The sequence below is a fragment of the Botryllus schlosseri genome, chromosome 1 (genome assembly GCF_051294905.1).
Source record: "Botryllus schlosseri isolate E-star chromosome 1, Bs_hap1, whole genome shotgun sequence".
Classification (NCBI taxonomy): Eukaryota; Metazoa; Chordata; class Ascidiacea; order Stolidobranchia; family Styelidae; genus Botryllus; species Botryllus schlosseri.
In genome coordinates, this window is record NC_137236.1 from 29881105 (window position 1) to 29942052 (window position 60948).

The 60948-nt window shown below is 41.7% G+C and overlaps 4 protein-coding genes, 1 long non-coding RNA gene and 1 other non-coding gene across 8 annotated transcripts; 4 read left to right on the top strand and 2 right to left on the bottom strand.

Annotated features, from left to right (window-relative positions):
• Positions 1–10642: 10642 nt before the first annotated feature.
• On the bottom strand, positions 10643–11995 carry LOC145447011 (uncharacterized). Of its 2 annotated transcripts, XR_013917416.1 has the most exons (3): positions 11872–11995; positions 11356–11486; positions 10643–10848 (listed from the first exon to the last, which is right to left on the bottom strand). It is a non-coding gene; the product is annotated as an uncharacterized LOC145447011 (long non-coding RNA). The 2 variants fall into 2 exon arrangements; XR_013917415.1 differs by lacking the exon at positions 11872–11995 and having other exon boundaries at positions 11356–11729.
• An 18246-nt stretch (positions 11996–30241) lies between these two features.
• LOC145447028 (uncharacterized) lies at positions 30242–33967 on the top strand. Its single transcript, XM_080325465.1, has 3 exons — positions 30242–32380; positions 33380–33565; positions 33635–33967. The coding sequence occupies exons 1-3, from the start codon at positions 32370–32372 to the stop codon at positions 33813–33815; spliced, it is 378 nt and encodes a 125-aa protein (XP_080181591.1). The 5' UTR covers positions 30242–32369; the 3' UTR covers positions 33816–33967.
• Positions 33968–36116: 2149 nt separating this feature from the next.
• LOC145447036 (migration and invasion enhancer 1-like) lies at positions 36117–37176 on the top strand (the record flags this gene model as incomplete). Its single annotated transcript, XM_080325474.1, has 1 exon — positions 36117–37176. A coding segment is annotated over one exon (249 nt), but the record flags the coding sequence as incomplete, so codon positions are not given.
• A 5-nt stretch (positions 37177–37181) lies between these two features.
• Positions 37182–38582, top strand: LOC145447020 (large ribosomal subunit protein mL37-like). The gene has a single exon (XM_080325454.1). It carries the CDS (start codon positions 37182–37184, stop codon positions 38541–38543), a length of 1362 nt encoding a protein of 453 aa, XP_080181580.1. The 3' UTR covers positions 38544–38582.
• A 2669-nt stretch (positions 38583–41251) lies between these two features.
• Positions 41252–50816, bottom strand: LOC145435183 (NTF2-related export protein 2-like). Of its 2 annotated transcripts, none has more exons than XM_080312513.1 (5): positions 50694–50816; positions 46145–46246; positions 45810–45890; positions 45650–45739; positions 41252–42130 (listed from the first exon to the last, which is right to left on the bottom strand). In XM_080312513.1, the coding sequence occupies exons 2-5, from the start codon at positions 46163–46165 to the stop codon at positions 41915–41917; spliced, it is 408 nt and encodes a 135-aa protein (XP_080168639.1). In that variant the 5' UTR covers positions 46166–46246; positions 50694–50816; the 3' UTR covers positions 41252–41914. The 2 variants fall into 2 exon arrangements, with proteins under 2 accessions (XP_080168639.1, XP_080168631.1); XM_080312505.1 differs by having other exon boundaries at positions 46145–46247; positions 50689–50797.
• A 134-nt stretch (positions 50817–50950) lies between these two features.
• Positions 50951–51023, top strand: Trnar-ucu (transfer RNA arginine (anticodon UCU)). The gene has a single exon. It is a non-coding gene; the product is annotated as a tRNA-Arg (tRNA).
• Positions 51024–60948: the final 9925 nt, after the last annotated feature.

Sequence of the window (60948 nt, forward strand, 5' to 3'; positions counted from 1 at the left end):
CGCGATACCAGTGTGCATCGGGTCTAACGCTGCTTTAAGAGCAAAGTAATATATATTATGCAACTTCAGCCTGTGGTAGATGCTTTGTCGGAATCCGAGAACTTTGATTGGATTAATCCCGGGATCGAGATCACACAATATAGCTTAAAATCCCGGGGTTTCGTGACTGGGATTACCCGGGGTCTCAACGCTATTTCATTGTCATTTGGGGATAATTTGTATGGGTTGTCTAGTCGCGCGGAGGGCGATCTTGCCTTTTTTCGTACTAATAGCTAACCTGTACGTCTTTATCGCAGTCAAAATGGAAATTACGGTGATGCGTTGATGAAATGTGCCGGGGCTGTAAAGATTGGCAAAGTGATTCTATCAAACACCCACCTTGGCCTACGAAAGATAATGATGAAAGATGAAGCAAATAAGAAGATCGTACATAAGTTTACACCGAGTTAAAAGTAACAGAAGATAAGATAAAAAGGCTAAGCATTGGAAATGAAGTGGCATGAGTGCGTGCAGGGCGATTTCACCCTCAATTTTTTTCTAAGATTCAAATACACTGCAGCCATGTGGCTTCATATAGAGCGGCAATAGGGTATCTGAGATCGTTGGCCCCATTTGGCCCGACAGTTATAATCGGGGCTGCATTTATAACAAAAATCAATTTAAAAACATAACATGTTTAAAACATGCCCTTTGTTTGAAACACGTATTGCTGTGTTTTGTGCCATGACGTCCCTAATATTCAATTGTGACGTCACATAAGATTTCCATTGACGATCGAAAATATATGGTAAATATGACTTCTTTGACGGACAAGATTTTCGAACCCCGTCGAGCTGATGAACCCGATGATCGACATTGCTCGGTTGGAGAGTGAGTTAACTTATTTAAATTTCAGTACATCTTTTTCGGAAGTTGAAACCACAAAAACTTTCAACATTTCTGGTTGCAAATTCGCTTTTTATTAACTGTACAGCAGTAACTAGCTTTTTGAATATCATTTTGACCACCCCGATTTATTCCGCGGAATCAGAGCATGGCTTCGGCGCAATAAAAGGCACCATGACTTTTCTTAGGAACTGGGTATGCAAAGATTAGGGTTACCATGCGTCGTCATTTAGGATGATTTGATCCCATTTTCAGATTTTCTTAAATGTCCTGCAAGGACGCCTAAATGTCCTGCTTTCTGGCAATTCGTCCTCCTTTACAGTTTTCACAGCTAAGATATTGGACAGGTTGGGATGAAAATTGGCATAAATCACGCTAAATAGTAAAGACGGACGTTCGAGCGGGAAATTCGTGGTTCGATCGAAAGTGACGACTTTAATTTTAGTCAGCACCACTAAATTTAAGTAAAAAGTATGTAAATCGGGAATCGAACGAAAGGAATGACCTTTTTTTAGTCAACTCGCCAAATTTTACAGCAAAATAGCGAAATCGGCTGTTTTCGTTCTCGATCAACTAACTTTTCGCATTTGGTCAAAGTGTCGTCCTTGACCAATTCCAAAATATGGTAACCCTAACAAATATAGGCTCAATGCATTGGCTGTGCTCTTGATTCACAACGACGTCAACCTGTATATTCCAGATTTCAATTACCTTCTTATTGAATATTTTGCAACTATTAAATCACGACAAACGCCAAAATATTCGTGTGGACTTATTGGACTACTGTATTTTATGATTTGTCTTCAGAATAATTTCAACAATGTGGGCACTAGGCATGTCTAATGCCTATACTCGATACACTCCACCCCTGTTGAAAAGCACTGAGAAAAATCCCACATAATCTGACATTTCTACTCACGCCTGACCTTTATATTATTGTCCGACAAGAGATAGGTTTTTAAAAATATTTTATGTTATTCGACCTGACACCGCCATCCTATCGTTTTAACTAATGAGATGCGAAGTTGGCTGCGTTTCCAGATAAACGCGTCAGGTCAACAGTCATTTCTACTACCGCTTTCTTATGGGAAGGAATCACCCGCGTTGATGCTGTCGTTTAAATTTAACCTATCGCGCTATATCCTATAACAGTATACACAGTTTACAATCCCTTCAACCTATCGCTGTGGCTCTTTTACAGTCGAGGCCTACATTCCGTTATGAGAGGATGCCGTGACTATGTTCTCAAAGTTGAATTTTGTTTTCATTCTGTTTAAACTACATTGTTCATCTTACACCAGACGGATATACTTTCCTACGTTTCCTTATCTGCCGACATATAGCACCGTTTTATTTTATTCTAGGCCAATGTTCTTAACCAGCGTTCCGTGAAACATTGTGGGTTTCCTGAGCCACTGTCAGGGGTTCCGTGGAGGTCATGAGTCATGACACACACTCACGCCGTTCTTGGCCATCATTGGTTGGTTGCAGGTAATTAGGCTCTATCAGTCGTCGAATTGTGGCTAATGTGGCGGTATACGCTGGCAGTATATTGTTGAATTTATACTGCGCTTTCTACTGAAAAGCGAAAAAGCGAGTGCAGACGAAAGCAGATTATTTTAAATAAAATCGGGGTGCAGTTTGGTTTCGAGTGTATTGACCACGCCCATTGTCTCATCTGCTTTGGAAATATTGCTTTCAGAAAGAAATACCGTATTAGTCAGCAGCAAGCAGAGATTATAGATAGCCTACTCGGAAACAAAACCTGAACAGACCATTTCTATACGAAGCATCTGATTAGTCAACGCTACTTTTTGCCGAATCTCAGCGAAGTCACAAAACGAATGTTGTACTTGAACGTGGCTTACGCTCGCCAGAGGCAGACGAACATTGACAATAGATCTCAGAATACCTATTACAAGTGGCATATTTCACCCAATATGAATTCCTTGATCGCTGCTGAGCATTGGCGAATAACAAGTGTGCGTGGATAACTACAAGACGAATATCGAGCGGCCATTATAATATATCAGATTTGATATTTTTAATCACGATTATTCAATTTACTTGAAGTATGTATCTCTCTCGCCCGAATTACAGAGCAAAAATGCTCGTTGAGAGACGCGCATAGCTTACCTATGTTTTGCAGTTGTAATATTACAGCCCGAGGCACCAATCACGTAGGCTAGGCAAATTGACATTTTGCTAATTTCGAGTTGGTAAACCATAGTCAAATTGCTAAAGTATCTGATTGCAGTGTTACTCAGGAACTCTCGATCATTATAACGCGAGTTGTGTTTGGTTGTTGCGTGGCGATCAAGTATCATTTCCTCTATAGTTCCCCTGCCTAAGGCGTTATGTGATCCTATGCGACGTAGGCTACGACCGGATAAAATGAAACGAGACATAAATCGATTCCAGGGAATTTTCCGTAGATGTTTGCCAGTTCTTGTTAGATGATAACAATGGGTGTTTACAGTGAGCCCAGGCGATACATTAGCTCTGCCTTTATATCTTGGCCGACATCTGTCTCGCGTAGCATAGAGTTACCATACATCCTATTTTAAGAGGATCTGGCCTATTTTTTGAGATTTTGTCCTCTTTTTAGATAATTTTGGTCAAATTCGCGGCCAAATTCGACTGAAATACAGTAAATCAGCACCGAAGTACGCTCCGGCGGGTATTTTGGGAGCTGAGCCGGTAAGTTGACCTTTATTTAGTCAACCACCCGATAAAGTTAAAGGCAAACTGTATTTTGGGCACTGAGCGAGAAAGGTTAACCTTTTTCTTAGTCAACCCCCATGCAACGTGAAGGAAAAAACAGTATTTCGGGCGCTGGGCGAGAAAGTTGACCTTTTTTTTAGCCAACCGACCACGATACCATATTTTCCTCCGGTTTTGAAATTTTGAACACGTGTCATTTTTTCAGATTTCCAAAATATGGAAACCATAGCTTAGCAATATCGCGGTATCGACACCTATCCGACTGTGCCCTGAAATCATTACTCCGGCTTTTTTTTTACGAATGAAAGAGTCCTCGGCATTGTTGAATTGATTTATGAGAACAATATCGTAGTTCACTTCTAGGTGACGATGCTGTAAAGTTGTGTTTCCTGGAAAGTAAGACTGTTGGACTGGGAGTGGTGCAGTGCTGGTCCAGTTTTTACGGATGGTGAATATATTATTTTAGCATTTCTTTAATACCTATACAGCCCTGTCCTGTCCACGCAATACACCGATTCCTAATTTGAGTAAGGATAAGCAAGGCCACAAGGTATTGGAGATGAATAGACTCTAAATATACATGTACGTCATTTAATGACGAGAGCGTTGCAGTTGACTTTCGTCAGTAAATTATGCGAAGCTTACATTGTTTCGAGTGCTCCTCGTATAAGCGTATCAATATCTTTGATAGAATTTCCGTTTGTCGTGTGCGAGTTAACAAGGGTGGATGTAGCCGCAACAATGGCAACATGCAGATCGCGTCACAGGGGGATTTTAAAGTACTTGGCTGGGTATTCCGTTTTTGACACAAGTATCAGTATCAGCTTATTAATATTTTCCTCAATACAAAACACCACAAACTGCGACACAATGAGAAGATCGAAAGGTGTCGAAACGACTTGGAGTGGTCTTTGGGATCAGACACCCACCTTGGCCTAGGCGAAGTAGAGAAGAGGCATGTACATTGCACAGTAGTAGTATATATGATCGGTCTGGGTGTGCCTGGGGCTCTTATGGGCGGGGTGGTGATGTGCCTGAAAACCCGGGGTGGTGATGGTACCCTTTTAGACCCCCTTGTGGTGGTGATGTGCCATGTGTTCTTATGGGTGCGGTGATGATGGTACCCATTCAGGTATAGGCTGCGGCGATGATGTGCCGTGAAAACTCGTGGCGGTGAGTCGTACTTTCAGGTATAGGCTGCGGTGATGATGTGCCTATGCGGTGATGATGGTACCCTTTCAGATATATGCTGTGGCGATGATGTGCCCACGGATTCTTGTGTCGTAGTGAACTAATGTTGTTGGTATAGGCTGCGGTCATGAGGTGATGTTGATTACGAAGTATATTGATCACGTGATTGATCCTTAGTTATTGTGTGTACCCCAAATTCTTATATATGACCGATTCGAGGTAATCCTAACGTTTACGGTGAGTGCGACTTCAAGATATCGTTATTCTTATGGCCGCGGCGGTGATTCGTACTTTCGGGTATAGGCCGCGGGCGGCATGTCGTACTTCCAACAGAAAGGGTGTGAAATAGTTTGCTAAATATAGGAATCACTTGCAAGGTAATATTTCGGTAATTAGTTTACCACAGAGCCGGCGGTAGACGGCGATTCGAATACCAACAATATCCGCGTTCACATACTAACACTTCAAAAAGGTGTGAAATATTTGTAAAATCCTACGAGCGCTCACAAGATAACACATCAGACATAGCCATCTCTCGCGGTTTGGTGTTACAGAGGTAGGAATCACGCACAAGTAATATTTTGGTAATTAGTTTGTCACAGAACCGGCGTAGACGGTGATTCCAATACCAGCAATAGCCGCGTTCACAAACTAACACTTTAAAAAGGCGTGAAATAGGTTGCAAATCCCGCGATCGCTGACAAGATAACACCTCACACATAGCGATCACTTGTGACTTGCTGTTACATACATTCCAATCGCCACAATGTAATATTTTGATAATCAGTATGTCACAGAACTGGATTTCACTGGTAAAATTTAATAACTAACGAATAACAGAACCGTCGCAGACGGTGATTCGAATACCGACAAATTCTCACTTATTTCTGATCCAACCCTAATCCTTTGCGAAGTTGACGCTTATTCAAAAAGGTGTGAAACAATTGTAAAACCCCACGTCGCTGACAGGATAACGCATCAGACATAGCGATCTAGTTATAGCACGTTGTCGGAATCCATTCGCGTTCTATAGGTAAACTGAGGTAATCCGAAACGAAATATTTTGACTTGGCGTAGTGTGAATTGAAATAGGATTGACAAACTTGACTACCATCTTTCCAAGTGCCATTTCGATATTATACGCACATTGATGTGAAACAACTAATGAAACATTACAACTCTATTCACGATCCGGCTTTCCGTTTGTCAAAGAGATATTTTAACATCTTACCATACTCAAAAGAATTATTCACAACATTAACCGGTGTTGAAAATATAGTTTTCACTTACTTGATTTTATCACTACAACTCGCAAACTTGAATTAATTCATCCTGGTTGTATTCATATGACCGATAATTTTTATTCAACTGTAAAAGTCGTTACTATTCTGTAAGATAGAGGAATTACTACGCGGTATATTCTGCAAGACAAAGTAATTATTACTCGATATGTTTTGTAAGACAAAAGTAATTACTCTTCGGTACAGGCGACTTGAGATTAACATAATATGTTTGAGTATACGAGATTTGAAAGTCTGACCAACGTAGTTGAGAATTCATATCTTACAATCGAAAGCTGGTGTTATATCGAAAGTTATCATTCTGTAATTTATCATTGACCGTACAGAGTTGCTGACATTCCAATGTCTTTTACGCTGTAATAAACGGATTCATTTGTGATAATTTAATTCTCGGTTATTGTTCAGACATTCAAATCTCGTATACTCAAAATGTAATTGGTTTATGTCAAGACGTATATGCAGCGATTAGTAAATACTTTGTCTTACAGAATAGTAACGACCTTTACAGTTGAATAAAAATTATCGGTCATATGAATACAACCAGGATGAATTAATTCAAGTTTGCGAGTTGTAGTGATAAAATCAAGTAAGTGAAAACTATATTTTTAACACCGGTTAATGTTGTGAATAATTCTTTTGAGTATGGTAAGATGTTAAAATGTCTCTTTGATAAACGGAAAGCCGGATCGTGAATAGAGTTGTAATGTTTCATTAGTTGTTTCACATCAATGTGCGTATAATATCGAAATGGCACTTGGAAAGATGGTAGTCAAGTTTGTCAATCCTATTTCAATTCACACTACGCCAAGTCAAAATATTTCGTTTCGGATTACCTCAATTTACCTATAGAACGCGAATGGATTCCGACACCGTGCTAGAACTAGATCGCTATGTCTCATGCGTTATCCTGTCAGCGACGTAGGGTTTTACAATTATTTCACACCTTTTTGAATAAGCGTCAACTTCGCAAAGGATTAGGGTTGGATCAGAAATAAGTGAGAATTTGTCGGTATTCGAATCACCGTCTGCGACGGTTCTGTTATTCGTCAGTTATTAAATTTTACCAGTGAAATCCAGTTCTGTGACATACTGATTATCAAAATATTACATTGTGGCGATTGGAATGTATGTAACAGCAAGTCACAAGTGATCGCTATGTCTGAGGTGTTATCTTGTCAGCGATCGCGGGATTTGCAACCTATTTCACGCCTTTTTAAAGTGTTAGTTTGTGAACGCGGCTATTGCTGGTATTGGAATCACCGTCTACGCCGGTTCTGTGACAAACTAATTACCAAAATATTACTTGTGCGTGATTCCTACCTCTGTAACACCAAACCGCGAGAGATGGCTATGTCTGATGTGTTATCTTGTGAGCGCTCGTAGGATTTTACAAATATTTCACACCTTTTTGAAGTGTTATTATGTGAACGCGGATATTGTTGGTATTCGAATCGCCGTCTACCGCCGGCTCTGTGGTAAACTAATTACCGAAATATTACCTTGCAAGTGATTCCTATATTTAGAAAACTATTTCACACCCTTTTTGCTGGAAGTACGACATGCCGCCCGCGGCCTATACCCGAAAGTACGAATCTCCGCCGCGGCCATAAGAATAACGATGTCTTGAAGTCGCACTCACCGTAAACGTTAGGATTACCTCGAATCGGTCATATATAAGAATTTGGGGTACACACAATAACTAATTATCAATCACGTGATCAATATACTTCGTAATCAACATCACCTCATGACCGCAGCCTATACCAACAACATTAGTTCACTACGACACAAGAATCCGTGGGCACATCATCGCCACCGCATATATATGAAAGGGTACCATCATCACCGCATAGGCACATCATCACCGCAGCCTATACCTGAAAGTACGACTCACCGCCACGAGTTTTCACGGCACATCATCGCCGCAGCCTATACCTGAAAGGGTACCATCATCACCGCACCCATAAGAACACATGGCACATCACCACCACAAGGGGGGTCTAAAAGGGTACCATCACCACCCCGGGTTTTTAGGCACATCACCACCCCGCCCATAAGAGCCCCAGGCACACCCAGACCGATCATGTATACTACTCACAGTTGCACACTGAATGGAAATTAAAGCAGATAATACAAAAGGCAAGCGAAAAAATGGGGTGGCATGTGGCGGAAGGCCAGATCGATAAGTTAGGTCGTGGTCCGGTAATCCTGTACTCTGACTAGTATTCATTGTCGAGAAATTGCTTGTATTTCGACTTGAATGCGGACATGCTCGACGACTGTCGGATAGCCGGCGAGATGCTGTTCCACGTACAAAGAGACACGCTTTGTTAGTGCGTGTTTCCTATTAAGAAATACGTTGCTGTGCCGATCGCAGACGCTATCAATGTCTTACTATTAAGAAATGAAATACAATAAACATTGGCACATACGTAACCTACATCCTGAACCAGAGGTGTCAAACTCAAATTACGTCGCGGGCCGGATTCAAACCTTCAAATGGCTCGCGGGCTGCACCAGTCAACTGATTCCAAAATGTTACCTCATGCCTTTGCTTTTCACATTAATACTTTATAATCAAGCACGCATCGATAATTTCAATTATGAACGGCAATGATAATTATGAACCGTGGTACAATGTAATATGCTATTGTAATAGTATACATTGCATCACGGCTCACAGGGGTTTTAATCTATAGCAAGTAGCAAAACATTTATTCGCAATCAATGGAGGCACCCGAAAAGTCTTCGAGCTCAAAAAATATTCTATTACAATGGATGTTGCATTGAAAGCTATATTCATGTTCTGCACCACGAACCAGCTGTTTAACAATGGATTTGATGAAAATACGATGATTGGCCGGTTGAATACAGTTATGACACGCCAAAACATTGGGTTAACGACGATATAAGTCGGCATTTCTATGCTCCTTTAGAATAAGTCGTAATCTGACGTTAGCCCTTTATATACGTTACGAGGAATGCAAGAGATTAAACTGTAAACGCGGACGTTGCAATTTGGTTCATTAATTCAATCACGATTCGTGTGTATCTGGATTCCGGGGACCTTTTTAGCCGGAAGCGACACAGCAGTGCTACCATAGATACTTTAATTATAGATTTCTGTTTAACTAATATATTCTTCATGTAAACTGCACATAAAAGAGTCCCACTTTGGCGTTTTTACTTCTGTGAATAACTTTACTTCTTGGTCCATTTTTTCATAAAACTGTGAACTCCAGGTGCACTTTTTTGCCTTCTCGAAATTGGGTGTCAAAGTCAATGTCTCCGACTTGCTCGTAGTGGTTACTAGAGTGAAACCACAACACCGTAGTCGGGTGACTTTATGTTGTGGTCTACGAACATACTCGACATTTGCTGTCCTGAGGGAATATTTCATGGAAGTATTTCCTTCAAGACATCTCTACATTTGTTACAAATGTGCTGGATTACATAAGCTTTTTCTACTCAAAATTGCTTCGCGGGCCGGATGTTTGACACCCCTTTCCTAAACTATAATCAAATACAATCTTAAACTTGTCAATGTGTCTTCCCGGTTTTTATATATATTATATTTATAGATTTACTTTAACACTAACAAGATATCAAAACAGTGATTCAAGGAAAACAGTAAGGCAATGATTGAAATAACCTAACTGCAATGTACTAACCTAACAGTTTATTCAAGCGAACAAAATAGAAGGTCCCGACGCACAGGGCAACAGAATACGGATGACTATCGTCGTTTACTCGACGCGTAGTATAACACAATTAGGTAATTGTAATCAAGTAATGATAATGTCCAATCCCGATACATATCATCTCCCCCCTTTCATTCGAAGCGCAAGCACCCTTCGCTCATTCCGGGATAACACGTGAAGGACATTGTCGATTGCGCGAACTTCGACGTGGTAGATTGTGGTTAACATCCATCACTCACTTCTCTCCCTCTCATTCTGTGGTTGACGAAACGTGATCCTTTCTCAGAAATCGTCGATTTCGCCACCATATCCGGCCGTATACTCAGTTTAACCGAATCTTACCAATGGTACTGATGCCTAGATGATGCACACGTTTAGTGATCGGGTTTTGAATTCGAACGAAAGCTCCTATTTTGAATGGCGACAGCGGATGTGCATCTCTTTTATAATGACTTGTCCCATTTGCAGACGCTCGGCCAACAGGAGTAGCCTACACACAAAAAAAAATTACCTCGATTTACCGCGAAATGTCTGGAAGCAGGGTGGCCAGCCAATTGGCAGTAATATAACATTACCGTCACTCAATGTAAATTCAACTTACACCCGTCCGGTAATCTAGCTTTACACGCCAGACTGTAATGTTACAGTCACCTCTGGTATATTCAATCTACATTCTCTCCTGTACATTTACGAGGAGACTGTCATTTTACCTCCTACCTATAACCCTACATGCTGTCCTTTGTAAATCAGATTACATGTCAGCTTCTAAATTCACGTACATCCATACCTATCCCAAAGCAACGCGATGCCAAAATACAGCAAGTTTCTTCACGCTCTAAAAACGACATTGGGACAACTGTATATTCATTCATGATTGACGATGAAAAAGTATTGCTGCTGGAGGTCTAATTCTTCTGTAGGAGGAATGCAAATATAGCACAAGTGGTCCCAAGAAAAGGTGAATTAATTCCACCGCCGGATAAACTTCCAATTGTTTCTTTTTCTCGTCTTCATTCCTTCTGTGTGACTAGTATCTTGCAGTTCCACTAAAAAGAACTTATGCGTAAGTCGCTATATTAAGCAAAGTTCCTAATCTAGACATGACATTACAATAACTACTAAGACAAATAGGCTAACAAAAATATAACAATTTTTGAAGTACCGGTACTGGTACATTTTGTGACGACGGCTCCGCCTTTTACATGATATAGCAGAGATTCATGACTTACTTCATCTAATGCAGCGGTTCTCAACCTTTTTTGACATGCGCCACCCTCGGCGATGGCCAAAAAGTTTACGCCCCCTGCACTTATCGTCACGTCAAAAAGAGCACATCATCTAATACAGAGATAGGCAACCTTTTTGCTAATCACGGTCACATTTCAATTACTTAGGTAGCCTAAGGCCGCATTCCAGGGAATAGCCGCCGCAGAGCAACCTATATTGCATCCAAGTCTGCCTTAAGTAGTGCAGTTCGCCAGCTATTACCAACAGCTACCCAGCGCACCGAGCTTTAGGCTACTGCCAAATCTATGAAGTAATGAATGACTTACACGTGGGAATTGCTCTAAATCTTCAAAGAATATCAAAAATCTGCTCAAATGAAGTTGAATGCGACTGCTGGAGTTTGAATTTGGCGAGCTTTCTTGAATACGAATTAAGTTTGTTCTTCAACAATCGTCTTCTGAAAATGGTTGTGAAACACATGTTTAGTCAGAATTCAGACAGACTTAGTCAATTTCTCGCGCCCCGCAGGTTGAGAACCACTGATCTAATGTATTGAAGCAAAAGGTTCCTCATTTGAGGTGGCATGTGTGCCAAACAAATCCAGCAGTGGATGGAAACATCTCTATGCTATGGCCCGAAAATTACATGAACAAACCAACAGTTTCAACTCCTCTGTGGCGGAGTATGTGGTGTCACAGGTCACTATTATGTAAGTCGACTAATATCCAAAAATAGAACAGAGAATGCGGCGAATGAAATATTTCAATAATGAAATCAAAGTCATCCCGATGGTGTGCACAGTCGTAGATATTCACGGTAACAAATACTATGTAGTACTGTACCTTTTACGATGCGTATCCCATTCAGCATTCCTAGGAATCTTCAAGGATCCACTTTCTTCAAGCACAACAAGCTTCGCTCCACCCGGGTTGGAATCCCGGTACGTTTAGCGAGACACCGATGACCAGGCCTGTTTATTTTTGGATTTCTCCAAAAATAACAAAAATAGCTTATTTTTGGATGTTTTCAAATTTTATTTTTGGAGGATCTCCAAAAATAAGAATTGAAGGTGTTTTGAGCCCGATTACTACTGAAAAAATCCACCAAAAGTATGTTATTATCATGTATTTAGGTCCTCCAACACATAGATATCATCAGTGATCTTGATCTAACTTTCCAATACATTCTTCACAAATTTAGTCTTTGGCCTGGAGGATGCCTTCTAGAGAATATTAATCACTGCGAGACGCCCCCCCCCCCCCCCCCTTGATTTTCGAGATATCGGCCCCGAACGTCGCAATTGTGGGAAACATCGAGGTTAGGGGTCCAAAAATCGAGGAATGTCTAACTCTTCAAACTTTCCAATCTTCCAAGCCTTTGCTCCTGAAAAGCGCTCGTCAGTAATGCGCTTGAAACCTCTGATCCTCCACGAAGTTGCGTGCCTCATTGAACTTGACATCCCAACACCCTCTGACCAGAAAACCTTCTTTGTGGCGGTCCTCGTCCCAGTCCTCACCTGGACACAGGCGTTCGACCAGGCGCATGACCTCCTGCTGCTCCATGATCAGAACATCAAGACCATGAAGCTTCGTGACGGTGGTGCTCAGCTGTGTGCGAGCGTGACCATGCGATCGAGAACGATCAGATGGATCCACCACAGCAGCGAAGTTGCACACGTCGGACTGTTTTCGTCCATAACATCAAGGAGTTTGGTACGGTTTTCAGTCAACCAAGAGACCACCCTCTTCATTGACAATAAACGAGCGTCAACAAACTTGGGTCACACGCTTTCCATCTACTCTGGATCAAGTTGTGTTGCCGTCTGAAGCATCAGCAGATGAGTCCCGTCATCGTGTGGACGAAGTGATTGCGACAGAGGTGGCTGTATATGATTTCGCCGTTCCCTTTGCCTCACTCAAGCTGCCTTCCCGTCTTCTCTACGTGTCGCACTGTGAAACTTATAGCAGTACAAAGGCGGAGGGGCGGGCAGGCAGGCAGGCAAGGTCAGCAGAAACGTGAAGTGGATTGAGTGGAAGTAGTTTTAGCGTTTCGGTGACCCCTTCCCTCACATAGGTGCTGTTTTGTGTGTTTTATGAGTTTTCTGATCGTTTACATCGCTCTGACTTGTATATTTCACTGAAAAACATCATCCAAAAAAATCTTATTTTTGGATGTTTTCAAATCTTATTTTTGGAGAATCTCCAAAAATAAAACCCAACATCCAAAAATAAACAGGCCTGCCGATGACCGATTCCATATTGGCGCTCCACCCTTTGCTCAAATCTCAATAATGGCCAGACGACGATACGACACTCGAACGATTTCAAATCGAGTGGTATTCATCCGCTGACATGCCACCAATAATATTTACCGGCCACGTTATAATGTTTGATTTAGGTCGTATTTTTTCATACAGAAACAATTATCATTACATATAGTCCCTTTCTTTTCCATCTAATCTCGTATAAATTGATATATATTCCACGTGATGTTCACTACTTACTATGCATATACTTACCCAGACGCTGCTTGTGATGTCACAGTTGTGCGTTGGTTGTTTACTACGAAACTCAGAAAAAGCGGTAACTCGTAACCCTAACCTACTGTAACCTATGACAGATCGCCATGTCCGCCATTAACAAATGGTCAACTTAGCATGCGGTGCTGATATTTCCAGTTTCCCGAACAATATTATACATCCTAAACTGATATTTTAACTTATCAGTCCTATCCCTGGTAACCAACGAAACCGGCCGTATAGCCATAGCCTTATAATATAATATAGTGGCTATGGTGTACCACATTAGCTACGATTGTCAGTTGTTTCTTTTACCCCAGTATGTACTTTACTGAAATTGGTACTAGGGTCAACAATTTCCGTATGATAGACCCCAGTCTCGCGAACGTGGTTGAATCAGGTCAAATCACCACAAAAAATGATATCAGTAACATTCAGTTCCACGTATAACATTGGCCGCAGCGATTTTCAAGCTAATCAATTTTGCCAATAGCCTGATATACTGCAGGAACGATTAACTGCCAGTAATTTTGCGAATAAATTCTGGTAACTTGACTTTACACCTAAAATAGGGTAATATTACACATCAAAATGTAAAATTACAAGCTACTCACAGCTATTGGCTGCGACTAGTAATCCGTTGCAAAATTTACAGAGATTTCCCAGTAAATCTACCAGATTTTTTTTGTGTGTATCTATCAGTGTACTACACGAGGTATTTGTCCCGCAATATGAAAACAGGTCGGTTGAGACATCCTCGAATACTCTGCTAGGATATGGTTCAATTTCCATTAATTCTTTCGGTAAACTTTGCAAATGTTCCTGGCATCTCCCGCATGTCTGTCCCACATTCTCTGTGTCCGTGCTCACTGCTCATACCGGCCCAGTACAAAGTTCGACTCGCCCGCATTTTCGTTCTGACTATGCCTTGATGAGCATCATACAATCATGCAAGTGCTTCTCCTTTAAATCCCTGCGGGACTACAATTCGTGCATTGTGTAGAACCAAACCAGGGATATCTTGAAACTCTAGATATCCCTGAACCAAACCATCGTCTATATACTGAGATCATTCCAAATCTTCCAGTATAGCTGCAAGGCAATCGGTGCTTTTTAGCGGTTAGCAGGGAATCCATTTCGTATATTCTCGAGCAGAGGTGGCCAATCTTTTGACTTTTCACGGCCACATATTGATTAATCATGTAGCCTACGGCCGCGTTCCAGGGCATAGTGGTAAGGAATTAGCTGACCGTCAAATACCCATGTTAAACTGTCCGTGTCCATGTCTATTTACGGTGAACCCCGGATTAATCTATTTATTCGTATCGGCTTAGGCTACTATACGTACCGAAATCGCGAGTGGTCACTGGTCATGTCATTTGAATGGTCAGATTCACGAATGAATTTCGTCATCGATATTTGTAGTTTCTCATATTACTTTCAAACATTTATCCTTTCTCAGCCCATGTGATCAGATTCACCGGTAGAGCTGATGGAGGGGTATCCTCGAAAAATTAGGGCAAGTTATAAATGATGATGCATCATAGGGTGGACCAATTGGTATTAGTCCGTTTGTTGCATGCTGTTATTACTTGACCTCCCATCAGGATTGTAGGCATTGGGGAAATATATTGGAATCGCCCAAACGTACCAGAAACGAATTTATTTCGTGAGGAGCGCACGATTCCGAATTGGTACATCCATATGGGGCGCATCATTTTCCTGTCGTTTAGGATCTGTACTGTGGGGCTCCGATTGCAACGGGCGCTATTATATTAAATTCGAAAAATGAAGATGCATTGAATCACGCATGACACGAGAAAAATTTCAAGTTTTATTAGAATCTCAATTCGCAAATTCAATTTGCATGTCGACGGCCGCCAACAGCACATGCTAATTGAATTACGTGTCGACGGCCGTACCAATTTCCTTCTATGGTCGCAGGTTGGACATCCCAGCCCCTGGTCTCGAGTACTGACTGATAATTACTGTCGGTGAGTGCAACTTGTCACATGCGCAACAAGACCGGCTCTTCCAGTGCGTTGAACGATCCACCGGCGCGGCGTTTCTGGCGCGATATGTTCACTGTCGCACTTACTCGACGCGATCGCCCTCCATATTATAGCTTCATTTCTTTATGCAGTACGTGGAAACAGGACCGAAACAGCACTTCGTAAGCCCCCCTCCCCCAACGTTGGTCTTGGGCCCCCATAGGATGATAAACCAGACTTCTGGCTACGCCCCCCTGACTTCTCTTCAACCTTTACGTCTTACCGGTACTTAGCGACAAGATTTGTTCTACTGTTTGGAGCGACAGCTTATAACGCTTAATCGCGCGAAAATTTTATATCGTACAGGATTGAAGCGGTCAATATGATCGGGAATTGGATATATATCGCCTCACTACCATAAGCACCGAATTTTGCAAGTTCACAAACTGTATCGCTTCGAAGTATCAAAAGTCATTCACAAATATTTTTCCAATAGTTTGCCTCCTGTGTTTGATGACTTTTTCATGCCTGCTAAAAATGTCCACTCCCACTACACGAGATCCTCGTCTATATAGGAAATATCTATCTAGGAAATATTACAGGAATTCTAGTACAAATTCTAGAATCAGAAGTTTTCTAATTCGATTATCTGACTTTTATGATTAATAAAAAGTGCACTTCTTTACGGATTTCAAAATATGGTAACCCTAGGCCAGGGGTTTTCAACCGGTGGCCCGTGACGTCTTTCATTATTAACGCAATTACTACTGGCTACATTAATATTGTTACATATTTATTGTATTTGTAATTGTAATTGACTACTCATTCTTTGTTATGTTCTAGATTCTTGATATATGCTCGAGTTGATTATGTTTTATATATGTTTTGAATCGGTATTCGGCTGGAGTCTTGTTCTAGAGAATCCTGCTGTATTGTAGTAGGTACACATTTAAAGAGTGTTTTATAAATCACTGCGAATGGTTTGAACAGAATCAAGAACAAGGGACGGGAAATCAAACGGCGAAAACTGGGTTTGTAGTTCTGCGTGGAAAATGAATTGGCTTTCTCAGATATAAATGGCAAACCGATGTGTCATATTTGTCGAAGAACGGTTGTCGTAACGAAGTGTAGAAGCTTAAAATGATACCGAGACAGTTTCTTCTGTATAGCGGTTTTTAGTTATAAATATATCGCCTGATCTTAGAAAACGTTACCAGCTAGGTGTCAAGCTGGAAGTCCATATTCAGGGGAGTTGTTAAAATTGCCAACTACGGTACAAACGCATCGTTCAAAATTGCTTGGTATATCGCTAACCCCAGGAAATATGCTAGAGCAGTGCTCTTCAACCGGGGTTTTCGTACACCCTAGGGTGTACCAAAATTTTAAAAGGGTGTACCACTCACATGGGGTGTACAGGGGTGTACCAGATCCGAATTAAAATGGACCGATGACTATATAGCTATCACAATAAACAGGAAATTGTATGATTAAGAACATCTATGTTGACCGGACGTGCATTATCGTAAAATATGTTCATATCAGCTGTACGAGCATGTAAGCTATATATATTCCTTTTGATGTATCATAAGCATGTGTTTGTGCACATCACTTGAATGTTGGTATGGACTTTTGGATTCCTTTTGGAGTAGAAAAGGATGGAGATGACATGTGTTCCGCTTGCAATATCCGTCTATAACAGGGGTGGGCAAACCACGGCCCGCGAGAGTCACACCGTTCTGTGCGGCCCGCGAGAGTCCAAAGAAAATTATTAAAAATACTGATAAAATACGTACTAAAAATCGAATTAATGCTGGGACTTGATAAAAATTTTCTTAGTATATTTCGCTATGATATTTCTAAGACAGTGGTTCTCAAACTGACCCCCCCCCCCCCCCCCCTTGAGGGGTGAAAGCATCTGAAGATGGAGGCGAAGCTGAGTTCAACTGAAATTTTTTTTCGCGCTTCGCGCAATCTATATTCCGTTCATGCTTGTTACTCTGTATTTTTTTTGTCTGAATTTCATATTTCAAAATCTCTCATCTACAGTCGTAACCTTCCATGCCATATAACTATCCGTTAGGTTTGCTAGCATCGGTTGCGTTTTGAGATATGACGATAAGGGGGGTGCGAACTCTTTTACCATCATAAGGGGGTGGGGTGACGTGTCTTAAAAAGTTTGAGAACCACTGTACTAAGGTGAATACTTCCTCTATCATTTTTATGTTTAATTTCTGGCGCGACATCCCGATCTCAAGGCCCCACGCAGGTTGAAAGGTTTCAACTGCTAAACATCAAATAAATCCTACACGAGATTGACATGATTCGGATCACGAGTGTGATTTCAGATTGACCACTCCAATTTAAATATTCCAGTCATGTGCGTATAAAAAACGATTCGCGCGTGTCTTAGGTAGATTCGTTCTCTGCATGTATAGAATTAGGCTATTTAAATTTTATCTACACATAGTAAAGCGTGTTTGAAGCTAACATGGTTATGGTGCTGTCAGCATTGTGTGTCCTGGAACTGAACCAGAAGTGGAATTAGTAAATCTATGAACAGATCGCTGCTCACAGATTTAAATTTCAATTCTGTTCTAAGAACCGGGACAACCGACTTCCATCTCTATGGTTTTGACAAATTGGTTATTGAGGTCTCACCACTGTTTCTGACGCGTGTACGGTATCATCAAAGCAATGTTTGGAATGTTTTAAAAAAGGATATATATCATCTCCATGTCCTTACTATATAATCAAATACCAATATTGCGTTTGGTTTATAATCCCAATTCTATGTAGTATAGTGCGGCCCGCGAATGGATTCAGATGTTGAATGCGGCCCGCCATGCAGCTCAAAAGTTTGCCCACCCCTGGTCTATAATGATGCTTGAGGAAACCACTACGACGGTTCAGAAATATTGAATTTGTACTAAGCTCCTTATAAATAGCGCGGTGTACATCATTACAGGGGCGTAGCCAGGGTGTCTCGAGGGGATCTAGTTTGAGAACCACTGTGATAGCTGGTGGTCTGGATCCTCGAGCCCAGATTAGTATTTAGCATTTCAAATACGTTGCAGCATTGTTCATCCTTATTTCAACAGGCCAGCACCTGCAGACATATGGTCGCATGCAGCCGTTAAACAATGTTTATGCAAAACATATTAATTAAATTAGAGCGTGTTTTAGCGTCCGTTAATATGAAATTTGAATTAACGACTAGGTTCTCAAATCTTTGAGAGATTTTAAACTTGAAAATTTTATTCACGCTTGCGCGATTCAGGGGACCAGGACTTTTCGCATTTCATATATAGTGTAATCTGAGTCCCACCGAACAAATGCAAACCGTAAAGGAAAATGATGAATCCCATGAAGTAATACCAAGACGAATTCGTATGCGTGTATGCCTACACCCCCTCCATCAGCTCCATCGCTTAATCATTCACGTTTGCCAAGAATGGATAAATAGTTGACAGTAATATATGAAACTACTCATATTATAGACGAAATAAATTTTCCACGTGTAAAAGTTTTTAGCGCCCGCGCGACTACTGTTACAATTAAAAACTTCTATACGCAAGGTATACCTCAAGAAATCAGTGATGGCGCAGATCACCACAAGCGCTCTCCGCGGTGTGACGTTGCCAGTATCCAATTCGTCAGCCCCCCCTAAAATAACGTTGGTCTTGGGCCCCCATAGCGTCATAAACCAAACAGTAGACCCCTCATCACGGTCTACGTTTGAACCGCTACTTTGTCTGCGAAATTTGTTATACACGCTAGTGGGCTAGTTTATAGCGTAAGATCGCTCGATAATTTATGTTTATTCAAGAAATAATTTCGGGACCCCTTCGAGTTAGAGTCCCGATTATATGACGTCCAGATGGGCCATTACGACTCTACGCCGGAATGCGGTAGTATGCTATGTAAGGAATCGAAGCACGGCCGTGAATAACAAGGAGGTTGAACACCCCTGGTCTAGGCTTACTATACGGAATCAATGAGTTATCCGGTCAGGGGTGTACCAGCTTCAAGAAAACCTTAAAAGGGTGTACCACGACGAAAAAGGTTGAAGAGCACTGTGCTAGAGAAGGTGTTATTTCAATAAGACGTCGGCATACTGTGCGAATACCCGCTGTTTACGAGTCTTAGCAGCAAGGACAACATCACCTGATAAATTTCGAAGCTACAGTTATCTGATGCAACCGTGACCAGAAGAGTAACAGCAATGTCAGTCGATCTTTTATCGCATGTTCTGAAACACGTTGCCGCGCAGTGGCGGCTCGTGACAATATCGGGTGGTGGGGCAAGGGCTGCAAGCGACTTTTTATCAACATGACGTCACAATGGCGTTTTCCAACGTAAACAAGTGACTTGGTGGTACGGTAACACGAACTTCCCGACAACAGTGATTTTAACGTATGTGCCGCGAGAGGTCTGCCGGTGAGCTGTGACCAGAAGTGTGGTAACTGCGTAAACGGCGTACGGAACAAAGATTCGACACGGTTCATGTTCGCACTATACCTGACTAATTATCTGCAGAAATGGAAATGACTAACTCGAGAGATTGCGTAAGGTCATCGAGTTCGAACACATACGCAATTGTTATCTCCTAGATTGGACAATGGACATGTCATATTGAATCCAAAACATCATTCTGAAGAACTACGGATAGCAGCCTCGGAAATTCGGTCCCGGTACAGCTTGGGAGATTTTGGCCTTGAGGCTGGAGACTGTCACACGACACATACGGCTTACGGTCTATAGTGTCTATATGTCTGCTGCAAAATCGCCTTCGGAAAATATATTACCGAATAAATACGTGGATGAAAGCCGAAAACTAGGTACACTGTTACATGAAATCATCGAGAAGCAGCCTCATCATGACCGTTTTCGGTATGGCACACTGTCAAAATTAATACGAACAGACCAACACCGAATTTTGCCTAAAATTTACTGAGGAATAGGCTGATCAAGCGATCAGCTGCTGTTAGCCGCCATCGAAAACGAAACAGCTATCGCGCTTGACAGGGGTTGTAATTGTGAGCAAATGGCCTGAAGGCCACAATTTCACGGTGAAATTGACATTAGAGAATATAAAATAAAACTAAATATTTGAATGCAAACCGAGGATGTTAGTAAACTGTTTCATGATATCATCTCATCACCTATCTCAGTATGGAACACAGCGTTAACACAGATACACCGGCTTTTGCGTGAAATCCGCAATGCGTTAGGTAGGCTAAGTGTCAGATCAGCGCAAATCTCTACCATACTCGACCTTGATAACGAAATTGCTGCCCTAATCATTGAGTGACAACCTTGAGACTTGGCACAGCGTTCGATACTAAAATCAAGACATACCATGTAAAAGCTTATGACGGATCTAGCTTAGGAGCATCGTTAAAATCAATAGAGACCAATACCGGCTTTGCGTAAAATAAGTTTGCGATAAATGACGAGTCAGCTCTCACTCGACTTAGGAAACGAAATTACCACTAACACAGTTCAGTGTCAAACTTGAAACTTGGTACAGCGTTAGATACTAACATTAAGACTTACCGTACCAAATGTCATGACCGATCTCGGTATGGTACATCGTCAAAATCAATGGATACCAATAACGGCTTTTGAGTAAAATCTGTTTGCGATACATGACGGATCCGCACACACTCAACTTTGGAAACGGAATTACTACCCTAAACTTTGAGTAGAAACCCTGAAACTTGGGACAGTGTTAAATACCACCATCACGACATGACATACCAAGTTTCAAGAATTATCATGGTGTGAAACACCATCAAAATCGACCTATACCAGCAAAGGTCGACCAAACGCATACGACGGTAACCGAGTTCAGATATAGATACGATTGTTACATCACACCTTAGGGGTAACCATGCTATGTTGCCCTACCTGCTCGGTAATTTTATGAATAGGAGAGAGTAAATCACTGTTTCTTTATTGTGCGCGGCTTTGAGAGAATAGGAAGTGAAAGCTTGTTACGAGCGCTACCGGGGCATGCCCCGGCTAGGCATTCGCAAAGCGAAAAAACGGAAGAGAATTCGATTTTCGCAGAGACTTCGCTATACATGGGCATTTACAAGCGAAAGGACAAGAAGTATACGATTTTTGCTGGGATTTCGGTACATATAGATTGTTGTGCGTCTATAAATGGTAAAGAATTGTTATTGAACAGAATTTTAGGTGGGGCAATGCCCCAGTTGCCCTATAGGACGAGCCGCAACTGTTGCCGCGTATAGACTCACTTTAGCCACCTAGCATTGGACGAATCCTCCGACTTCACAGAAATTGCATAGCTAATTATCCAGCTGCATTTTATCAGAGTGGACATATTCGCAGAGGAAATGTTGGCAGGGCAAACGTGGGGATGGGACCAGCCCCAGGTAGCACGCCTACTTGGGTACCACAAGGTATCAAGGTGAGATGAATTGTGGTAACCAGCTGGGGAAACCAAGCGGGAACCGTACATTTTTGGCCCCATATTACAGAGGTATTTTCTGGGGGACCATGTGGGTAACCCACTTAGCTGGCAGCGAAGACAATATTACGACCCCGGTCCTTGTAGCAGTGTAAGTGGGCCGAGAAGTCGACGTAGAGATGTGCTAGGCGATGTTAGATAAACCCTACAAGTTAGTTAACTTAACATTGTATAATGTACAGTACATACCTGGAACCTGCTACCTCCAATCACGCAAACCAATATATACGGTAATCTGAGTATATAATAACCTTTACGGTGGGTGAGTGAGGCCGTCATCACTGTTTAAGTGTAATCGTTGAGTTATATTTTCAACTGAACAAGACACACACAATGTACAATACGATAAGATAGAAAGCGATGTAATGAACGGATAGGAGGATGCCGACCGACGCGCAGTTGCCGTCTTTTAGACTGACATCTACCTCGGCTTAGCGAGTGCCCGCCGTCACAGTTACTCTCGATGTTGATCATTTTCGAGGCCAGGGCCCTTGCTAGCGATTTCCATAACTTGTGTGTGAGTGAATTCTTTCGTCGAGTCATTCTCGGGTCTCATGTCGCAAGAAGAGGAGCCCGGACAAACCTCCGACGGGAGTCGAACCGAGGCCGCCCGATTCTTAGGCGCTTATCGTCACCAGTACCCGAATTCAATTCATATGGAGGTGGAATTCAATTTGGAAATGTCCCAGCGACCAGCATCGCAAATGAATAAATCGGAAACCGATTATTATATGACTTTACTATATAGATGAACAAACCTTGCTGAAGGAAAATATAAAAGAAGCATCTATTTCGGAAAACTACTCGGTCACATGTGGGAGCCGTATGAAAAGTCGACCATTCTTCATTGACGAAAATAACAAGTTCCAATTATTTGATCACAGAAATTTTACGAGTAAAATTAATCTTGAGTTAAAAATAATAGATACAGATAAGGGATAAAGGTAATGGGATCTACGCAAGAAAATTATAACGCACGCTGTGAGGAATTGAGTACTCTAGCAACGGAAATTTAAGTTCACTTCAGTGTGACAAACGGTCAATTTTAAATAGTTCAAATCACATTGACGAGGTAAAGCATGGTAGGGGTTTTAATGTTCGAGGTTCGAGCAACCAACAGGGATAGCATAATAGCTAGAAAACTTTACTACATACGGAACCACCTTTATTATTCGATGAAATAAACCAAATAACATTGATGGAAAATAAGGTTGGTTCCTGTGTGGGTGATATATGGGAAATCTGAGCTCCTCTATAAGTGGGTTTCTCATGTTTCAAGATGATTTGATATCAAAAACTCAACAAGTAAACCTTCCCCGATTTCAAATTGATAGGTACAATTAGAAGAGACTTATTGCAATCTACCTGGGATTGGTATGGTATAACCACGCATCTTTATGGATGGAAATCCCGCTTGGTTTCGATGTGGGTTACATGTTACTAACCCATTCCGATCATCCATCCCACCTAACCACTTAAATTCCACCTGGATACCAAGTGGGCGTGCTAGCTGGGGCGTAAATCATCAACTTGACCAAGATTACTTCTGTAAATATGGTGCAGGTCTCCAGGCATGGAAGGAAAGGAGAAGGGTTGATTGGTTTGCTCGGAAATGACCACGAACGCCGGACTTCTTCACATATCACTGAGAGCTCAAAGTGGCCGCTCACGAAAAAGTTACCGTAATTAAACCTTCTCGCTCACGCATTCAAACACGCAGTTCGGTTATATAGTGGAAGCATAGTGTCCTATATGGTGTCGACACAAGCAAATCGCACGGTTCAATGAAATTGTATCACGTCACAGTTCCCATTTGGCTACAGGCAATTTGACGGTGATTTTTGACCGACTTGCCGAGCATCAAATTTGATAAAACGGGTATCAATCGAAAGCTGCCGCCGTACTGATTACGAAAATATAAATTTTATTCCGCTCGCGGCCCTGGAACCCCCACAATCAGCCTCTAATTTTTCATTGTTATGGAGATTGGCATTGGGACGCAACAATGCTGTCTGGCGAAACGACAGACGCAACAATACTGTCTGGCTCCCTTTTTCTCGAGCACCTGTCTCGTTTCGCTAGACAGCATTGTTGCGTCCCAATGCCAATCTCCATAACAATGAAAAATTCGAGGCTGATTGTGGGGATTCCAGGGCCGCGAGCGGAATAAAATTTATATTTTCGTAATCAGTACGGCGGCAGCTTTCGATTGATACCCGTTTTATCAAATTTGATGCTCGGCAAGTCGGTCAAAAATCACCGTCAAATTGCCTGTAGCCAAATGGAAACTGTGACGTGATACAATTTCATTGAACCGTGCGATTTGCTTGTGTCGACACCATATAGGACACTATGGTGGAAGGGTTGGTTGGCGCATATACCGAATTGGCAACGAGTGTATTGCACGCTTCATTACTAGCGCCGCTGGAAGAGACATATTCTAACAACAAACAGCAACCGCAAATTTACGAACGCTGTCCATTAATGCCTTAGACTACATATAAATATACTAAATGCCCGCATACGACTGGTAAATAGGCTGCATTAGCCTAAATTTGTTAGTAGCCTATAAATATATGACAATAATGTTCTGCGGCCCGCCGCGAATATTGCTGTTGAAATGCGTACCGTGATACAAGGGAAGTTGAGAACCCCTGCCCTAGGCAATGACATATATCATTGCCATAGGTCACAAAACTGTGCACTGCAATGTGAAGGGTTCCCTACTATTACCGAGAATGCTATTACCGAGATGGACATTACCGAGAATGCTATTACCGAGAATGGACATTACCGAGAACGGACAATACCGAGAATGGACATTACCGAGAACGGACAATACCGAGAATGGACATTACCGAGAACGGACAATACCGAGAATTGACATTACCGAGAATGGACAATACCGAGAATGGACATTACCGAGAATGGAGAATACCGAGAATGGACATTACCGAGAATGACATTACCGAGAATGCTATTACCGAGAATAGGTATTACCGAGAATGGCTATTACCGAGATTACTATTACCGAGAATGTCTATTACCGAGAATACTATCACCGAGAATGACCATTACCGAGAATGGACATTAGCGAGAATGCTATTACCGAGAATGCTATTACCGAGAATGACCATTACCGAGAATGGACATTAGCGAGAATGCTATTACCGAGAATGGACATTACCGAGAATGCCATTACCGAGAACGGACATTACCGAGAATGGACAATACCGAAAATGGACATTACCGAGAACGGACTTTGCCGAGAATGTATATTACCACATCATCGTAACATATTTGATGGGACTGACACTGTATGACTATGGTACCGAACAGTCAGTCAGGTTTATTAATATTTTCATCGTTTTTATTATTATGTTCTTGGGATTGCTGTATGATACATGGTGGATCCGACCCATTAATGACTTTCAAGGAACACCGACATCTAGTTTTGTCGTAATGAGTGCAAATCCAGTACGAGATGCCCTTTGACAATTTCGTTTTCCGAAATATGAATTCACCGACGGCAATTAAAACATATTTCCTCGTGGGGAAAGAATATATTTTCCCAATATATTAGGACCTGATTGCTCCGCCATTTAGCCACTCACGTCTCTTAGCTGACCAACACTAGGGTTAGCAAATTCTGAAGACAGGAAGTTGACCCATTCAATAAGATAGATATAATTTCTACAACTGAATTGATACAGCAGCGTTGAAGCCGAAAATCGTTAAAAGGCATCTAGCGAATTGGATAAGCAATTTGGATCTGACTTCCCTCTGATATTTGCATCTGAAGGTTGGTGGTAATTCTTCGACCCATCCTGCTGCCAATTGTCAGCTATTGTGAGCGCTCGCTTCGCGTCGGAATTGGCCGGCATTTTAGCTCAATGTTGCGTGAATCGGAAAGTATAACACAAGTACATAATTAGCTGATAAATCGCGCACATGCTTTTCTGGGTCAACTCGGAATAACAAACAACAATGGCTTATTCCCGCTTATTAAAAGGTGTAATATTCAATCTCTACCAAAGAAGCTTCTCCATCTCCGAAAGACAACCAAATTTTGTCTGCCCCATAGAAATGTACCAGTTCCACTGCGGTCATTGCCTCGAATATTTCAATGACTTCTTTATCTCGGAAGAGAAAGCGCACAAGTACGACAAACGTGCGTCCACCTCTTCCAATTACTCTGGTCAACAAAATAAAAAATCTTTTTATAGGCAGAACATCTGAGAGCCGCTTTTGGGGTTTTCTGGGTTGCTGATTACGAATATCACATTCATTTTGTCAGATTGGCTCTTTTTCAGATGATATTTATACCCCTGAAAAAGCCCAAAATTACTGTAGTCACCCACAAATATTTCACTTGCTAGGAAGAAAATCGTAATTTTTTCTAATTTTATACTGCGCATAAATGACTATGATGAAACCTCATGTCGTTCTCAGTCATTCTATCAATATTAACATGACATGATGCGAAATATGTATTTGTCAAAAAAGCAGTTTGTGAAGCCTAAAAATTGTACTTTTGCACAACGGAAATACATATTCCTCTGTATCAATTGGTCATTCTACCAAGATTAAAGAGGAGTATAAAACTATAAAATTTGTCCTTGAAAAGCTTAACTGTAATATTAAAGTGCGTCTCATTTCTCTTGACTGGTAAATGGATAATTTTTCCGCTGAGTCAACAAAGTGGGTAGTAACCCTAGTAACCCTAACAAACGACAAGCTTAAATATGGTATCTGGTATATTCGAATTGGAAAGAAAGATTGCAATTTCACATTTGGAAGGAGTTTACTACATGTAATTTCTCTTAAGATGTAGTAAATAAAACCTTTTAGATGATCACAAAGCACCCAACTGCAAACAGTTGGTCCGAAAATTCGTAGCTGCATTTCAAAATCTTGAGCACAAACATGAGCCAAGAAACACCCCCTGGCTACGCGCCTGTCGCCACCCCATGCAAAAATAAAAGTCGGCACCTATATGCCTGATCTGACGTGTGGAACAGTACCCCACCGGATATCCGACAGTCGTCGACCATGTCTGCATTCAAGTCGAAATACTAGCAATTTCTACTAAATGAATACTATAGTCTGCCCTCAACATTACCGGGGGACCACGACCTGACCTATCGATCACGCCTGCCGTGAATCTAGACCTGTGGTTCTCAACCGAGGTTCCGCGAAGCATTTTCAGGGGGTACGCGAAACCTCTAAATTTGCAAAATGATTTATAACCTAATATCAGGCAAATTGTGAGGCAGTTTCGCTTCATAAGTGCAAAAGCTTCAGTACTCACATCAACAGAACGGGGTTTGATATGAAATATACCGTAGCCTACTGTGCAAACTCCTTTTAATTTCCAATAGCTCACTGATACTAACATTTTGCTGCTGAGAGATGTTATGTTGGGGTTTGTGCGAAGAAAAGTTAGAGTACTAAAAGATCAGTCAGGGTGACTTTGAAATGTTGGGATTTGAAGTTCTTTGTACCCGCAAAATTGTAGACAATAGTTTGGGATAGAAATTACAGACTATAAATCCCTAATCCGTCCCAGCAAAGTTATTGAAACCTCGCCACGAAGTATATTTTCCTCTGTGATACACAATATACATAACCCTCTAGATTTTCGAAAATCACTTCCTCAATATTGGGGCCATATGTTGCGAATATATCCAAAGATATCGTCGGAAGCTTTTACGCGTTAATAGTATATTCGCGACCACCTATCTTTGAGGAAACATATTTTAGGCAGTCGTTCAGATCAAATCACAGGCGCGGATTTTCAAGCCACGGCCACGTATTTCAAAAAATGCAGCTACAGAATTCGTTTTGAAATATTAAAAGTCTACCGAATTATGACATATATCATCAGGACCGTAACTGCCGCACCCCAAACCCCCCAATTGGGGGGGGCCGAGCTCGAAGGGGGCCCAAAATTATTTCGTAAATTAGCATAAATTATAGAGTATTTTTTTTGAAAATTTATGCAACTGCGCGCGATAAATGTCTTGACTTTTGGGTACTCTTCCCCCAGAAAAAATACGCAAGATTTATAGAAATGGGCATGTCGGCATTGGCCCTTACCGCGCCACGATTTAGCAAGAAATATAAAGTTTTAGGCCTTGTGACATGCGACTCCAAGAAGTGTGCCATGCAGAACGATCGGCAGCGAGAAAACCTTGGCCGAAAAGGACCGCCCTTATGCTGACCGAAAACTTCGTTATATATACAAAATACATATGGGTTTAATTGTCCATAGGTGCCTAAATGACTGGCGCCGAATGTTCCTGACTTGGCAATCTGAACCTCACAAGACAAATACCATCCCGCAGGGAAAAATTATATGCCAGTGAAGAAATACCAATTTGAAATCATGTGCGTCTTTTAGTTTAGTAGCCTACGTTTGGGCGATTCTATATATTTTGATATAGCAGACAGGAGGTCACTAAATAACATCATGTTACGGAGTTATACCAAAGGGCCCGACAGTTTCCAAGACACCTCACTCAACTCTACCGGTAAATCTGATTACGTGAGCAGAGAGGAGAAGAGATTGATAGGAATAAATATGCAATTCCCTATTTTATTGACCGACTTTATCATGAATTATCGGAAGTTTTCGCGCTTCGCGCTGGCTCACTGAACAGTGCGACTAATTTGGTGGCAAAAGCGAACAATGTGATTGGGGGTAGGTTTATCACCCTACGGTAGCCCAAGAAGCAAATTTTTTTTGGGGGGGCTGACGAAGTGCTGTTTCGTTCCTGCCAACGGGTATACGCCCGAAGGTGTTTAATTATTATTGAAGGGTCTTACCTTTTCAAACACTCCTCACCTGTAAATCTGATTACGTGAGCAGTGAGAGGATAAAAATTGATAGCAACAATATGTGCAATTCCCGATCGTATTGACCGATTCAATCATGAAGTATCGAAAATTTTCGCGCTTCGCGCTGGCTCACTCAACACTACGGCTAATTTGGTGGCAAAAGCGAACAACGTGATTGGGGTAGGTTTATCACCCTATGCTAGCCCAAGACTCAAGTTTTTTGGGGGGGCCTGACGAAGTGCTGTTTCGTTCCTGCCAACGGGTATACGCCCGAAGGTGTTTAATTATTATTGAGGGGTCCTACCTTTTCAAACACACCTCACCTGTAAATCTGATTACGTGAGCAGTGAGAGGATAAAAATTGATAGCAATACATATGCAATTTCCGATCATATTGACCGATTCAATCATGAATTATAGAAATTTTTCACGGCTTGCGCGTCTAGGCGGGAAAGGCTGCCTCAGTTAAAGGCCCCAGTCTAGACGACAAGTATAGCGGGAAACAGCGGAAAGCGTGATGGGGGTCTGGGGGGCTTAAGTTAGTTTTATCATCATGTGGGGAACCCAAGACCAACGTTTTGGGGGGGGGCTGACGAAGTGCTGTTACGGCCCTGTATATCATGGTGATATTTCAGGAAAATACAGTTTTTCCGGTTTAGCACTCTACAGTTAATGTGTGCACAAGACTGATGACGGTTGCATGATAATTGAGCTAAATTTGACTTTACCTTGAGTCCATAAGCGCGAAGTTACAGCGTTATGCTGGTGCCCGACGTTCATCTTGATCTCCCCACGTCATACCATAAACACTCCTTGTAAGTGCACTTGGTGACATTTCACATCGCTTCATTTTCAACGGGTTCTCGTAACACGTGTAGCAAAACAAATCTAGGTCATTGCGACACTGTCTGTCTAGCTACATCACTCATTTTTTAACATACGTAAATCAATGATGGAAAAAAATTCTCGGTAATAGCATTCTCGGTAATGTCCATTCTCGGTAATGGTCATTCTCGGTAATAGTATTCTCGGTAATAGACATTCTCGGTATTAGTAATCTCGGTAATAGCCATTCTCGGTATTAGTATTCTCGGTAATAGACATTCTCGGTATTAGTAATCTCGGTAATAGCCATTCTCGGTAATAGCCATTCTCGGTAATAGTATTCTCGGTATTGTCCATTCTCGGTGATGTCCATTCTCGGTATTGTCCATTCTCGGTAATGTCCATTCTCGGTATTGTCCATTCTCGGTAATGTCCATTCTCGGTATTGTCCATTCTCGGTAATGTCCATTCTCGGTATTGTCCTTCTCGGTAATAGCATTCTCGGTAATGGCATTCTCGGTATTGTCCGGATACGAATGTGAAGCACGGTGTCCGGACAATACCGAGAAAACCATTACCGAGAATGCCATTACCGAGAATTGACACCACCGAGAACGGACATTACCGAGAATGGACACCACAGAGAATGGACGCTACCGAGAATGGACACCACAGAGAATGACCATTACCGAGAATTGACACCACCGAGAATGGACATTACCGAGAATTGACACCACCGAGAATGGACATTACCGAGAATTGACACCACAGAGAATGGACATTACCGAGAATTGACACCACAGAGAATGGACATTACCGAGAATTGACACCACAGAGAATGGACATTACCGAGAATTGACACCACAGAGAATGAACATTACCGAGAATTGACACCACCGAGAATGGACATTACCGAGAATTGACACCACAGAGAATGGACATTACCGAGAATTGACACAACAGAGAATGGACATTACCGAGAATTGACACAACGGAGAATGGACATTACCGAGAATTGACACAACAGAGAATGGACATTACCGAGAATGGACACTACCGGGAATGAACATTACCGAGAATTGACACCGCCGAGAATGGTCATTACCGAGAATTGACACCACAGAGAATGGACATTACCGAGAATATTGACAATACCGGGAATGGACATTACCGAGAATGGACATTACCGAGAATGGGCGTTACCGAGGATGAACGCCACCGAGAATGGACACTACAGAGAATGGACATTACCGAGAATATTGACACCACAGAGAATGGACATTACCGAGAATGGACACCACCGAGAATGGTCATTACCGAGAATATGGACAATAGCGAGAATGGACATTACAGAGAATGGACACCACCGAGAATGGCCATTACCGAGAATGTATATTTCCGAATATGAAGAATGTCGTGAAATCTAAACCAGAAAATACCTAATATCAGGACGTTGGGATCAATGTTATTTATAGTTGTTACGCGCTGTTGTCCAAGGGACCGCGCAGTGAGTTGGGGAGTGCGCGCAGCCTCGTGAAAAATTAGAGAGTGATGCACATACGATTTGTGTTTGTTCAATGTGCAATGTGCATAACATGCGTGCATTATAGGCATTGTGCACATGAGACAGGACAGAAATGTGGTAATCTAACCCGTTTACTGTAAAATGTCTCGTACTACTTTCTGCCACCGATAAAGTGATAAGCGTCGCATTGTTTCCTTCTCAACAATTAACAATTAATAATAACAATGTGTTGCTGGAAGGGGAAGGTGCAGAATAGCCTTATAAGGCTTTCTAAGTCGGGCAAAGTAAACATTATTGAGAGGACATTACTAGTAGCCTAAAGCAAACCGTTTACTGAAAATGACTAAGCTGCATCAACCGAAAATGTAGGCCATGATCCGCCTAGATACTTGTTTATCCCCTTTTCGAGATTTGAAAGAATTGATGCCTTCTTGCTTCATACCAATCACAGCAGCTCGATGAGTTCCGCTAGTATTACAGATATCCGTTCCTTTGAAGAAAACTATTATGTCATAGTTTGCCTTTTCGCTTTCAAGCAGATAAAACGAATTGAGATAGGCCTACGAATCACAGCAGGTTGATGGGTTATTAGAGGTATCCATGCCAGAGAAGCGACGGAATTCCTTATCGAACCATAGTTTCTTTAGTGGCTCCTAATCATATTATGCTCTTTTAAGATTAGAATCACAGCAGGTTGTTACAGATTTGTGCGCCAGTGAAGCGAAATTATTCAATGTTATGCCGTAGTTGGAATCATCACCACACCAACGTGGAGTGTTCGAGACAATCAGCTGATTTAAAACCAACCGTATCGGTAAATCACATGCTTTACGACTAAAAGTCATGACAGGTGTTGGTCAGCTAAGAGAGGTGGACGACGAAATGGCAGAACAATCAGGACCTAATGTATTAGCAAAATACATTACTTCGACTTGAGGAAATAAGTTAATCGCTGTTGGCGAGTTCGTATTTAGGAGAATGAAAGTTTCGAATGGTACTTCGCGTACTGGATATGCACGCATTATGACAGAAAAAAATGTCGGTGTTCATTGAAAGTCCTTGAAGGATCATAGCCACCAATCGTTCTGAAGCAATCTCAAGAACACAATCACTGTGCTACGTTTGGCCTAGTAGAGGCAAAAGAAATGGTTCAAAGGTATGATGTTATTTAATTATCGTTTTATGGGAAATGTATTCACGTCTAGCCAGACCAGTGGTTCTCAAACTGCGGTCCGCGAGACAATTTTTCGAGACCGCGAAACACGTTCCAACAAATTCACTAATAATTTTGAGTTTCCTGTTTGGTATTCGGCTCGTTCGTGAATCGCGCAATACCGTTTGTGAACCGAATGCATAAAGAGTAGTGATCAACCGTTTTCGGGGGTTTGGCTAATTATTTCAGGGATACATATATAGGTAGGCTATATTAACAGATGCAATCTTTTTTACTGTTGCGGATTGGATTGGCCACATTGAAATTCTTGCTGATCTGGAATATTTTGTATTGCATCATCAGGTTTGAATCAGTGTAAGATAGTATAGCATTTTTGGTGTGTTGAGATGTCTAAAACTATGGGGTAGAATCGAAGACTACTCTAACGATGTTCATATTGTTATTATTGTATCTTCACGACCTTGTTGTTCTATCTTAACCACCTAAATCTTTATAATTACCACCCGTCAGACTAGATTATGTCTGCGATGCGTTTATATACCAACAAGACTAATCGATTCGCACAAGTCATCAATAGCGGCGCCGAAATTTGTTTGCGATTCGCTTTTGCCGCTTTGTGACCAAGTCATTATTCACATATCAGCCTACTGAATTGAATAAAATAATCCATCTAACTCTATATTTTAATATATAACTTAACTGGCATATGTTTATGCGTGTAGAGACGTAAACGCGAACTGGCATTTGTACGTACTAACGTACATAGATTTAACCCGATTAATCTACTACAATTTAAAACATTGCCTGATTGCAAAAAAGCACACCTCTCCCCCTTTTGATTCACCCCTGAAGATTGATGACACTTTTGCGAATTGTCCATGAATAACGTCTTTTCATTACCACATTATATCAAACATTGATAGTACGGATCTGCTTCGCGAATATATGAAGTATTTAACTCATTATTGTTTCTGCCTTAAGTATCACGAATGATCAACAACGCAGTAATAGGCGGCCGCTGTTCCCACCCAGCATTTGGAATGTGCGACAACGTACCATCGGTGACATGCACCGAACCAACAATTCTGTTGAAGGCTGGCATCACGGCTTCCGCGTTCTAGTTGGGGGATGTCACGTAACCATTTGGAAACTTTTAGAGTGTATCAAGTGAGTATAAACAATGGAAGATGTATATGTGTACTTGGTTTCAACTTGAATATACATATATTTTTGAAGGAAGGATGTCATACAAAATCGAGTGCAGCTGTTACAAACTTCCACAGGCCAGGCAACGCCTAAAAGAAAGAAAAAATACGTCGACATTAGCGACAAATTGAAGCGGCTTTGTGATGCAGCGTGGTCAACCGACATGACTACAGATTTTCTGTCAAGAGTGGCATACAATCTAAGTGAATAAATAGATAATAGCGATCACCACATATTTAGCATCCTTTCTGACGAAGAAACGCCAAGTCTGTGTTGGTGATCACCGCTGTACCACCTATTTATCCTCTGGATGTTTCATTTTAGCATGCCACAGACAAGTAATAAAATGCAAATAACCTGGAACATGATTGCTTATAATTTTGGAGTTTCTGGGCTTACAGTAAATTTAGAACTTCTCAGTCTCTTATTTTTGCTAGCCGTAGAAGCTTTAAAACAGTAGGAAAGGAGCGACAAGGAAATATAGCGTGACTATATGCAAGATAGCGTAATGGTTGGCTGTCAGTTGTCAGGTTGCTGAGTAAAACGGCAGCCTACTGACAAACTATTCTGCGATTGTAACAGGTAGAATTATCATCATCGCGAAATGAAATTCGGGTCCAATTAGTACGGTACAGCGACGCAACATATCATTGAATATAGATATGATATATTGCATTACAAAGGTAAGTGCATAATTCGTTGATTGTCCGATTGTTGAGCGAAGCCATTACCTAGGAATCACAATCGTCACGTTCATAATCGAATATATTTCTGCGTAGGAATATTACGCAGTGTACAGTTTGTCTAGGTTTGCTAACTGCTTTAGATGAAAAATGTACCTCGATCAATTGTATACGCAGCGATCAACGAAGTTTCTTTATCTTGTGTTGTTAAATCCTGATGAACGCGATAATAGACTTTTTAATCAACCCAGCTTTATTATCTACGCCCTACATTAAATTGTGTTTGCGCCCAAAATCACCACAAGACACGTTCTCTTACGATAATTCGTGAGCCAGATTTTCGTGACGGTCACTACTGATTGAATACGCACTTTCTCCATAGTAATCATCTGCTACCAATATTAATTCTTGTCTACTTGATACACTCTATTCCCGAATTATCGCGTCAGCCTAAACATATGAATTATCGCGTCAGCCTAAACATATATGTTGACCAATGTGTAGAATGTCTAACCGTCTACTGAAAATGAGTAGGCCCATGCCGCAAATGAAAAATGTAGACCATGATTTGCCAGCATATTTGTTACTCCCTTTGCGAGCTCTGTGAGAGTTGATGCCTTCTCGATTTCAACCATATTACACTCTTTTGAGATATGCATGACAGCTGGATGCTACAGATTTCCGTATCAGTGAAGCGAAGTAGGCTAATTCGTATGTCATGGTTGGTACACGAATCGGAAACGTTGTAGACAATCAGCTGATATTGTAAAACCGCTTTAAAACCAACCCTATTGATCGATGATCAGATCACATGCTTTAGGAATTAGGACTATAAGTTCACGTGTACAATTTATGCATGCAGTCATGCAGGCATGTCATGCATATGTAGGTACAGATCGCGTGTATGTGCATCACGGCGTCGCCACATTCGGTATCAATTCTCAGGTATAATTTTCCCGACAACGTTCGTCTCAGTAAGTTAGATTCTCGACATTGGCAATTCTCGGTAATGTCCATTCTCGGTAGTGTCCATTCTCGGTAATGTCCGTTCTCGGTATTGTCCATATTCTCGGTAATGACCATTCTCGGTGGTGTCCATTCTCGGTAATGTCCATTCTCGGTGGTGTCAATTCTCGGTAATGTCCATTCTCTGTTGTGTCCATTCTCGGTAATGTCCATTCTCTGTTGTGTCAATTCTCGGTAATGTCCATTCTCTGTTGTGTCAATTCTCGGTAATGTCCATTCTCTGTGGTGTCAATTCTCGGTAATGTCCATTCTCGGTGGTGTCAATTCTCGGTAATGTCCATTCTCTGTGGTGTCAATTCTCGGTAATGACCATTCTCGGTGGTGTCAATTCTCGGTAATGTCCGTTCTCGGTGGTGTCAACTCTCGGTAATGTCCATTCTCTGTGGTGTCAATTCTCGGTTGTGTCCATTCTCTGTGGTGTCAATTCTCGGTAATGTCCATTCTCTGTGGTGTCCATTCTCTGTAATGTCCATTCTCGGTAATAGCGTTCTCGGTAATGTCCGTTCTCGGTAATGGTTTTCTCGGTATTGGTATAGAACCGTGAAGCACGGTCCACAAATACTCTTGATTAGTCACTGCCGTTAGATACTGCTAGAGATCAAACTTTTCTGCATGAGTGAGTACGTGTCCATGTAACTGGATCGATAAACCAAGCAAAGCAGCGTCAACTCGTCAAGCAGATTTGAGTCCGGTTCTCAACTAAATTGTACCAGAAAGTTTTAACAATTTGCTTGCGGATTGTCTTGTCAGTTCACATCATGAGTAAGTCAGTAAAAGTCTCCGTCGAATACTGTGGTAGCTGAGGATACGAAGGACGCTTCAATGATCTGCAGACAAAAGTTCAGGACGAATTCCCCGACGTGGAAGTCGAGGGGGTCGTCGGCCGTCCGCAATCATACGAAGTGTCCGTCAACGGAAAGCTCATCTTCTCCAAGCTCGAAACGTACGGATTCCCCAATGATAAAGACATCATTGACGCCGTCGAAAAAGCGTGCAAAGGCGAAGAAGTAGCTCAAATTACGGACAGTGCCAGCCCGTGCAATATTTTATAGTTTTCAATATTTCATGGTATAGTTTTCGCTTCAACGGTGGGTGTAGTTGGTTAACGGAAACACGGATCACGATATCTTTTTGCTGGAACATCTTGATGTAATGTTTTCAATCTGAATCAATGGTTACGTCACAACCATACTAATCAAATGCGTGCTTCAATTTTGTATTTCTCTATATGATTGATCATTGAGTACTTGAGTTTTGTAGGAAAGCGAGATTCTATATTGCACCGCACACAGACATGTCCCCTTACAAGTGCGTATATATATATATATATTATTAAGGACATTTTACGAACAGCTGTGCCAAAATATAGGCATACTGGAAAGATCTACTTGCTTGTTCATTCAGCCACTTGAGACTTAGGCTATGGTTTCGGAACAAAATCAAAGTTTAGGTTTTACTGTAATGGTAACCTTACTCCAAACAGATGAAGAGTGTAAAAATCATGATGTTACATGTTGCAAAATTCACTCTTTGCTATTTCCAATGTTTAATCTTGAAATTTACATGACTAACTACTATCGTTATAATTATATAGTGATATCCCACATTACACTGTTTCAGTGAAAGCGTTGACTGCATATATTCACATCAAGACTGGTGTGCATAGTTCATTTACGGTGTTTCATTTAGTATCTTGCCATTTTGTGGTTGGTTTGCGTGAAAGTTTCATTTGTGCGTTTATACGTCTCTATCTACAATGCATTTAATGACGGCATGATTGCAAACCTTTCCCAATCATGCCCGACGAGACATTCATTGTTGACTGGTAGACGATTGCTTACAAATGTAATTTTTCAACAGGAATTCATATGGCTAATCGCGGTTTTCGAGTAGCCAACGCGCTATGTCCGTTTTACGGAGCGTCAATCTCCATAATCCCAATTCGAACAATGAGATACCATGCGTGGGGCGGTATGAAACGCGGCAAGAACCGGATACCTCTCGACTGGCGTAAAGTGGACCACAATCCCGCCAAGATACCGTGGGCTTGGATACCGGATAAATGGAAACAAGAACACAACATCGATTACGAATACGAGAAAGAGCTTGCAAAGTATATTCCAGGTTACGAGCCAAAGATACCAGACGAGGAACACCCTGATTATCACGAAACAGTCAACTATTCATTTCACTCTGATACAAAACTAGTGGAAGGATTTCGGCAAGCTTTGTGCCTCACAAAATCCGTGTTGTATGAAGAAATGCCTCAAAATATTCAACAACTTGAAAGCATCGATGAGATTCCCGATCAAGATGAAAAAGTGGTTCCGATCTTTCAAAAGGCCAACCTTTTTGACATCGACCCTGTTAATTTAGACTTTGAAAACAGCAAAGGCAGACGTTATCAAGATAACTTTTTAGTTTACCCCACCGTGCAGCGTATATGCCCCTCTGTGTTAGAAAATTTGATTAGACTCTGTTACCAGCATCCTCTTTCGTCAAGAGTTATATCCACCAGAATTCTCGCTAAGGATGTGGAGTGCTCCACATACATGCAGAGAAAATGTGATGTTGACCCAGAAATGACAAGCCTCATCGATAACAACTGGCTTGTATCGTTCAAATCGCAAGGGGGCATGCATCTTCTATCGAAATGTCCTTTAAAGCCGTTCGCGAATGCCAAAGAAATAGAAAATACAAAGTCGGTCGCTTTGCCGAATATATTCCCAGTGTTGCCGGTCGTAGATTTAATCAAAAAGAATATCTACAAAAACATAACCTCAACTGGTCTTTCAAATGGTGCCACACTGTCTAACTTACACACTCTATTTCTGCTAAACCTGTCCGGATTGACCGCTGAAGAATTGTATGGGCAGATGATATGTCAGTTATTTACCTGTCTGCATTCACGTGCTGTCGCCAAATATGGTGCAGAGCCCCTGGACCTCCCAGAACCGATATCCGCTCAAGCGATCGGCAGTGATGGACAAAATTTTCATTTTGCATGCATGCAATTGAACACTACCATGATGGACAGTGACCAGGGTGTCAAAAATATGGTGTGGACCAACGCGCCTTACGAGGACTCGTCACTGGGTCGTAGGTACCTATCCATACCGATGTACGACAAATGCGCGCATAATCATTGGGAAAGTCAGGAGTACTATTCCGGTTATGATCCGTCTGTTTTTCGAACCTTTTTAGCTATGTGGCTCAACGGAACTGTGTAGTCGTCTGCTCAAACACAGTAAAATAACATTGAATACCAAGTTGCAAGTCTCTTTTGGCTTTGAATTTAAGAAGTTTCAGTGTATGCCTAGTAGACCAGAGGTTCTTAAACTTGAGATACCAGAATGTTTGCAATCCCAACCAGGGTTGTAATGACTCGAGTCGCGATTTTCTTATGACTCGACTCGAGTCAATCTGTGTATTGACTCGGACCAAGTCATATGACTCGAGTTTCAGACAGCCATGTCTGACATTTCGTTATATATAATTTCGAAGATTAGTAAAGTAACCACACTGTTGGTATTTCGCCTATTGGTACTGGTTCTTGAAAATATGACCAGAAACTGCTAAAGGTGAGGTGAGGATAATTAGTATATTTTAAATGCAAACCATTGGATATCACCAGACAGAGTTATAAAAAGTGCTTTTAACAAGACCGTGCAGTCAACGCAATGACTTGGACTCGAGTGAGAATACCATGACTCGGACTCAGTGGTGAATTGAAAATGACTCGACTTGTGACTTGGTTAGTGGTTAAAACGCATTGTTTGTTGGCATGGAAGGTGTTATGGCTGCTGAGAGACTCTTCAAGTATGGCATTCGGATTATACACAGAGCAATAATTATGAGCAGGGGTTAAATCGTGTGGAGCATTGTAAATTTTGTTGAAACATAATCATGCGCAATGGCAACACGTAGCACATGGATATTTTAGTGGTTTGGGTTCCTAATACCTTCTATTACAGTTCGGTAAGGTTAAACGTACCTGACCATAAGCTAAATCAACAACCAATGGTACAACTACACACATTCACCAGTTACTCTTCATCTGATTAGTGCATGGTTCGGTACCCGTCGAAATTTAGCATCAGTATGTGGATGGTATCACGCAATTTTGACGCTTGAAATCAAAATATAATTAAGATTATTGCCATTGTTGAAACTTGGGAGTGTCAGCACAAATTAAAGTTATTCCTAGTTTTCGCGCCAGGGTTTTAATGACTGTAGTGGTGATATTTTGGTAACTCAACTTGACTCAGTTATTTTTTCAAATGCATTAAATGACTGGCCTCGAGGATTGACTTGAGTCATATGACTCGGGACTAGGCTGGCCGAGACCGACATTTCATTGTAACTTGGAAGAATAATAAACTCTATCAGGAAAATAGGGCCAGAAACTGTTGAAGGCCGAGGAAATTACTATATTATGATTGCGGGCAATCTATATAACTCAAACAGAGTTGAAAAAATGTATCGAATTGAGCTGAACAGTGAACAAAATGACTTGGACTCTACCCTACTAGCAGACTTGGACTCGGTGGTGAATTGAGAATGACTCGAGTCAAAACTATATAAGTGAGATTATCTTGACTTGGTTACAACCCCGCTTCGTGACTCCCCTCTCCCCTCAGACGCTTTCGTGCCCTCATGGGGTCGGTGCCAGTTTGAGAACCACTGTACTGGACAATGTGTATTCTGAGCAGAGCTGGTCAACGTAGCCATAATTGCAATTGCAACTCAAGTAGAAGTAGATCTAACACCTTAAATTTATACTCAAGTGCAAGTAGCCATTCACGAGACATGTTGAAACTACTCTGAGTGGAAGTTGGTAAATGTAGGTCTGAAAAGTTCCAGACTTGAGTTGGTCGAGGGGCGCATGCTTCGACAGCTAATCACAGGCAGGGATAGACGGTGACGAAGTATTTTTACTTTTTCAAGTACTTTCTGTCTTCTCGTACCACTTAAGTACGTTTGTTTTAATCCAAACAGATTTTTAGCTAAAACTGTTCACTCTTCACACTCTGATTACTCGTTCGCAAATACACAGGGTTGTCACAAGTCAATCTCAATTCACCACTGAGTCGAGTCCGAGTCATCAAGCAGAGGGTCGAGTCCGAGTAATGGTATTATGACTCGAGTCCAAGTCATTGTGGTGACTGCTCTGGTTCCAGTTGAAGTCTCGTTAAACCCGCTTTTTGTAATTCTGTTTTGGTGATATTGAATGGTTCGCATTTATCATAAACTAATTTTCCTCACTTTCAACAGTTTCTGGTGGCATTTCCAAGTATCAGCACCAATAGACAAACTCCCAATAGTGTGGTTACTTTACTATTCTTCAAAGTTACAATGAAATGTCGGTCTTGGCCTTCCGAGTCTCGTGTCATATGACTTGGTTCGAGTCATGCGCAATGACTTTAGTCCAAGTCGAGTCATTTCCATATTTTAGGAAAATAACTCGAGCCATCAGAAAATCGTTGAGTTGCACTTGAGTCAAGTCATTACTGCACATTCAGCTGACACAATCATATCCCACCCAAATCTAATTTACAATATTTGAAGTGTGGAAAGTCATTTTGCCTTGAAAACTAGAATTCGAAGTTGAAACTGCTCACGCGTACGCAATAACCAGAAAAGGTATTATACCAGGGTTGGTTCCAACATTAGTTCAATCTGATACACTGCACGCGTTCACCAGTACTAAGGATGCAAGACAAATTAATAATAAAGACTGACAAGCTCAGAGATGAGATTGTGGTACAGCAGAAGCTCCAGGATAAATCAATTCACAGACAGCAAGTCAAAAACTGATATCTGTATTTCAAAGTCGACCATGTATGAATTTCAAAATTTTGGTTCAGATATTACTCATCGAGAAGATTTATTTTGTATCAAACATAAAATCTTGCGCGCAATTTTCATACAACGTTCGTAAAAATTCTGACCATTGCCTGCCGGATTACCGATTCCAAAATAGGATATCAAATTTGAAAACAGTGAATCTGCTCATCATTGCAGAGCACGGTGTGCTCCAGTTACCTTGATTGAATTCCAGAAAAAAATTAAACAGATAACCCTGTAACAGTAATGTCTTTCAAACCCATCATATTAAAAGGTATAGCATAACAATTCAAAGCGTTTCAGACTACTATGGCTACTTCAGAATACGAGCCCTACTTTCGTTGCTGCACGCCTACAACGCAATGTGGATTGAAATCAGAGGTGATCAAGTAATCATTGTTGCTACTCAAGCAGAACTAACTCCATAAGCAGCATCCATCGCTCTCCGAAACGTGAATTTCTCAACACAAAAGACCACGGGAGAGATGAATTCACTGCATCCTCTTGAGATAGTACCCAGGTGTTATGTAATCGAAACCCGACCAATTGATCATCAACTTAGTTCGATTAGAACTAGGATACTCATGGTCAAATAATAAACGGCATGGTTCGACTAAAATTCCTAGCGTCTGCTCAGAATATTATAGTCGTAGTAACTTTTCCCGGCATCCAAAACTGTGCTCTGGCAGGGGCAAGCTTGCATGGGCAGACAAGCAACCGTCGCGCCTAAGATGAAAACAAATCCACCGTGACGTCACAAGTCACGGAGCCGCAAACAATCGCTGAGAATCTTCCAGACGTCGCTGACCGAAGATATCGTGAAGTCCTGCGTAAAGGATTTCAAAGTGTTGCTGTCATATTTGACGGTCCCTGTCACGAGGACCATGCACGTTGACTTGCCCTCGGTGAACCGGGTCAGGACAGGCTGGCAATCGAAACTGTCCACGGTGTGGTAGCATGTTGGCAGATCCTGTATGGAAATAATAATCGGTTCAAAGTAAGATGAGACCAGAGGTGAACAGTAACAAATTACTTTCTACTTTTTTGAGAGAGAATTTAGTCGGTTCCATGAACATCGAAAATACATAGATACATGAATACAAAGCAAAGTTAAGTAAGTATATATAATTTAATCAGAGGTGGTCAAAGTAGTCAAGAAAGCTACTCAAGTAGAAGTAGAAGTAGCGACGAAAAAATCTACTCAAGTACGAGTAGAAGTACTTCTTCAATGAGCAACCTAAAACTACTTGAAGTAGAAGTAGATTTTACTGACTTTAAAAGTACTCAAGTAAGTAAGTAGTTGTGAAAACGATCGTAATTCGTTCACATGGATAGTAAAAAAGTGCAAATTGAGCTATGCGAAAGGTGACGAGCTTATTGATTCATATTGATGTATACCAGCAGGCAGGTCTCCAATTTTCGATATGCATTCGTCCACATCATGGGATGAAAATGATAGTATTGATATGGAAATGCGATACTAATCCTCTGTTTACTCAAAAAGCACGTTTTAGAAAATATCATGGTACTGCGCACTCCCCATGTTATAAGGCCTGTAGTTTAGTCGAAGAGCAATACGGAGATGTTGTATTGGATACGGTGTAAACACTTTGTGCGATTAGTAAACGTTAAAATGCTATATTGTGTAGCTTTATTTCTGGAAATTGAAGAATTTACTGCACTTGTTTTTATACTTCAACATGTACGTTATCCAGACAAAAGAACTGATATAAATTAGAAATCAAAATATATGGTACTGGGAATTGAAAGTGAAATATGAATCTAAAAATGGAACATGTATTTATAATGTCTTTAGTCCAGAAAGTTTCGAAGGTTGGTATGCTAAAACAGTTCTAAAACTAAAAAAAATTCAGAGTCCACTTTTCCAGATTAAGACAAGCCATGGACAGCTTGATTACAATATGATAAGTAAATGCTAGATTAGTTTCAAACTTTATGATACTGTGATGAAATACTTGATATGGCGAAGGGCTATAATACGGTGTGAACGGAACCACGCCAATCCGCTACCTAAATTATATTCACCGATACTTTGGTAAAATCATAATAGTTACCCCCACTTCACTGCGCGCGAAGCGCGACTAAAATTCTGGGCTCAACTCAACTCTTATGAAAATTAAATGTCGATACTCCGTGAAAACAGCACGAATTTCTCAAGCTATCTTCCTGATTGGAGGATTAAACTACTTCTACTTGACAAACTGAAAATAGCGAAAAGTAAGTAAGTAGATCACAAAATATTATGAAGTAGAAGTAGAAGTAGTGAAATTCAGTTCTACTTGAGTAAGTACCAGAAGTAGAGGAAAACTACTTGAGTACTTCGAAAAGGTAGAAGTACTTCGTTACTGACCACCTCTGAATTTAATTCAGAAACAGGCAGTAGCGAAGGGATCAGGAGATCTACAAGTCAGCTACAGCCTGAAAGGATGGTTGTAATGTGAAACTTGAAACAAAATATAACACGTTTGCAATGTAAGAAAACAGATGAAAACTAAGTGAAAACATTCACAGTAGGCAGGGTTGTAATGACTCGAGTCACCATTTTCTGATGACTCGAGTCATTTTCTCAAAATACTGAAATGACTCGAGTCAATCTGTGTATTGACTCGAGTCATTGCGCATGACCCAAACCAAGTCATATGACTCGAGACTCAGACGGCCAAGACTAACATTTCATTGTAATTTCGAAGAATAGTAAAGTAACCACACTATCGGGATTTCATCTATTGGTACTGGTACTTGAAAATGCGTCCAGAAACTGCTAAAAATGACGAAAATTAGAATATTATAAATGCGAACCATTCAATATCACCAAACAGAGTTATATAAAGTGGATTTAACAAGCCTTTAACTGGAAACTGGACAGTCAACACAATGACTTGGACTCGACTCGAGTCATAATACCATGACTCGGACTCGACCCTCTGCTCGGTGACTTGGACTCGGTGGTGAAATGAAAATGACTCGATTCAAAACTATAAAACTGAGATTGACTTGTGACTCGGAGCCTGGTGACTTGGTTACAACCCTGGGCTGTAGTGAAGGGATCGGGAGATCGTCAAGTCAGCTACATCGTGAAGGATGGTTGTAATACGAAACTAAAAACAAATATAACACGTTCTCAAAGCAAAATATAACATGTTCAAGTACATGTTCACGGCTTAACAAAACAGATGGAAACTACATGGAAACATTAACAGTAGGTAACGATAACACTTTGGCGCTGGTTACAGGAACACAAACTAGGCAAAGGAAAGGAAAGGACGTAGTTTATTTTTGTCCTGATGTTTTTTGCGGCATATATACCGACTCATTATACACATAGACACGATCTGCGCATATGCATACCATGAGTTCATGATGTGCATATGCCGCTGGACAAGGAAGTGCAGATATAGCCTTTACGGCTTTCTAAGTCACGCACCACCTCTCCATGCTATCCCAGTAATGCATGAGCGCCAAGCAGGGAAGTCATGGATACCAGTGTTACTAATCAGGTCTTTGGTCTGACCCGACCGGGGATCGAACCCACGACCTACCGATCAAGAAGCCGGACGCTTCACCATTACGCTATCTTGTCGGCAGAGATACTGATCAACAAATTCATAAAGAATTTTCATACTTTCCTACAAGATAATCGTAAAACATTTGTTTAAGGATATGGAGAGGTTTATCTTTAATTCGGTGCACTGATGTAGGTTTTGCGTATTTGTGGGTTTCCACTTAATGAAGTTGTTATGTTATTAGGCTACAAAGAAATACTTTTTTTTACACTTTTAATTTTGAAAAATAAAAAGTGGTTTGGGATAGGCCAAATTTTCATAGTTGTTATGAGCAAAATTATCATAGGAATGGCGAGGAATTGCGTCTGTATCACAGTAACTGAATGTATTTACAAAGACTGCCCCGATGCCCTCGTCCGTCTTTTTGGGACAGTCGCGAAGGTGCATTTTGAAGGTAGTGCTCAGCAATAACTTCTCCAACAAAATCTACTGTTCGAAGATTTTTACTTGAAAAATCTGGAAACCTTTTGTTACCGTCACTATAAGTTCTGTACTTTTGACATGTTGTGCAAATCTCTATGTCCATTGTAATTGAGTAGACATTTTTAGCATTAGTTCTACTCGAGGGGCAGCTCAGAAAACTTTGACCACCTCTGTCTGTGAGTAGGAGATGGTGGCAGTAGAGGTAGGCCTACTACTTTATCAAATAAGTTCAGTGGAGTGGTTACCGTATGTCTTTTGACGAAATCAAAAGTAATCGAGGTCAAACAAGCCAATGTTCATATTTCTCATTCAGCCAAGTAGAAACCTGTGTTCGCATCGAACTTACGATAGCTTTATGACTGAAATGGTCACATGGCAATGGCAACCAGGAAGAGTAGCCTTATTTCGAAAGTTAATTACAACAATACATAATCTGGACACATGCAATTTGCATGATAAATCATCCACTACATGCGCCATACCTGGATAAACTTTTGTATATTGTCTTTGCCAACAACAGGATTACCGTCCCACACCAATTTCGCGTTTTCTTGATACAGCTTATTGATTATCTGTAATTGATTTTGGAATTCATTCTCATCACATGGGAATATTAAACCAGATATTGTATCACTATCTTACGTGACGCTTTTTGTCGAATGTATCGTAGAAGATCTTGACAAATTTTTCGCCAGCCTCGATCGCAGTTTCTATGTCAGTTTTCTGTATGTAGAAATAGAAACCGTGTTTAGAGCCAGGAACCTTACGCCAATATCTGTCATTTTTTCATCATTGGTTTATTAGCAATTTTATCAGTTCAATACACCACAAAAGATGCGGTACAATGAAAAGAAAGGAAGATGTCGAAGCGACTAGGAGTTGTCTATGGAATCGGACACCCACCTTGTCGATATCTACCATAAACGAGCACACTACACGGTACATTAGTCACATAACTAGAAGTCCAGAACACTCACAATTTCAGTTTTTTCACTCATTACGAACAGCGTGTTTTGTGTTTTCCTCTGGAGTTCAGCGAATTTACGTTGTCTTCACACAACAACACAGACACAGATTTATCTGTAATCAGTGTTGCCACTCTAGGTACCAGGAAAAACACAAGATTATGTCGTGAAAAAACACTAGATTGGTGAAAAAAACACTAGATTAGTATATTGCAGGAAAAATTTGCTGTTGCCAAGTAATGATGATGACCAAGGTACAAATCCATGGATAAGAAGTGTTCCGCACATGAACTCGATACATATGCATGATATACTGCATGATTTTTCGACGATAATTAATGAAACGAATTGATAATACTGCATAATTATTCAACGAAAATTAATGAAACGAATTCATAATACTGCATAATTATTCAACGAAAATTAATGAAATGAATTCAATAGCGCAAAAAAATCAAATATTGTCACTTTCGAATTGTACGGGGTCATAAAAATTTATCATTCGATTGTATACCATCCATAAAACATGCGTATCTTTTGTGTGGCATCTTGGACACTACCTTACATCTTCAACCAAACAATGGGGGGGGGGGGTTCATGTCCATGTGCATGTGCAGCATACTTCATATCCACGAATGCAGTGGAATGTGGCAATGCTAAGAGATTCGTCATGAGCTTCCCCAGTAAAGGCAATTTTTATTCACCGAACGCATTGTGCACAGATTTCAATTTTTGCAAAAATTCTGTTGGAGGGCATTTTGACTGATAACCTGCAACTCATTTTGCGATGTTGCCAAAGCAGCCCATTCTTCCGACAAATCATCAAGCTCATCAAATAATCACAGAAGGAAATTGCACAGCTAGAGGAATGATTGATTTTACTATTCTTTGTGTTGATTAGGCTGTTAACGGATTCTATCTACAGGGTTGGTTCGATTGGTTTGAAATAAGGGCAGATTTGTTTGAAATGAGGAGAGTCTCATGTTTGAAATGAGGATAGTCATGTCAGAAATAAGGATAGTCATGTTTGAAATGAGGATAGTCGCTATATTCACTATAAAGTCAGTTGCAGTACCAGGCACGACTTCCCAGTGGTAACCCAGTCCGAACACACCCCAGACATGATGTTCAAACACGCACCAGACACGATGTACGAGTGTCAATACAGGCCTAACACGCCCGCACCATGTCTGAATGTCAACACAGACCGAACACGCCCCAGACACGATGTCTTAGTTTCAACTCAGATCCGAAAACAACCAAGACACCATGTTTGAATGGCCGAACACGCCCCAGACACGATGTCCGATTGGCAGCACAGGCCGAACACACCCTAGACATGATGTCCAAACACGCCCCAGACACGATGTCCGATTGGCAGCACAAGCCGAACACACCCCAGACATGATGTCCAAACACGCCCCAGACACGATGTCCGAGTGTCAACACAGGCCGACACGCCCCAGACATAATGTCTAAATGGCAGCACATGCCGAACACAACCCAGACATGATGTCGGAACACGCCCCACATACGATGTGCGATTGGCAACACAGTCCCAACCCCCAGACACGATGTTAATAAGGTTGGTCATGTTTGAAATAAGGTCAGTCTCGTGTTTGAAATAAGGATAGTCATGTTAGAAATGAGGATAGTCATGTTTGATATAAGGATAGTCATGTTTGAAATGAGGTTAGTCTCATGTTTGAAATGAGGATAGTCATGTCAGAAATAAGGATAGTCATGTTTGAAATGAGGATAGTCGCTATATTCACTATGAAGTCAGTTGCAGTACCAGGCACGACTTCCCAATGGAAACCCAGTCCTAACACACCCCAGACATGATGTCAAAACACGCCCCAGACACGATGTCCGATTGGCAGCACAGGCCGAACACACCCCAGACATGATGTTCAAACACGCCCAGACGATGTACGAGTGTCAATACAGGCCTAACACGCCCAAGACACCATGTCTGAATGGCAACACAGACCTAACACGCCCCAGACACGATGTCTTAGTGTCAACTCAGATCCGAAAACAACCAAGACACCATGTTTGAATGGCCTAACATGCCCCAGGCAAGATGTCCGATTGGCAGCACAGGCCGAACACACCCCAGACATGATGTCCAAACACGCCCCAGACACGATGTCCGGGTATCAACACAGGCCGAACACGCCCCAGACACGATATCCGAGTGTCAACTCAGTCCGAACACAACCCAGACACCATGTTTGAATGGCCGAACACGCCCCAGACACGATGTGCGATTGGCAACACAGTCCCAACCACCCCCCCCAGACACGATGTTAATAAGGTTGGTCATGTTTGAAATAAGGTCAGTCTCGTGTTTGAAATAAGGATAGTCATGTTAGAAATGAGGATAGTCATGTTTGATATAAGGTTAATCATGTTTGAAATGAGGTTAGTCTCATGTTTGAAATGAGGATAGTCATGTCAGAAATAAGGATAGTCATGTTTGAAATGAGGATAGTCGCTATATTCACTATAAAGTCAGTTGCAGTACCAGGCACGACTTCCCAATGGTAACCCAGTCCTAACACACCCCAGACATGATGTCAAAACACGCCCCAGACACGATGTCCGATTAGCAGCACAGGCCGAACACACCCCAGACATGATGTTCAAACACGCGCCAGACGATGTACGAGTGTCAATACAGGCCTAACACGCCCAAAACACCATGTCTGAATGGCAACACAGACCGAAGACGCCCCAGACACGATGTCTGATTGGCAACTCAGATCCGAAAACAACCCAGACACCACGTTTGAATGGCCGAACATGCCTCAGACACGATGTCCGATTGGCAGCACAGGCCGAACACACCCCAGATATGATGTCCAAGCACGCCCCAGACACGATCTGTCCGGGTATCAACGCAGGCCGAACACGCCCAAGACACCATGTCCGAATGGCAACACAGGCCGAACACACCCCAGACATAATGTCCAAACACGCCCCAGACACGATCTCCGAGTATCAACACAGGCCGAACACGCCCAAGACACGATCTCCGAGTATCAACACAGGCCGAACAGGCCCAAGACACCATGCCCGAATGGCAACACAGTTAGGCCTGTATTGACACTCGGACATCGTGTCTGGCGCGTGTTTGGACATCATGTCTGGGGTGTGTTCGGCCTGTGCTGTCAATCGGACATCGTGTCTGGGGCATGTTCGGCTATTCAAACATCGTGTCTGGGTTGTGTTCGGACTGAGTTGACACTCGGATATCGTGTCAGGGGCGTATTCGGTCTGTGTTGCCATTCGAGCATGATGTCTTGGGCGTGTTCGGCCTGTGTTGATACCCGGACATCGTGTCTGGGGCGTGTTTGGACATCATGTCTGGGCAGTGTTCGGCCTGTGCTGCCAATCGAACATCGTGTCTGGGGCATGTTCGGCCATTCAAAAATGGTGTCTGGGTTGTTTTCGGATCTGAGTTGACACTAGTACATCGTGTCTGGGGCGTGTTCGGTCTGTGTTGCGATTCAGACATGGTGTCTTGGGCGAGTTAGGCCTGTCTTGACACTCGGATATCGTGTCTGGGGTGTGTTCGGCCTGTGTTGCCACTCGGACATAGTCTCTTGGGCGTGTTCGGCCTGTGTTGATACCCGGACATTGGACATCATGTCTGGGCAGTGTTCGGCCTGTGCTGCCAATCGGACATCGTGTCTGGGGCATGTTCGGCCATTCAAACATGGTGTCTGGGTTGTTTTCGGATCTGAGTTGACACTAGGACATCGTTTCTGGGGCGTGTTCGGTCTGTGTTGCGATTCAGACATGGTGTCTTGGGCGTGTTAGGCCTGTATTGACACTCGTAGATCGTGTCTGGCGCGTGTTCGGACATCATGTCTGGGGTATGTTAGGACTGTGTTGACGCTAGGACATCGTGTCTGGGGCGTGTTCGGACATCATGTCTGGGATGTGTTCGGACTGGGTTACCACTGGGAAGTCGTGCCTGGTACTGCAACTGACTTTATAGTGAATATAGCGACTATCCTCATTTAAAACATGACTATCCTTATTTCTGACATGACTATCCTCATTTCAAACATGAGACTCTCCTCATTTCAAACAAATCTGTCCTTATTTCAAACCAATCGAACCAACCTTCCTCGATTCTATACACTCGAGACACTCAAGTATGCTGTCCTCGGCAAATGAAAATCTTGCCCGAATCTGCAGACTAAGTTCAACAAGAAACGACAGAGCATGAGAGCGATATCGCTATTCATTTTTTCAGAGACTTTCGCTCATAAGTACGGATTCACAGCGCACCCTGTTACGTAATAATTGCATGTTACTGCATCACCACATAGAATTATTGAAAACAAACACAGCCAGAGACACTAAATCGCCTTATCAGCGATAAATTTAGCGTATTATTTAGTAGTCTAACCTCAGAATATTCATTGTTCGCACAAATGCAGAAAAACACTAGATTGGCAAAATGTTGCGAAAAAAAACACTAGAACACTAGGACGACCGAAAAATCACTAGATCTAGTGTTAAAACACGAGGAGTGGCACCACTGTCTGTAATCCTAACCGAATGCCGCGGTGAGTCGCTGGACTCTACAGAACAGACCTATGGCTCTTTGCACGAGAGGTTGAGAGTATTTATACGACTGACAACGCAATGCTCAGCATTCTGACATTTGCATTATGTAAAACCATTAATACTACAATCCGTGAACACCATGAGTTGCGATATGAGTGTTTTATTACTACATCGACCCAGATTCCGAATCACGACAATTATGTATAACAGTTTGCACAGCGTAATCCGTCCGTCTCCGTAGCGCAATGGATAGCGCGCTGGACTTCTAATCCAGAGGTTCCGGGTTCGAGTCCCGGCGGAGATGCTTATTTTTAGTGTTCGTTTGAAACTGACTAGTTTAGTCACTTTCAACAGGAATCCGAACAATCTTTCTCATGGGTGCAACGTTAGAATTTGACTTGTTGTTGCATTTATTGATCAACTTAATTTGTCATTTAAGAGATTCGGTTGCATTATCCGAGGGTTTTCTTTTAACCACGTGCTCCTTACTACGCTCGACTATTTCGTATGGTTTATTCATTATATCGCAATCTTGTGGCGTTTCAAAATGATGAAATTTCTAATAAACTGAAGTCAACCAGGGCTGATCTAGATGTGGGCGATGAGAAATAGATTTCAATAAAAGCGAACAAACAAACATATCCTATTTATCGTAGATATTACGTGTCCACGGCCTGACGTATCGATCTCGCCTTTCGTGACATGCCACCCCATTTTTTGTCGCTTGCTTTTTTCTGTACTATCTTCTTTACTTCTCGTCATTCAGTGTGCATGCCGCCTCATTACATCGCCTAGGCCAAGAGCGGCCAACGCGTGGCCCGCAGACCCGCAAGGTAATTCGCGAAATTAGTTATAATGTCAAAAAAATAAAATTCCCAAGTATAGTTTATTGTCAACTTGCAAGGCCAACCAAATATTTGATTAGCCTGACCGGGAAATTTGGGATGGTGATGACTAAAATATAAGTTCCGACGCATTATGGCGTAACCAGTGGCCAGCCGCCCCATTTTTCGTAGATCTTCGTATATCAGGGGTCGGCAACCTTTTGCTAGTCGCGGGCCAAACTTCGGGTGTACAACCTTTTGGCGGGCCGGATTCTTTCCTAGTACTATATTTTACGTTCACTTCGGTATATTATCGTACATTGCTGCAGTCTCAATCATACCAATCCGAAGACACATGTATTTACACTTCAACGACGCAGAATAGGCCTAATTGTGACAATTGACGCAGCTTTGCTTTGTGAAAGGTTTTTAACTTCTGGTAACAAGTCAGATGAAACAAGAATCAGACCCTATTCAAAATGGACGTCCGAAATACGTGATCTTAGCTTGCTCTTCGTGAATTTCATTGTTCAAAACTATTGTTCACATGCGTACGTGCTTCCAAAAATCGATGCAATTTTTTTTGCATTGCTGGTCAAGCTGGGATAAAGACCAATTTCACGAACGCACTCTTTGTCAAAGTCATGCAGTCATGCTCTTGGTATAAAATTTGTCGTTCAATTCAACTGCATCGCATTTCAGAAAGGCCCATTTGAAATTTTCAGGCAATGGTTTTGCCGTCCACATTAAACAGAGTACTGAATAGTCAGAATTCATTTTGTAGAGAAGGAATGTCGGAAAAGCGGGTGAATATTCAGTAGTTAAATTTTGTATCACAGTTACAAATGTAATGTTGGTACTAGGTTTTCTCTCCTCCAGTATAGGAAAGTGAGCATAATTTTTTTTGTACTGTTGACATTTCAAGAGTCACAGATTTGTTTTGAATGCCCCTCAACATCTCATGTATGTAGTTGTTTTCCCCCTGAAGTTGCAAGTTGAATTTGTTCAGATGTGACGTTAAATGTACCAGGAAAGCAAGATGAGACACCCATTTTCGATTACAAGATTACGAGTCGGCGATATTTGTATTTTCGAGGAAAGTTGCTATTTCATTTCCCAGTTCATACACTCGTGTAAGCATAGCTGCTCGACTCAATGAGCGAGCATGACAGATATAGGCCTACATGACATCGCCATATTGATTCTCTGCTTCTAGTAATATCTGGCGTAACTGATTCAGTTGATGAGACAAAAATCATATCAACAGTTTTCCCCATTGTGGCCAAAACACTATTCAGGTTTTTTGTCTTGGCACACGATGCCTTCTGGAAAATCAAACCATAGACAGGCTAACTAACATACGGAGGCTAGTTATCTATAATTGAATAGTTTGAGATTCCGTCATTGCGTCTCAGATGCTCCAAGCGTTTTTGAAGCAAAGGAAGAACACCTTTATTGTCACACGACTCACACCCCGTTAGAGTGATTAGCCCTTTAAAAAAGCACGAAACACCTTCGGTTGCGAGATACACCCGATTGATAAGTACTGATCCAGTCTAGTCTATCTCCATCTCCTACTTCAACCACCTTTGTTTTATGGCGTAACAATAGACTAATACGATGTAGGCTACTATTATATCGTACAATGCCGCATTTTTTCATGCAGCGCTGCACTGCAGATTGAAACTCATTATGAAGCGGCGGGCCGCATTCTTGTGATAACCAATTATTATGTCGCGGGCCGTACGATTTCGCTTGGCGGGCCGGATCCGGCCCGCGGGCCGTAGGTTGCCGACCCTTGTCGTATATGAACATAAGTAGCATAGGCTATTTCGTTATAGATCTATTTGACTTGATATTTTTCTTGACACTTCGCGCAATTTATTGGCACTAGGTTTCTTTCTTTTAGTATATATTCGTCCCTTCCTGAAAATTATGGCGGGGAAGATAGCGTAGTGGTAACGATAAGCGCCTACAAATCTGGCGGATTCCCGTCGGAGGTTCATCTGGGCCGTCGCCGGTCTTACGGCGATATAAAAGGCATAGGAAAAAAGACCCGCCGAAAGAAACCACTAGCACAAGGAATGGAAAGAACTAGTAGAAATGGCCGCGGCTTAAAAAAGGTCAACGTCCGAAAAAGAACTGTGACTTGGGGCACTCTAGGCCGAGGTGGATGTTAGATTAAAACGATCGGAACTGCGTGTCATTCGACATCCTCCTATCCGTTTATTACATCGCATTGTGTCTTATCGCATTGTACATTGTGTATGGCTTGTTCAGATGAAAATTATACCCCAACGATTATTGAAGCTACGCCCGATTTACAGAATTGAGTCTACTAGGCTATATTCGCAATTGTGAGTGAGCGTGTCGTCCTGTGCATGTTACTTCGGGTCTGCAGACGCAGAAAGATCGTCGGCGATGAAACCTTTGCACGAAATGATAGACGCATCGACACCGAAATCTTCGGATTCATATGTCCAAAGCGCCGAATATATGAGCCCAGCGGTATGCAGAAGCGACCCGCAATATATGCATATGAAAGTGACATTATTATTGACGGAATTCATTTAGTACATTTGAAAATTTTTCGCGCTTCGCGGGATTAGCACACTGACTTTTCATGATATAATGTTATCGATTTCTATGTTCAAATAGGCTATGTCCATTGTTTAAAAAAATGTCCATTAAGGGGTTGAGCGAAAACGCCTTGGTGGGAGTTCTCCCCCATCACGCCCTATACCAATTTCGCTGGCTACTCGGTAATCGGTAGCCCGTATCATTAACATTACCATGCCCTTATACTTTCTTTACCTAATCCTCTTATCCTTATCCTCTTAACATGATGATTTGGATAACTGTTGGAAAATGTTTTCATTCAAAAATTTAACTAACAAACCAATTAGGCTACTGATAATGAAAAATAAGGTCTCGGCAATATATGCTACCAATTGCAAATTATAGTATCCTATCATCAGCAGTCAGAAGGGTACCTATACCACCTTGATACCGTACAATAGGCTAATTATATTCAGGTACCGTGATACAGGGGATATTTGACAGAGTTGTTCCTATCATTTCACTCGTAAAAGTGGTGAAAAGATATCCCGCAACTTTACTTTTTAATGGTCGACCAGGGTAACTTCGAATAATGCTTGCAAAACTGGATTTGAAGCTGTCACTCTCATTGAAAATAAGTGAACATTTTCATAGTCGCTTTACTAATAATTTCTTAAGTATTTTCGTACTGTGTCCCAAGGGGTTGAAACCTCTCCACGGAATCCATTTCTCTATTATGCGCGATTTTTGGCCTAGACTCTATCGTTTGAAAACGAAATCAAATGAGATTTCTGCAGCTGCATGTCAGAAGCAAGTTTTAAGATATGTTGTCGTGTTTTGGAAATCCGCGGTTCTGATTTGATCTTAACGAGAACCGAAAATTAACTTTCACAAAGATAGGGGAGGCGAACTGAATAATGCGTAACGCTTTCTGACAACGGCTCTGGGACCTGGGTACGACCGCAGCAGGCATTATAGACTACACCAAATATGATATTTCAATGAACAATTGAACATATCCCGTCCAGCCTATCGATTTCTACACACAGCTTATCTTGAAGTTCTTCTGGAATAGCGCAGTTTTTGCAGTTTACAGTAGGCTATATAGCCTATTTACACAAAGAAAATTGAGAAATTTGAAATGAATTTGAACTCAAACCTGAGGGGTACCAGCTGCGGGAGCCTTTGACTGACCAAACGGGTACCGCGAGGACAAAAAGTTTGAGAATTACTGGCGCGCGTAATTGGTGTCTTACAAAAGCTTATAAATATAAAACGAAAGTTTTTGGACTGTGCGCACTGCGCAGTGTGCACTGTGCAGTAATGTGCTACAAATCGGCAGATCACGAGCCTGGTGTAAATGACTATAGTGAAACACCATGAAAATCCAAACAACAGCATGCAATAACAACAACAACTACTACTACTACACAACTGCTAATCCCCAAGCGATGTCTACGGTATTCACAGCTACCTAACAGTATCGCGATCAGCTAAATAGCTTTTGCACATGTTTGATTGAAAGTATGTCGACCGAGATATTGTCATTTAACTATACTCGTCGTGTTGATGTTCAGCAGCTAAAGAAAAATCGCACGTTGTAGGTAGATATAGGGATTGAATTTCAGCCAATCTAATTGGAATAAGAATTACCTTTGGGCTTCGAATTTGCATTCGCATCAATGACTATAGGCCTAGTCTTTGATGAAATGCCGGAATCCTTTGAAAACAACTAGCCTATATTATATGTTGAGGGAATTCCATACCAAATACCAAGTTTATGTAACACCAAACGATGATCCAATGAGAAACTATAGAAGGCAGGTGTAGCCAAACGTTTTAGCTCGAGAGTCGCATTCGACATCGGAATCCATATAGTCCTGAGGTCTCAAACACGCGGCCCGCCAGAGCATTTTGTGCGGCCCGCGACGACATTTTAGATTTTTACAAATTTGACAATATATAAATGTCAAATATATCTTTTCAGGTTATAAAGTGTAAATTCCCTCTAAAATTGCTCTGAAAGCCTGAAACTATTCATCAAACTTCACTATCACATCAATTGCAAACGCTACCATGCAGTGGAAGATTCACTATTTCGCCACATTTTCACTTCATGATGATAAAACCTGACCCTTAGACGATTCGTGACTGAAATTTGTGAGTTGGATTTGGACGCGACCTTTCTTAAAATTACTTGAACTCGGGTTGACTCGATGGAAAAATGAAAATGACTCGAGTGGACTCGGAATGCCGTGAGTTTGTTGGAACCATGGACGCAACAAACTAATCGCGTGTCATGGGAATAAATAGATCAGAAGGTCGCAGTTTGGTATTTCGCTAACTAAGCAAGTAGTTATGGCAGCCAGTGGCAATTTTTTAGTTACATCTTCGGTCGCTTAGTCGCTGAACCATGTTATTAAGGCCACTTCAAGGTACCGCTCCTATTTTTTTCCGCTCCTATTTTCGAAGATATTTGACCATGCGATTAATAGCCTACTTATCAGGAGTATACCCGAATCCTGGATTGGAATTACACTGTCCAACCCAAAAATGTTGTGATATCAGATCAGTCTCTATTATCAATCTGATGAATTGGAAATATCGAAAGGCGATAACTTTAATGATGACATCATACATTTGTCCGCTCATATTGTGTCTATATCTTATAATTAATATATATCAAGTACAACAAGAATTTTATTTAAATAGTTTTAAATGTGATGATTTTTTTACTGCCAGGCCTATAAATTGATACTAGAGTAAATCACATTTTGACGATGTGTGTTTATTGTCAGCCTGTTGCCAGGACAATTCCATCCCGTCAAATAAGGCCTACTTGGAAAGACATATAATACCCCTATATATGCTGCGGCCCGTGGCGTCGTCAAAATTGCAAAACTGGCCCGCGGGGACGTTTGAGTTTGAGACCTCTGATATAGTCCATAGTAAAATCCACATTGGAAGCCGAAACGCTATCTTTTCTTTAATTATATTGTAACTGAAGACATGGAGATACATATATATACCAGGGATTGATAACCAGTCAGTCTAGATGTCCCTGATATATATAAAAGAAATGAAATATTGCTTCGATGAAAACGCAATTGGCAAAATTACCCTGCAGGTATAAACCGCTAAATCAGTGGCTTTAATAGCGACGACAGAAATTGTCATCTCTATTCCTCCTTTGCTTTAGTCGTAATGTGCGATTCGGTTCGCCTCGCGTATGCGTTGTGATATATAAAGCATAAACGATTCAACTGCACACGCGGACGTTGGAATTTGATTAATTATTATTATATCACCACCCGGGGTTCTCTCGTGGCATGGGATCTTTTGAATCAGAAGTTATACAGGAGTGCGACCACGGATTCTTAATGAACTATATCACATTCTCCATGATGGAAACAGCATATAATGGTTCGCATTAGCGTTTTCGCTTCTGTGATTAACTATATGTTATGGTGTAGGCCTATTTTTCCATAAAACTCAAAATTCAGTGTGTATGTGCACGTTTTTGGCCTTTTCGGAATAAGGTGTCAATGTCACGAACTTTTTCCTAACGGTGACTAAAGTGAAACCGAAACACTGCCTTCAGATGTTTAAAATGTGTGCTGAACATTGAACATGTTCGAGATTTGCTGCATTGAGGGATTATTGAATGGAAGTAGTTTCTCTCTAAATCTCAACATCTGATAGAAATGTGCTGGATAATCCAAGCATTTTGAAAATAACTCATGATTGCTTCGCGAGCCAGATGAAATCGTCTGCGGTGGGCCGAAAAGCCGAAAGCGTCCGCCGCAATCGCAAAGATACGAGGGCGAGATTTTTTTCATTGGCCGGCTTAGATGATAGGTAATAGTTACAAGCCATTCTGCTGTTACCTTGACAAGATTTAGTAAAGGGCGACGATCTGCGTTTTTGCGCATTTTCTGCAAGTCATGTCGCCGTCGAGGTGATTCGTTTCGTGGTGGAATATTAGTCCATCCTCAACATTACCGGACCACGACTGACCTATCGATCTCGCCTTCCATGACATGCCATCCCATTTCTTGCTACTTGCCTTTTTCTATATCTTCTTTACTTTCAGTCTGCATGCCTCCTCTTTACATCGCATAGGCCAAGGTGGGTGTCTGATTCAATAGACTACTCCAAGTCGCTTCGACACCTTCCTATCTTTTCTTTGTATCGCATTTTTGTGGTGCATTGAACCTATAAAATTGCTAATAAACCAATGATGATGATGATGATGGTGCCATTAGGGAAAATGGTTCCGTCGGTCCAGCTTTTGTTTAACATTTGGAATGCGTAGTGAGACAACTGCCGTATAGCCGTCATTGTAGACGTAGAAAAAGAAAGTATGTCGGGCGATCGCGAATATGGAGTACGAAGAAAGTTCAATATATACGCGGCCGCTGTGCTGATGATCGGCCCTGCCGTCAACGCGTTGCGAATATAAGCGAGCCAACAAGTGATGAAGGACGATGATCTATACTAGGTGTAGCCTTCCGTATGCAGATTTAAGTTGTTGTAAAGCAGCGGTCGCCAACTCAAAACTGGTCGCGGGCCACTTTGCAAATTTAGTCGAGGCCGCGGGCCGCAAGAATGCAATATCGAGACAAAATATGCCACACTTTCAGCAATCAGATTTTTAAATCCGGATCAATGCAACGCTGTGTTCTCTAACATGGACGTCGACGCGGGCATATAGTTACCACAAAATAAAGTAATATTTTATGAAAGGAATACAAATACAACAAAAATATAATGATCAACAAGTTCATTTTTTTTGAACTATGGGCTAATACCTGCTGACAACGACATTGGGGCTATATAGCGAGACAATTTACTATAGCTGAAATACTATATCCTCGTAAATGTTGATCTGATAAACGTTTTCTACGCGTCTCAGACTTTGCAGCAGTGTCATTGCACGTCAACGTCGTCAAGGCGGTATATGCCCACTGCTCACTCTTATCAGATGATTATGCCTCGATCGAATGTTGTTACCATCGCCGAAGCCGTTTCAGCAAGTGGGGGAATGGTGATGTTATAGGCACAAGAGAATAGCTTATTTTGAAGCCACAACAACAACAGCAATATTTTGCAACTAGTCAATTTTAGCATTTTAAAATGACATACTCTGCGTTCTTCCGAAATCCGAAATCAGATCGCGCGCCGCAAAATATGACCTCACGGGCAACATGCATGTGTGTATGAATATCGTGCGGTGCTAGAGACTACAGCAGCAGGTGTAAATTTCGCAAAACATCAGGGGCAAAAATTTAAAAAACACGTCCTATTCCTTTTTTCGAGACGCAAAAGTCATAACAACAAATATGATGCCGAAAAAGATGCCCAGATTTTGGAAAATAAACGAAACAGAAGCCCTGATGATGCTGGAAAACCTATTGATGGAAAAACTCAACAGACATGTCTGAATATAGAGAATAGTCAACTGCTGAAGCCTGGGCACAACAGAAAAATAGCTCAAGTAAATGTATATACATAATGTAATCTAACCCAAATATGATGCTACGTCAAATAAGACATGTATTTCGTAACAAAGACAGACGAGTCGAGAAGTCGATTGCATTTTATTGTTATTATCTGATGTTAGGCTACTTCCTCCTTTCCTTCTCATTTTAGTTACATGTTCCATAGGCCAGGGGCCGGCAACCTTTCGTATGCAGCGTGACAAAATATGTCACTGTCAAAATATTACCAACTGGCGTGCCATGATCATCGTTTCAAGCGAGAAATCCCGCCAATCACTTTTCTAACGCTGACCACAGCATCGGTTACGCCAGTGGTTACGAAAGTATTAGTCGCAAAGGATATATATATTTGGGTCGCTACCGCACCAGAGCTAATGTTTAATGTACGTAATATATGTGCCAATCGCCAATTTCAATGATCCAGGGTTCTGTGAGTTTATAAATTTCCTGCAAGGAGCTCGTGATATATAGGAAAATGCTGGAAACCATCGATGTAGGCCACGCATAGCACAGAATAAATAAAGTTGTATATGAAATATACTATGAAGGAGATACTGCAGTGATATCGACCTCACTGAATCAATTGTTTGGTAATGAATCGTGTTGCATAGAACTGCGAAACGTACACTATATAGTTGTGCGCACCTTCTCTATTCTTTTCTGTGACGAGATATAGCGTAGCGGTCCACAGCTGCGACACCAATGCGTTGCGGGTTCGAGTCCGACCGAGGTCGACTCCAGAATATCTACCTAAGCGTTGGAGGTATAGCTAGGCCCATCCTCGCCATATTATCAGTGTAAACGGTATCTTATATAAAGGCTAGAAGTGGGCCGTGCTACAAGTCAGCAGCTTTACGGGGCCCAGGCTCGATTCCGCGACGGAGGTTTTTACGGAAAGAGCTTGAAAGAGCGCACTTACAAGGAATGGAAAGAGACGAAGCATCTAAGACAGGGGCGGGCAACATACGGCCCGCGGGCCGGATCCGGCCCGCGAAGGGATTTTGTCCGGCCCGCGGACAGTTTTCCGTCATACATGATATAATGTGGCCCGCAGCCCCAGTCTGCCGAGATTCCCCACTACTTGCTTACTACGTCAAATTTTAGTGACTGTATGTTATTCTATACGTGTATCCGCAGCGTGCGAGAGTGGAGCTTACGCGAAGCGAGAAGACTCGCATTATCGGCATTTACGATGTACTCAACTCTAATGTCGTTTGTGGTAATCATAGTGTTTGTCGAGTACAATGACCATTTACACCAGGCTGATATACCTTATTTTTGAATCCGTAACCGCCGACTTGTAGCACGGCACACTTCTAGACTTTCGTAAGACACCGCTTATGCC

Bases quoted from the DNA above. Each gene is read 5' to 3' on its own strand.
- LOC145435183 (XM_080312513.1), bottom strand. From the start codon at position 46,165: ATGAGTGAAAAAACTGAAATT. The intron at 45,740-45,809 runs GTAAGATAGTGA...AATCAATTACAG, and splicing joins CATTCGACAAAAAGCGTCAC to ATAATCAATAAGCTGTATCA. The intron at 42,131-45,649 runs GTATGGCGCATG...ATTTCCATACAG, and splicing joins ATATACAAAAGTTTATCCAG to GATCTGCCAACATGCTACCA.
- LOC145447028 (XM_080325465.1), top strand. The intron at 33,566-33,634 runs GTGAGTATAAAC...ATATTTTTGAAG, and splicing joins AAACTTTTAGAGTGTATCAA to GAAGGATGTCATACAAAATC.
- LOC145447020 (XM_080325454.1), top strand. From the start codon at position 37,182: ATGGCTAATCGCGGTTTTCGAGTAGCCAACGCGCTATGTCCGTTTTAC.